This window comes from Adiantum capillus-veneris, chromosome 5, assembly GCF_014529385.1.
Source record: "Adiantum capillus-veneris isolate H3 chromosome 5, ASM1452938v2, whole genome shotgun sequence".
Taxonomy (NCBI): Eukaryota; Viridiplantae; Streptophyta; class Polypodiopsida; order Polypodiales; family Pteridaceae; genus Adiantum; species Adiantum capillus-veneris.
In genome coordinates, this window is record NC_140935.1 from 89,047,694 (window position 1) to 89,119,782 (window position 72,089).

Below are 72,089 nucleotides of genomic sequence, written 5' to 3' on the forward strand. Positions count from 1 at the left end.
CACAGAACCACATGTTCACCCCTAACAAAGGTTACATGCCAACATACTCTGTCAGCACACCTACTAAGTCCTTAACTTATGAAACTATCGGTATCCAACCCCACCACAACAGGTGTTCAAAGTTGAAAACCTAACCTAAGCAAATTCTAGAATAAGAAGAGAATCACCTTTTCAGAATGCATTGTGCTAACGTATGCTCTTAGCAGATCCTTTAGCATGGTTTACTAACGTATGCGCTTAGCATATCCTTTAGTACTAAATAAAATACTTGTAAGCTACCCATGGGATGAATAACAACAGTAAGAGTGAGGTACTTTCCCCAGCCACTCATAGACAATCTTCCACGACTGACGACAAACTATGACTCAACCATTGAGTTTCCAACTATATACTCGATATGGAATGGAGACAACCAACTAGGTTGAAGGTAGATTGGAGTTTCCAGCAACCAATCACTAACATCCATACTCAGCCATCACCTTGTATGGCAGGGTGTAAACTCATACCAAATCTGCAAGAGAGATTGCACTAGCAGTGGAAAAGGGTGCAGAAAGAATAAAGTCCATGGATTTGTATGCCGCTCCAAATAAATTTGTGTTAAACACTAGGGCCCATAACACCTAGTGTGCATGCATTTAACACAAACATATCCAAACCGCAATTCCATGACGAGACTTTCCACGATACTTAGGTGAAAATCTTGTAACAAAGTTGGACCATAATAGAATGTGACAACCCGGTCACACCTAGGAACCAATCATGAGACCTTCTCATGAACGTAGCAGACTGTGCAGCAAAAGTTGGACCATAATAGAATGTGACAACCCGGTCACACCTAGGAACCAACCATGAGACATTCTGATGAACGTAGAATACTTTGCTATATGTAGAAACGACCCTCCGTTAAGGTGGTTTCACAGCACTTGTAATCACAACAAGTCTGTACTTAGTACCCGACAATTTTTGGCCACTGAAATTGTTCCTGATACTGTGTGCGTCAATTAGTCTAATGAACGGATGCGACCAGCACCTAGGGACTGCGTCGCGACACATCATTTTGAATTGGGCGCCAGTGTCAGTCCCAGAGACTCATATTCTCCACATGTGGAATATGTCTCAAGTAAGGATGCCAAGAAAAGTGACATCCATCAAGTACGAGTTGTACTTGTGTGTGGAGGTAGCTACAAACACTCTGCGATGCGAGTGAGAGGGACCCTCATTATCATGCTCCACACTGGCTAAACCAAACTCCTTGAGTTCCTAGACCATGTTGTATCCCATGTGACAACATGTGCCAAATCAAACCCTACAAGTAGGTTCGTAACAACATAAGGCAAAAAGGTAGATTGGACACTTGGCCCAAAATACTTTGTGCCGACATGCCCTTGGCATGGCGCCGTAACATTCAAGCGTACTTATACGTCTTGAAAAAAAAACAAGCAAAGCATACAAAAAATGGAATAACACCAAATTAATAGATGCGTACCTGGAGGTTTGAACGTAATGTTCACTTACCAGTATTCAAACGAAGAGGAGCACATCTCCTACCTGAAAAACAAACAACATTGCACTGGGAACCGTGGGTGTTGCCTTCGCAATCCAACCCCTTTGGTTAAAATCTACGTAGTCAAACCCCTTGGTAAGACCCTTTGTAGAAACTGCTCAACTAGCAGGTAACGGCAACCAACAAAGTTAACCGTGTACATAATGATTGGAATCAACTTGAAAAGTTGGGTTTGTCCGCTACCCCGTGGTAGATTGCGGAATTCTTTCCTTGAAAGTCTAACTGAGAGAGATCAAACTGTGATCCTCAATGCAGATCAACTGTGATCCTCAATGCAAATCAACTGTGATCCTCAATGCAGATCAACTACGATCCTCAATGCCTATGGGGTGATGTAGCAATCACCCGTTGGGTCGTACCCCAAAACAATATGTCCATAGACACTCCGTAATGCTATGAGAGAGCAGGAAATCCACACAAGTGAACTTCCTAGCTCTAGTGGACAACCATGCTGTCTCAACTGATTGCTGCATCTATACTGCCTTGTAAAGATCAGCTGCTGTGAGTTGAAGATGTATCAAAAACTCAACTTGAGTGTTGCACTAAAAAAATGTAGTGCAAAAATGACACTGTAAACATCCTGAATGACAAGACCCTTGCTTGTCCATTAACGTCGATGTATACTTCCGTGGGTAGATCTATTCACTCTTGAAAACAATCACCCAAAGAATGCCAATAGTTGGGTCTTACCCTTGGCCTGACAATAGCTCTTAGCCTGTGTGGCTCATAGCCCTTGTGCAAATCAGTGTTCAATGGACTAAGTGATGAAGACTAATTTTAGTAGCATCTAGCCACGTGCTAGCTGAGAGTTAGAGCACCTTGGCTCAGGCTGACTCACGAGCAAAACATGTATCAAAAGCTTCTTAGAAGATTTTCATTATTCCCTTAAAGAGAGAGAACGATAGAGCAGAAGAGCATGCTGGGCTGCGAAACTTTCATTGAACGACTATGACGTTGTCAGGAGTTTTTTGGAGCAAGGGATTGTGCATATGTACATATACATGCATGGTGCATCAAATAAAGAATTGCCCATTTTTCAGAGCCAGGTGGTTACGTGGGGCCCACATGTGTACAGGTAGGACAGGGTGTACATAGTGCATCGATTTTCACTATTACCAGTACCATTGTGTTTTTTCTACAATAAGGACGAGTTGGTAGCGCGTAAAACTTCTAGAGGAATCTATCCGCGGGCCGACAACATGAGGTAAGCAGGTGCGTCAGATGGCATCTAGTGGTGTCAGGAGGGCGAACGGGGTCAATATTTGCACGCGGATGAGGACGGACACAACGTGGGTGTTTTCTCGTGAGAGTTATGCAGAAAGGTCATCATTAGGAACACTTTTTGGGGCCACTTCACGTGGTTGCGAGACGCATTATTGAAAAGAAATGAGTGCCAGGTGTGCGGATGATGCAAAAAGGTGACAACTATGCACTACGAGGTCAGTTTTTGGCCTATTCGGGGTCCGCTTGAGGTCAACTAAAAGGCCAAGGGTGCCCAACTAATAAAGCTAAGTGTGGGAACTGAAAAAACTGAGAGAAGACCAGAAAAAACGTGGAGAAGAGAGGAGGAACAGCCGCAGGTGTGTTTTTGGGGTTTTTGGAGCCTGTTTTGGCCGTAAACTGCTCATCCGAGGTCGGATTTGAGCACTTTGACATTGTAGACTGGGGTTTTGGGCCGTTCCGGACGCGATGGAGCTGTCCATTTTGCCAAATTCCTCACTCTTTTTCTGATGTTTTGGCTGTGTAAGTTTCCCCTATGAGCGAAGCTTCTGCTCCAATTTGTGATTGTATCTGGTATCTTTTACCCATATTGTGTGAGCTGTTTGCCCCATTGGTGTTGGCCCAAGCTCATTTGTATCTAAACATCAGAAATTATCCTCTTTTGAGCTGAGTTTTTTGGGTGTGTGTGTGTGTGTGTGTCTCTGTGTGGAGTGGGCAAGTGGATAGTCTCTCTCCTCTCACTCCATCGGTGTGTTCCCTGTCTCGGCTAGGTGTGTTGTGTAAGTTGAGTGGTGCCCCATAGTGTGTGTGTGTGTGTGTATCTTCCCAAGAGTGTGTGTTGGGTTGTTATAGAGGCGTTCTGTGTGTTTCCATCCCGCTCACATTCTTCTGGCGCCCCCACGGAGGATCTTCTTCGAGTACCTTCTGCTTCGAGCTTCGAGCTTCGAGATTGGGATTACAGGTTGGAGGTTGCAGATTATAGGTTACAGGTTACAGGTTACAGGGAGAGGCACAGGTACAGGTAGTTGGAGTACAGTGATATACTAGCAGTGATTTCACTTGCAGTTGTTGTGGGTATGCATCACTTCGTGACTGTTTGAACGCATTGTCTGCTGGATTGTACGTTACTTGTGGAAACTCCCATTGTACGCATTTGTGGAGCCATATATGGTTTTATTTGGCAGTCCCAGTCATTTCTGAGACTTGACTATACGCGATTTGCATTAGCCTTCGTGTGAGGGTCGATAGCGTGAGGTTTTATTGAGTTGGGGGATTCTCAAATATGGAGATCCTTTTGGTGATACAGGTAGCTGGAGCACCTTTTCGTGACCTCGCCATAGGCTATGTACTAGTGAGTCCTATTTGATGCTCGGGTTCTATTGTTGACAGTTTATGCATATATATACAGTCTATATTTTGGGTTCCTAGTGCTCTACTTATGGGGAAACTCTGCCAAAATTTTTCCAAATTGTGATGGCTGGTTTTTTGGTCTTTTGAGCCATTTATGCTATTATGCTGCTAAAATTTTGGCAAAATCAGAGGATTAGACAGGTGTGCTTTCTTGGGAGATGCATGGTTGGCTTTAAGGGATGATCAAAATGGCCCTCAATTCACTCCATTTCATTTAAATGTTCATGTGTCCAGGAAGATTTTTTTCCAGCAGAGCATAGTCTTTATATTCGGGCCAAGAAGATTACGAGAGATCTTGGAATGTCCTTTGCCTGTTGTAATTCGGATGATCAACTATGAAAACTCATTTGATGTGCATGTATTTTTCCTTATCTAAAGTTGAGCTCCATTAAAGTTTCTGGGGATTGGGTAGTCAAAAGTTTTGGGTTCTTGCACGTGTGTTCAAAGGGGTTCTCAAAGCATCGTAACTTGGGTAGCCATGGCTTTCTCTTATCCGGAGTTTCATGGAAGAAGTGATGAAGATGTGGAGGATTTTTTGGAAAAGATGGAGATTGCATGCATAAGCAACTAGATTCATGACCCTGCGCAGATGTTACGTCTTCTCCAAATTTGTTTGAAGAGTGATGCATATGTCTGGTCCAAAACATTTGAAGAGGATTTGCGTGTGGCTGATCCACTTGTAAGATTGAGTTGAGATAACCTAAGGCATGGATTGGAAGTGGAGTTTGTGAAGATAGAAGATCCTGACAAAGTGTGGCAAGAAGTACAGGCTTTAGTGCAAAAGGAAGGTGAGCCAGTAGATGCGTACATACGTAAGTTCTCATTGGCATGGGAGCGGATGTGCAAGGCCTTAGCACCACAGGTACCCCCGCCTGACATGATGAAGAAGGACAGGTTCTTGGATGGTCTTTGGGAGAATATACGTTGGAGAGTGGAGCTAAAGAAGCCTAGGACATATGAAGATGCACTAGAGGTAGCAAGAAACAAAGAGTGGAAGTTGAGGAAAATGAGCCAGTTACGGGTGGAGTCTTTGCCAATGAGGTCTGAATTTCAGCCTATAGAGTCTTTACAAGGTCGCATGTCAGGGGTTCATCATGAACCAGTGGTTCCTGTTACTACTCAGGCTATGCCAGCAGTGGTCACTACATCGGTGCAAGATGATGGGCTAAGGCAAGACATGAGGCAAGTGGTAGATTTGATGAATAATCTCAGCCTAAACATGCTAGGTCAAGTGGGAAATAATCGAGGTCGAGGGAGGTTTGCAAATCAGCCAGGAGGTGAAGAAAGGCCTAGGAATGGTGTTGGACAAAGCAATGGCACGTTTTGGAGGCAGACGCCCACATGTTACAACTATGGAGAGTTGGGTCACATCAGTCCGCAATGTGATAAGCCACCAAGGATGGGGGGAGACATGTATCCATTGCCAAGATAGGTGCTAGCTAGATCAAATGATTATGGCATCGAAATTAAGGGGGACGAAGGAACCAATGGACTGACCCAGGAGGAAAAGGCACTACAAGAGGCTATTCATATTAGCGACGCTCACACAACGACGCACAAAACAAAAATTCCCGGCGTCGCTATGAGCGTCGCAAATTTACAGGTAAATTTGCGACGCCGACTGGGCTAAAAAAATAACAGAGAGCGTCCAAAAACTCAGATCTCAGATCTGAGTTTTTCAGCACCCTCAAGCAAGAGCAGGTAACGCTCTCCCTCTGTCTCTCTCTCTCTCTTTCTTCTTCACACACACACACACACACACACACACACGAGGAGAGGAAGGAGAGCCAGGTATGCTCCTTCCCTCTCCTCACTCTCATGTTCCCTTCCCCTCTTTCTCTCTCCCTCTTTCTCTCTCCCTCTCTCTCTCTCTCTCTCTCTCTCTCACACACACACACACACACACATAGTGTTTTTGAGAGAGAGAGAGAGAGAGAGAGAGAGAGAGAGAGAGAGAGAGAGAAAGAGTACAAATATAAACAAAAACGCACACACACATACATAAACAAAGAATGCACACACACATCGAGAGAGGAAAAGAGAGAGAGAGCATACATAAACAAAAAACGCACACATTGAGAGAGGAAAAGAGAGAGAGAACATGCATAAACAAAAAACGCACACATTGAGAGAGGAAAAGAGAGAGAAAACATGCATAAACAAAAAAACGCACACACATTGAGAGAGAAAGAGAGAGAAACTAATTTAACGTCGTAGGAAACTAATTAAAATTAAAAGATCTAAAGATCTAGCTGACAAGGAGTTGAACTCAAGACCTATTATTCAAGAGGGAAATGGCATAACCAATCTATCATACTTGGCATGGGTGATAGAAAGGTTATACCATTTATCTCTTTTTATTGGCACACACATCCACACACGCGCACACACACAAGAAGAAGAGAGTTATAACGTCGTAGGAAACTATCCTAAAAGACGTTAAAGATTAGGTTAGATGTAGACTTACGTTAAATTAGATTTAGGTTTATTTAAGTTAAATTAGATTAGATTTAGGTTTATTTAAGTTAAATTAGATTAGATTTAGGTTTATTTTTAGTTAGATTTACGTTTATTTACGCTAGATTTAGATTTACGTTATATTAGATTAGATTTAGGTCTCCATAGACTGCGATGCCTGCATGAAGCGGGTGAAGAAAGCCTTCAATGGAATATAGGGTATTGCCGCTTTCACTCATGGTGGGCTCCGTCGATCCAAAAGTACTGATGAAATGTCTTCAGAAGATAGGGAAGAAGGTGGATCTTCAGGGCGGCAAGAGTCACTACATCCCCGACAATGACCATCTAGACAACCTCTAGTCATTCAACAGCAACTTCAAAGTTAGTAACAAGAGCAAGAACGGTCCAAAGGGCCAATTGCTGTCGTCACATGTGGATGGAGATGAAGCAGCGTCACCGCCGGAAGTTAACTCTCACATCTTTAGTGATGAGAATGCCAACTCTTGCCAAGTTATGTGAAAAATAAGTTTTAAGGTTCTTATAATCCCTGTTAGTTTAGTTCTTTGTTTTTAATATAACATAATTTACGTTAGATTTAGATTTATGTTATATTAGATTAGACTTAGGTTTATTTAGGTTTACCCACACACACACACACACACACACACACAAGAAGAAGAGAGTTTTAACGTCGTAGGAAACTATCCCAAAAGACGTTAAAGATTAAGTTAGATGTAGACTTACATTAAATTAGATTTAGGTTTATTTTTAGTTAGATTTACGTTTATTTAGATTTACGCTTATTTACATTAGATCGAGTCCACGCAAGAATTACTTATGGTTTAGGGTTTAGAGTTAGACGAACAGTGAAAAGATCTACTGTGAAAAGATGTTAAGATGCTGTGAAGTGCTACAGCTAGAGAAGAGGCAAAGGGGTTTTGTCCACTACATGCAGTATCATGTAGACGTGGGTCTGTAGATTTCTTGTACCCACAAATATAGGTATTGACCAATAAAGACGAGATTATAACCCGGTGGTTCTGATCTCCGTGCACCTCTAGACCGAGGTGTGCGGGGATTGGACATGACTAGAGAATGTGAGGTAGAGAGAGAGAGAGAGAGAGAGAGAGAGAGAGAGAGAGAGAGAGATAAGACGAAGAATGCCAATAGAATATTAAATTTGTTGTCCAGGTTATAAGATTTTTATCCTCATTATGAGTAGTGACGAGGATGTGGGACCGTCCAACCGAAACTCCTATCTCTCAACGAGGGTCTTATGTCCTTGTAATCAATGCAAGCATGCTGTGTGACGGACAAGACGTGTTTCTTTGCAGCACGTTCGCGGATTTGGCGAGTTCGATCCATCTATTATAGATCGAGTTGTTGCCAATTATAACTCGTCGGACTCTGATGCTGGCCAACAAGCAGCAATCTTGCAACCCAATAGACATGTTCGCAGGCGCTTTGGTCAAGCAGCATATGTGAGGCCACAAGATGTAGCCTCTGATAGCTCGGGGGATGATCATGCAGAGCACATTCCCAACGAGGCAATGTTTGAGCCCGAGATTGATGAAATGATCGAGACGATCATGGATTCAGAAAGGCTTATCTATGATGATATGAAAAGTGAAGCCGATACGCCATTGTATAATGGAGCACATATGTCTAGATTGAAAGCACTCCTAGTTCTTCTCAACATGCAGGCAAAGTTTGGATGGAGTGACACTAGCGTCACAGCGCTTTTCAGGTGATCTATTATAATTAGTTTACTTTAATAAAACTCTAAATGTATAATGATCTGATAGATTTTCACACGACTGTATCGTATTTTTATGTTGTGTAGATTGCTTAAAGAGCACATACTACCAGCTGACAATGTGATGCCAGATTCCCAAGATGAAGCAAGAAAGATTTTGTGAAACTTGGGGATGGATTACAATTCTATCCACGCTTGTCCTAATGACTGCATTCTTTTCAGAGGGAAATACATAGACATGGAGAAGTGTCCGAAATGTGATTCCGAAAGATATCGAGTATATCTCCACGGGACAAAAATTCCACAAAAGGTTTTGCGACATTTTCCTCTGCTTCCTCGCATCAAGCATTTCTTCGAATGTAAGTCCATGGCCGCCCTAGCATCATGGCATGAGGAGAATAAATCTTCGGATGGTGTGCTACGAATTCCTGTAGATTGCACAGCCTGGAAACATATAGATGGAACATGGTCGGATTTTGCCAGGGAAGCTCAAAATTTGCGCTTAGGCCTGGCTATGGATGGCGTAAATCCATTTGGTCAAAGATCAACATCTTACAGTGTATGGCCCGTTGTCATCGTCAACTACAACATTCCCCCGTGGTTGACTACAAAGAAGGGGCACCTATGGCTAAGCTTGATTGTGCCAGGGCGATATAAAGTGGAGAATATGGATGTGTATCTTCATCCACTATTGGAAGAGCTACAACAATTGTGGATTGGCATAGAGGTGGTGGATATGAGCCGACACACAGGACGACGGAATGCTTTGATCAGAGGCATTCTAATGTGGACCATGCATGACTATCCCGGGCTAACAAAATGCTCAGGTGATCTATTGACACTCCTCACTCAAACACTGTAAATCTTGTTTTTTCCCATAGTTGATCTATTATCATGTGTATACATGCAGGGCTTCAAACAAGCGGATACAGAGCATGTGTCACATGTGGACCTAGACTGAATGCACGTAGGGCACTCTCACTGAAGAAGCAAATCTACGAAGGTCATCAAGCGTATCTTCCAGAGAATCATGTGTTACACGACGGATTTTTGGGAAGAGATCCACCAAGGATGTCTGCACAAGCATGGTTAGAGCAGAAGGAGATGTGCGATGATGGATTGCCTCCAGGGATGAAGAGACTATCTCTATGGTACGAGTTACCATACTGGCCCCGACTCATGATCAATCACTTGCTCGATCCAATGCACATATTCAAGAATGTGGGTAATCTACTATGGGACCATCTGACCGGCAAGAAAGATACTTTGGGAGCCAGAGTTGACCTTAGAGATGTGGATCGTATGGAGCAATATTGGCCGCAAACAGCGTCTGATGGATCAATAAAAATCCCTAAAGCACCATGGATTTTCATAGGAGCCCAAGAACGCAAAGTAAAAGAGACCATTCGATCTTTGCGGACCCCCACTGGCGTAATGCACTCGCTCCGAACGTGTTTTACTAAAGAAGGAAAGCTTACCGGTTTGAAGTCACACGATTGGCATAAAATGTGTCAGGTACGTTCATAGTGGACTTTAATATCATTGCATAAAATGTGGACTTTAATATCATTGCTGCACATACTTTACAGTTTATTTTACCGGTTGCCATTGAGGGATGTTTGTCTCTCGACATCCGTAACACAATCTACAAACTTGCAAAGCTGGTGCAATGGATCTCACAAAAGGAGATCAACGTAGACTCCATACCATTCGCCAAACTAAATGCTGCGGAGCTTGTGTGCATGTTTGAGAAACATTTTCCTACTACCATGCTAACCATTCAGGTGCATCTTCTTGTTCACATAGTTTATGAGGTGGAAATAGCTGGCAGAGTTCATTCCAGATGGATGTTCTTCTTAGAACGTTTCATGAAAACGCTTAAGGGATATGTGCGTCAAAAGGCACGTCAAGAGGGTAGCATGGCAGAAGGTTGGTTGGTATCAGAGTCCCTAGCGTACATTGGAGAGTGGCTAGACGGATTTGATAAAGCTCGGGACACGCTATGGCGAACCATAGATGATGAGCGCATATCTGGGATTGTCATGTACAATCTCGGTGTTGAGAAGAAGATGACGGAAGATCTAGAGGCTAAAATCAACCGATTTTGCATGCTTCACAATCCAGTGATGCAAAAGTGGATTTCACAATATGAGGATGCAGAGACACTTTCGTACTACCCGAGCATTGTGAACAAGTAAGTATGTAAATAGTTAACATCCCCCTTTTACAAGTTATGTGCTTGAAAGCTCTCATGTAAGTTATGTGGCTCTGGCAGGTAATATTTCATTCTACAAAGTCTACATCAAACTGGTGCTACGTCATAGAGGTAGCCCCTCGTAGTGCAAGGACGTATGAAGGCTACCATGTGCCAATCACAACGGCATCAATGGAGGAGATCAGAGAAGATGCTCAATCACAAGCCGCTGCGGTGGTGCCAAACGAGCATCAAGATGCTACTACTCTATATGGGGTGCATGCAGAGGAGCTACAAAATGAAACAGAGGATATGTGTTTAAACGGAGAGCTCTATATAGATATAGGAATTTATGCTGAGTTATGCGAGGATGAGAGAGAGATCTCTTCAAGCCACAAATATTATATTTGAACAATTTTGCTTCGTGTTGTAAAAGCTCTGGCTCTCTAAGTACCTTCCATGGTGTATAACGCTCTTTTCTACTCGCGCTCACATCTTTTGATTGAAAATTCTGAGTTTTCGACTTGCCTCTTCTATCACTCAATTCATTGCGTCATTGTATCTATATGCGTCATTACGTCATTGTATTTAATGGTCTTTGCGTCATTGTCTACTCTATTCATTCAATATTAAGTTTAAATATTCGTGTGTTTAATGTAGGTATGGATGATGAGGAGTTTCTTTCTTCTTTGTCACCACAGCAGAGACAGTGGTTCGCGGAGCGTCATCGCTCTGGCGCATCATCGCACGTTCCTACTCCATCCGCATCTCCCTCTCTTTCGGAGCATTCGGCGCACTCCGAAGCTTCGGCGTCGACGAGACGAGCTTCACACTCGTCTAGACACCGGCGCTCTAGTGGTGGCGATGGCGGTTGTTGTGGGGATTCCGCCGCCGATGCCTCCACACCGCCTCGTGTTCGACGAGGCTCTTTACCCTCCCCTTCTTTGCCCGCCCCCACACCAGCCATAGCATCGCCATCTACGCTAGGTTTTGCGTGGCTGACTGTTCCTAGCAGTTACACACCTCTACCTACTCCGCCAGGAGCCACCCCACTCGACACTCCTCGCTTCGGGGCCCAGACGCCGGTGGAGACACATGACGTCCGTACCCCCATCGACACGCGGCTAGAGACCCCTGCCGAGACACCCAGGTTCACGCGTCACCGGCCAGAGGGCTTGCCTTACTCCGTCGACTTCAGCGGCGGCATCATCATGGATGATGACGGCAAGAAGGTGATCTCGCGCATGCGTGGTCTTTGCTCTCAGCTGTTTAGACACTACATACTAAACAAATGGAGTGAAGTACCAAGTGATTTAAAAAACAGAGTCATCAGCATACTTCATGATGAGTTTCCCGTTCCAACACGGGATCAGCGCTTCAATGAAGACCTGATGAAGATTCGAATGCGCGAATACTGCAAACACAAGCGTTCCGAAGTGCAAAAAGCAATCAAGCATGGGTGGAACAGGCCAGATTGGCTGGCCAAAGAAGATTGGAAGAATGCGAAGAAAGCAGCGCGCGAGAATCTTGACAAGTGGAAGCAACAAAAGGATGCAGCCAGAGCGCGAGTAGAGGCAGGGAGCTCGCACCACTTGGGGAGCGGTGGATGGGCATCATTTGAGGCCGATTTTGTAGGTGTTTTCAGATTGCTCTTTATGTTCGATAGTTTAGGGTTTATGAGTTTTTTAATTCTAACATAATGAATTCTTTGTATGTTTTGACAGTGGTCGATGACAGGACGTGATCCCACACCGTACGAGCGCGAGTACGCAGGCAGGAAGGGCTTAAACGCCCTGATGGACATTCTCAGTTCTCGCGGCGGCATGGTTAGTATTAGGGTTTACTCTTTTCTATTTTTTGTATTGTTTTATAAATGTCTTTATATGTTTATACTTACTGAAAGCTTTCTTATTGTCTTTTTTTGTAGAATCCGACAGATACGCCGCTTGGACGCGATGAGACGTCTGACTAGACGACGTCAGTTTAGCCGTAGCTAGATAGCATTAGTTTAGGGTTTCTCATAGCTTATGTATCATGAGACGGATTTTATACGTCTTTTTGAACCATGTATATTATTACATTTCTCACCGCAGTTCATTTTGCCAATCAATTCTTTATGCCTATGATGTTGTACAATTGTCATTATTACATTTGCCAATCAATTCATTTTGCCTATGATGTGTACAATTGTCAATTTTACGCTTGTCAATTTTGCAAACAATGCGTCTTGTGGGTGACTATTTTGGGTCTATTATCTACCCTTGCACTTTTTTTAAAAAGTGAATCAAGTACAATATGGTTGATGGGTGGCAAGGCATTCAATGCCCTGTCACCAAAAAAAATTTCTCTCGAGCGTCGGTATAACCGTCGCTATTTATGGCTCTGTAACGTCGCTATGAGCGTCGCTATAGACTTTTGTTTAACCGTCGCTATGACCGTCGCTATAGGCATCGCTATATGCATCGCTATACGCGTCGCTATATAGCGACGCTCATAGCGACGCATATAGCGACGCTCTCGTAGCGACGCTATTAGCGACGGTTTTAGCGATGCCGGGGGTTATAAAAACCTAGTGTATTTCCATCGCTAACAACGTCACAAGAGCACACAACCTCTTGTAGTGAGGGAAAGACAAAAGTGCTAAGTGTAGTCACCTTGGAGAAGGCATCAAAGCTAGAGGATACATTAGTGATTCCTATTGGGAAGAGGACCACAGAGGATAAGGAAGTAAGAAGTGTCCCAGGTCCTAGTAAGAAGAAAGGAAAGAGCCATGAAGGCGAGGATGTCAAGGCCAAGAGGAAAAGGAGAGCTCGTCGAAAGTTTCATGTTTCAGATTTTCCACTAGGGGATGGGCAATTAAGCTATTACCTTTAGGAGGATCTGACAAGCAGGAAGGCAGATGTTACTTTTGGGCAGCTTATAGAGATGGTGCCTAAGCTAAAGCGACAATGGAAGAGGATGGTTAACCCAATGGAGAAAGAGCCAGAGAGAGGTTCAGTAAAGGTGTTGGCAATGGATGAGCTACTAGACATTTGTCCAATAGTAGATGTGTGGCATAAAAGGGAAAATTTGGGACAAGGTTATGTGGATGGCAGAGCCCAAATATGCGTCATAACACACTCATGCGTTGAGAAGATGGGTCTCACAGTGGCTGGGGTGTTAGGGTTTCGGATCAGATTGGCAAACCATCAAAAAGTAAAATGCTTGGGTGTTGTAAAGAGCTTAGAAGTGGAGGCATATGATGCAAAGGCAGTGGTTGATTTTCATGTGATGCCAACAGGGTTGGGAGCATATCCTATTATACTGGGCAAACCATGGTTACGTGCAGTGGGAGCTGTTCAAGATTGGCGACATGGTACGATTAGCCTCTATGGAAAGACAGGTACCAAGAAGCTTTATAATATGGACACAAGGAAATGATTAGAGGAGCTTTATGAAGATGAGGATGAGTCTAGTGATGAAGAAAGACATGGTACGATTAGCCTCTATGGAAAGACAGGTACCAAGAAGCTTTATAATATGGACACAAGGAAACGATTAGAGGAGCTTTATGAAGATGAGGATGAGTCTAGTGATGAAGAATCTTCCACGGTGACAGATGAGGACAGTGATAGCACTACCAGCAGTGATGAGGATGCTGATGTTGCAGTTCTTTTGATGGACAAAGAAATCTAGGAGTTTGGTTTAGTTTAATTTGTGAATGAGGTTGAAGATGAAAGTGAAGGGCCTTATGAAGTGATTGAAGGGCTGATGCAAACCAAAGTTGAGTTGTCAAAGAAGCAGGAATTGATGACACGAATGATCAGTGGAGACCTCTCATCTATGGAGAAGGATATATATTTGCACATGCTGGCTAGTTTTCCTTATTTGTTCATTACTTCATATGAAGAGATCAGAGGGTTCAAGGGCAAAGAGATGCATATAGAGCTGAAAGAAGGTGCTAAGCCAGTGCGGCAAAGGCTAAGAAGGATGGGTCAAGAGAAAATGGAAGCCTTGCGAGAAGAGGTGGACAAGTTATTGAAGGCAGGGTTCATAGTCCCTGTGGAGACCATAGAATGGGTGAGTCCAGTTGTAGTCAGTCCAAAGAAGGATGGGAAGTGGAGAATTTGTGTAGATTTTAAACCTTTAAACGCAGCCATTAAGAAGAACCCATATCCTCTTCCATTCATTGATCAGATCTTGGATTCAGTGGCAGGTTATGAGAGGTACAGTGAGTGTGATGGTTTTTCACGCTATTTTCAATTGAAGATTGCTCTTAAAGACCGCACAAAGACAACTTTTATTACGCCATGGGGGCTGCTATTGCTACACAGTATTTCCATTTGGGTTGTCAAATGGACCTTCCTTCTATCAAGAGAGAGAAAATTGGGTGTTGGAACCATTCATTGGTAGTTGTGTTAAAGATTTTATGGATGACTTCTGTGTTTATAGCAGTAGGGCTGAACACCATGAGAAACTGCAGATGGTATTGGCTCGATATGATGAATGTGGAGGACAACTAAATCCAAAGAAATGTCATCTAGCACAGCCGAGGGTGAAGTTATTGGGCCACATGGTGTCAGAAAATGGCATTGAGGCTGATCCAGACAAGGTTAAGTCTATTATTCTTCTTCCATCACCTACGAGTACGAAGCAATTGGCAACCTTTATACACAAATTGAAGTACATGGCAAGGTTTATTCCATTGTCTTCTCTGATTCTTTATCCATTATAACAAGTGGAAAAGCATGATCCATTGCAATGGGATGAAAACTGTGAAGAAGTGTTTCAAGAGGTGAAAGAGGTGTTAGGGGGGTTGTCAGCCATGCAGGCTCCTGATTGGGAGCAAGTGTTTTATGTAAATCCATTAGTAGGGGAGGATTCCATTGGAGCCATGCTATTGCAAAAGGGGAAGGGCAACCATTATATGAGGCCAGTGTATTGTGCAAGCCGTGTGAAGCTGGTAGCAGAGAGAAAATTCTCGGAAGTAGAGCTAGTGATGGCCAGTGTAATATTTGCTTGTCGACGATTTTGTCATTACTTGCTACCACGGCCTTTTGTTTTCTTGACGAGTTATGCCTTTTTGCCACAGTTAATTAATGCTACTAACATGTCAAATGTGGTGAAGAAATGGGTAATTGAGCTGCAAGAGTTTTAGTTCTCTTTTCTAGTGGAAGATAGTACAAGGGCTACCCTAGCTGATTTGTTGACCTACAAGGAGAATCCCCTTATTGTCAAGGAAGAGGTGGTGAGAAAGGTAATTGAAGAAGTTCCACAGATTAGCAATGCACATGTGTTGTTCTTTGATGGTTCATACAGAAAGAGCCATGATGCAGCTTCAGGGGGTATAGCACTTTATGATCTAGAGGGGAAGCTAGTATGCAAGAGAGGGTTCAAATTGGATGCTCATAGTAACAATGAGGCTGAATATGCTACTCTGGAAGCCGGATTACACATTTGTTTGAAGCATGGGGTTTGAAGGTTGAGCATAAAAGGTGATGCCTTGTTAGTGGTGAAGCAAGTGTTGGGTGTGTGGAAGAGCAAGAACACCTCATTGAAGGAAATGTGCTTCAGAATTAAAGGCCTGTTAAAAAATTTTGAAGCATGGAGCATCAGACACATTGAACTTACTCTAAATGGAGAGGCACATGAAGCAGCTCAAAGCATGATTGGGGAGCTATTTGTGTTGAGGACCACTTTACCTCTTTATCATGGCCAGGAAAGTTTGGCTCAAGAAGAGGAGTTTTTGCTAACAGGAATCATTCCAATGGAGATTCAGAAGTCTAAGAAGTATGGCTTTGTGCGTAGAGCATAAAGGTACAAATTGATTGGTGATTTCTTATACATGAAAGGGGCTGATCTCGTGTTGAGACGTGTACCTTGGCGGGAGGAGATTTACAGAGTGTTGGAAGAGAATCATGAAGGCGCATGTGGTGGCCATTTTGCTCTAAAGATCACCTTGCATAAAATTTTGCAAGAGGGGTATGTATGGCCTAGTTTGCACAAGGATGTTCACCATTGGTGTAGGTCTTGCAATAGGTGTCAAGCATTTGGGAAGAGAGTGTTGAAGCCAGATCTACGAAAAACCATTATGGCATTTGATGTGTTTGAAAAGTGGGGGATTGATGCAATAGGCCCGTTACCTATCACAAGCAGGGGCAAAAGCTATATTTTGACGGCAGTGGACTATCTCTTCTAGATGGGCAGAGGCTATAGCAGTAAAACAGATCACTGCAAAGGATGTGGCAAAATTTGTGTATGATGAAATATGTTGCAAGTTTGGGGTGCCACTGGAGCTACTTCCAGATAAGGGGCCTGCCTTTAGAGCTAAACTGCTAGATTTTTTATGTGCAAAGATGAAGATTAGGCACTAGCATACCACTCCTTATTACCCACAGTGTAATGGCTTAAATGAAAGATTCAATGGTGAGTTGATACAGATTCTTTCGAAAGTGACAGATCACCAAGGAAAGAATTGGGATTTGGAATTTCCTAGTGCATTATGGGCTTACCGTACTTCGGTGAAGACAGGTACAGGGTTTACTCCATTTCATTTGGTGTATGGAAAGGAAGCACTATTGCCTGTGGAGGTAGAGTTGCCTGCAGTCAAGATGTTAGAGAAGTTGCTTGGGCCCCCTAGTGATGCATTCAAAGAGAGTCTCTTGCAGTTACAAGAGGTCCAGTTGGATAGGATGAGCGCATTGGAGCATTATGGGAAGATGCAGGACAAGGCTTTCGCAAAGATAAATGAAAAGGTCAAAAGTAAGGGTATCAAGAAACATGACTTGGTTTTGCCCTACAACAGTAAGCTGGACAACACCTTCCAAAAGAAGTTTCAAATTAAGTGGGAAGGCCCTTTCAAGGTAGTGGAGTGTTTTCCAAATGGCACATATCAGCTGGCTAACCTGGATGGTTTTCTACATAAGTCAAGGGTAAATGGATTGCGTCTTAAATTGTATCATGATAGATTGATGATGGTGGAGCAAGATGAGCTGTCTGTGGATCAAGCAGTGTTGGTGAGGGATGAGGAGACCTGTGATGCGGCGAGTCTCATATCTCTCTTTGCTGTTGCTGATCATGAATGATCTAGCAGGCTAGGGGATGGGCAAATTATGTCAGGAGTTTTCTGGAGCAAGGGATTGCGCATATGTACATATACATGCATGTGCATCAAATAAAGAATTGCCCATTTTTAAGAGCCAGGTGGTTATGTGGGGCCCACATGTGTACAGGTAGGACAGGGTGTACATAGTGCATCGATTTTCACTATTACCAATACCATTGTGTTTTTTCTACAATAAGGACGAGTTGGTAGTGCGTAAAACGTCTCGAGGAAGCTATCCGTGGGCCGACGACATGAGGTAAGCAGGTGCATCAGATGGCATCTAGTGGCGTCAGGAGGGCGAACGGGGTCAATATTTGCACGCGGATGAGGACGGACACAACGTGGGTGTTTTCTCGTGAGAGTTATGCAGAAAGGTCATCATTAGGAACACTTTTTGGGGCCACTTCACGTGGTTGCGAGACGCATTATTGAAAAGAAATGAGTGCCAGGTGTGCGGATGATGCAAAAAGGTGACAACTATGCACTACGAGGTCAGTTTTTGGCCTATTCGGGGTCCGCTTGAGGTCAACTAAAAGGCCAAGGGTGCCCAACTAATAAAACTAAGTATGGGAACTGAAAAAACTGAGAGAAGACTAGAAAAAACGTGGAGAAGAGAGGAGGAACAGCCGCAGGTGTGTTTTTGGGGTTTTTGGAGCCTGTTTTGGCCGTAAACTGCTCATCCGAGGTCGGATTTGAGCACTTTGACATTGTAGACTGGGGTTTTGGGCCGTTCCGGACGCGATGGAGCTGTCCATTTTGCCAAATTCCTCACTCTTTTTCTGATGTTTTGGCTGTGTAAGTTTCCCCTATGAGCGAAGCTTCTGCTCCAATTTGTGATTGTATCTGGTATCTTTTACCCATATTGTGTGAGCTGTTTGCCCCATTGGTGTTGGCCCAAGATCATTTGTATCTAAACATCAGAAATTATCCTCTTTTGAGATGATTTTTTTGGGTGTGTGTGTGTGTGTGTCTCTGTGTGGAGTGGGCAAGTGGATAGTCTCTCTCCTCTCACTCCATCGGTGTGTTCCCTGTCTCGGCCAGGTGTGTTGTGTAAGCCGAGTGGTGCCCCATAGTGTGTGTTTGTGTATCTTTCCAAGAGTGTGTGTCGGGTTGTTATAGAGGCGTTATGTGTGTTTTCATCCCGCTCACAACGTGTATAGTTGATTGCCATGCTCTTGTGCATCTTATGCCTAACGTGCAGCGTATCCTATAAGCATGCAACAAGTTTCTTCTATGACTCTCTCATTGAGAGAGGTAACAGAAACACACAACCACATCTTGATCTACCTGCCTTGCAGGGTCGTGAGTGTATGAAAATGACTTATCATTGGCACATTTCCCGTGAAAGAAGTCCTAGATTTAGGTTCCTTTTAGTGCTGTTGGGTGTTGATAGCAACCAACTAGCAGGTTCAACAATCCATCACTTAGTCTTTCCTTGACAGAGTTGCGAGTGTGATAGCGGAAGCATAATACATAAAGTGGTGGAATTCATGCCACCTGCTTAGCATGGCTTGCATGCAAAAACGTAATCCCTTGGCTACTATGATGGTCTCAAGCATGCGAACCAAAACCATAAGTGCCTTGCACAGAAGAAACTGGTAGGGATTCTGTGAGCTGACATTCCCTATTTTTCCAGCTGCCCAAACTTGTGTGCCAAAGCCCTTGATTCCAAATCAATGGCAGTATCTCGACACAAGGGAGAAGTCGTGCTTCATGTAAAATTGCCAAAGCACTTTGCTTTGCACAATGACAGTAATTGCCAAGGAAACTATTCAAAAAAACTAGAAAAACTTGAACTTGGCTAACCTGGTAGGTGTTGCTGCAACCAGTTGTTATAAAATTCCAAAGAAAAAACTCGCGTAAAGGTGGCTCATAGCCAAATCTACCGTGCGAGAGAGAGTTGTCGCATATGTATATTTGCCCTCGTGTATCATATACATCCGTCGTATACGGAATGAAAGAATTTGCAAGCATTTTGCCAAATCCGTCCCAAGTTTGTATGCTCATAGCATATGCCAAACGTGGTGAGTCATTATGCAAGATGCGTAAATAGAAGCTGTGCTTCAGCTAAATCTGTTAGTGCTAATAGCCAACCGAAGTGGCTGCAAATAGCATGACAAAAATAATCGACCTTGTCGAACAATTTCAAGTGAAATTAACCAGTATTGTGTGACAAGCATCCTATGTTGGCTTGTAGAAACAGTGACAAGGAGTCGGCCATGCCGAGCAACTTGCTGCCCTCAACAAATCCAGTAATATGCCATGCATGTCACCTTGAGATGCTGAAAAACTAGCCCTTGGCCCTGCCTTTGAAGCAAAAAATAATCTATGATGAGCGTGTTCCATCAAGTACTCAGGAGAAGCCATGCTTCATATCACTATGTCTGGCCTCTTTGCCAATAAATGCTGCTTGGCATTATGAATGATAGCCGTGATTATTCATTCCATTGCATACAAGAGTTACGAAGCACATGTGCAATACGTACTCCACTTCTTGATGTCAAGGGCCTTGCCCAATTTGCAACGAATTTGGAATTTTGTGAGCAACTTCAATGCTCCAGTGGTGTTACACAGACCGTGCGTCGGCCCTGCCAAGTTCTATGCACCTTGAACAAGAGCGTTGCAGTAGAATCATTCAAGCCTTGCTTGATAAATTCTACCTATCTCTTGGCGGCAACCATTTCACCACTCGGAATTCACAAAACCAAACAAAGTGCAGATGATTGTATAAAGAATGGAAAAAGTAATGCCGAAACATAAACAAAAATACCTGGAATCATGGCGAAAATCCATGAAGGCATCATAGCTGTTGAAGGATCCTGCTCTTAATCGGCCAAGCCAAACATTTTGACTACCGTCCTGAAGCCTTGCTCGCATTGCTTTTGCTTGCAAAGCGGTTCATCGCTTTCCACAAGCATAATCCATTGGAAAGCTCGATCCCGTGAATAGTCGTACCAACATATCCGTGTGTCGACATGGTCGTACCATGTTGGTTCCGTCGCTTACTCAATAATTGGTGGTAAATTGAGAAGCTTGCTTCAGTGGAAAACGCTCTAGAATTTTCTGTCCCTAGAGAACTATGGCATGGCCTTGGTTGCATGCCAAGCATGCCATGCCCTACGAGCATGCATGGTTGCGTGCCTTGACATGCAATCCGCAAAATCCGCGGGTCCCAACCCCTATCAAGAGGGGGTGTCCTAATTTAGGGTGCCCACTAAATCCGAATTATGAAGAAAAACTCCATGGCGGCGACGCAGGTGTCTCTGCAGGAGAAAACTCATTTGCGTTGGCTTGCACTGGCTTTGTTGGGACTCGCAGCAAGGACGGGATGTGCATAGCATGATGGGGTGCACCCGATGAGTCCGGTCTTGGATGTTTTCGTGCAGGTCGACCCCGGCAACAGTATGTGTTCTAGCAGTGTTTCACGCGGAGTCTTCGATTTCTCTCGGCTCTACAGGAGCCGCTTCCCATAGCCCTCCTTTCTCGACAAAGCCTGTCTTGCATGCTTCCTGCATGGCTCCCTCTCCCCGCCTTGTTCAAAATCCTCTCTCAAAGCAATAATCATGCCTCGCCATGCAAAGATTTTCGAACCCGAGAGAGAGAGAGAGAGAGAGAGAGAGAGAGAGAGAGAGAGAGAGAGAGAGAGAGAGAGAGAGAGAGAGAGAGAAGAGAGGGAGAAAGAATGCCATGCTTCCCTCCTCCATAGCTCCCTGCTGCCTCCTCCTCTCCACCTTGCTCTGATACCAATGTTAGACCGCGGGGGACTGGACCATGCAACTCTCCACCCAACCGTGCCATATATAGACTCCTAGCCCCTAAATATAGCGCCTCTTGACCGCATGTCCGTCCTGGCCCTTGGCCCTGCCCTTGGCCTGACACTCGAGCTGTGCCATCGGCCCCCAATGTTTTAGAGGTTGTCGTGGTTCGGGTGTCTCTTTGCTCCCGTCAATACCTTCAGAAGAACGACTAGTATCATTGTTTTTAGTGGGATTGCTAAACAAAGAACTTCATGCTACACTATATAGTAAGAAGCATACAGCCTTAGAAGAGTGTGTGTCAGATTCTAGTGATATTTTCAACGAAGAAGATATCCCTAAGGATAACCAAAGTGAGAAACAACATCCTTTTAAATCAACACAAGTGGGAACGGTTGTTGCAGCACCACTATGAGCCATAGACGACATGCTCAAATGGATGAATAACATGCAAAAAACACCTATGAGGGGACCAGGGCAAGGGATACCTCAATAGGGTCAACACATTAGACCGCAAAAATGGTGTACAATCAAGGGTAAATGGACCAACTATGACACCAATTAGTGCTATTACCAACCAAAGTATGATGGGAATATTCAGTATGTACCCATGAGATCACAAGGACAATCCATGTACATATACCAACCTAATATGGCACCAGCTCAAAGACCACCAATGGGTATGGAAAGACCTCAACCCGTGTTGGGTCAATAACCTCCGTATCCAAGACATAATGTAGTGCATGTAAAGTACATGCATTCTGAAGAAGTCATAGATGAACAAGTACTAGTGCATGTTACACCCTATACTCAGCCTAGTCCATCTATAGTGATGGTAGAAGGAGATTGGTATAATTCACATCCACTGCCAATGGAAGAACTTGTGACTTATACTCCACCAGAGCTTGCACCAATGTATTATGTAGCTAATCAAGGTGTTAGATCTCCTATGGTAAGACCCATGATTAAGCCAAGAATGGGAAATTGTCATACCTGTGGTGCAGATATTCATTGGAAAAATGAATTCCCAGAGCCTGACAAAAACCTCAAGCCAATTGAAGCTTATTGTATACATTGTTGCAAAAAGGGAGGACACTTCCTGGAAGATTGTTGTTAAAATCCTTTAAACAAGGATAAAATAGTAGTAGACGTAATCCAAGTGATACCTAGTAGCTTATCTGAGAGTAAACCGATGGAAAGGGGGAAATGGGAAAGCCACCAACACACTCGGTGAATGCCTCTCTATAGCCCAGTGATCCAACAACACCCCTATCCCCTAGTAAACACGCACTTTGATACACACTCTGCAAACAATCAATGTCTGAACTCGATCCGGACCAACCCTGACTATACACACTTCGGCGCAAAGCCTACCATGATGGCTTTCATCTATAACCCTTCAAACCACCACAGATGCACTAACAATCATTTCAATAACCAACAACCCTCCAACCCCTATCAGATCTTTGTCATGCACCCATTCACCTTCAAGATTATAGATTTGCACACCATAGGGATTTTCCTCACTTATGAGATATCCACGACCTTTACTATCCCTTGTACATACCATACTCGCACACAGACCAATCACATGCACTACACATGGGAGGGATGCACTCAAATGCTATACACATAGAGACCCTCATAATTTTGATGTTAGTTGGCTTTAACTAATACAGTCTACAATGATGCTTTCAATTAAAAAAACGCCCTCTCATCTCTTGGATCTCGCAAATTCCGCTTGTCGATGGGACTTGCAATAGATAGCCCTTGTATTGCCTTATGGAAGCTTCCGGAATCCCAAATCAATTGCCCTTGGCCTCTCTCATGACGAACCTCTATCACCTTTGCTTTATATGCCGGTCTTGGCCCTCCACAATTTGTATGGAAGTCCCCCCTTGATAGATTATAGTGCTCCTCCCTTTGGCAGCCCTCTCCTTCCGTTCTCATCCCTCACTCTGTAGCCACTTCATTCTCCTTTATCCTTGTCATATGAAACCACTACCTGCAGCCCGGGCTTCCCAGTTCCTGGCGGCCTCCTTCCTTGCATGCCACCCCGTGGCTCTCGCCCCGCTATGAAACTCCTCGCCTATAGAGCACTGGCCCCTCTGGGCGTAACCTCCTCCTGCCATCCAAAACTACCCGTTCTCTTCAGTCTTCAACTGGCCACCCTCGACTTGCCATTCTTGGTTCCCTCTGGACACTCCTTGCAGTGCCAGCCTCCTGGCATGCAAAACCGGTCGCCTTCTCCTCATGTATGGCCCAAGTGCCCTCCTTCTCATGCACTGCAACTCGCGACCCTTCTACTTCTGCAGAGCAGCTTGTTTTTTTTTAAGCGTGCTATTTTAAGGAAATATTTTTCCTTTTTTGAGTTATGGTTTGGACTACGTTCCCGCGAGAAAAGCGAACCACGACCGCGACCGAATAATCATGCCTGGCTCCGCACACCTCAACATGGGTCTTCAAGCTCTTGTGTCAAGGCCATCATGGCCACAAGAAAATAGAAACCGCTCCCATAGTCGATCCTCTCATGTGGAGATCCCCACCACAAAAAAAACCATGACGGTTGTCATGGACGTTGGTGCAGCTAAAGTTGGTCGGAGCTAAGTAGTGGTCTATGCGAGGCAAAGGGTGCGATCGAGTGCGGTGCAAAAGGCTAGGGCAGGTACCAATGCCCTTGGCAGGCAAAGGATAGCGGGAAAGTATGCCTGATGCGGTTTTTTACGCCAAAAGTACTGGGGAATGGTCTAGATGAGATGATAGGTCAAGATGTCTAAAATGCCAAAACCGTGTCTTGAAAGGTAGTGCTTAGTGTGCTCCAGAAGCCGGTCCAAACGGCTCGTCAAACGGAGCCCCGGTGTGCAAGATACTGCAGTTTAAAGAAAAGGTGTGTTACAGATCCCCGACGGACAGGGCACATGGGGGCAGGTGGCCCGGGCTGATGACAGTGCATATGTGTGTAGTGCTCGGGTTATGGAGCATGCCTGTCTTCTTGGAATGCAAATTGGAGCTCTGGTTAGCAAGTTATGATCAGTTGAAGATTTTCCAGGGGCCGGGTCGAAGCTCATTGGACTGCATTGGGGAATGTGCCATCTGGTGTCGTTTGAGCCTCGCCAAAGTTCTCGATGATAGTGCGTGTCACAAGGAACAAACACAAATCAACGGTGTGTCAATCGGATGCATTGTCGGTCAGATACAGTGAGACGAAGTTGGGAGCCGGTGACAGTAGGAGGTGGACAGGTGATTTTTTTAAATTTTCGTTTTGGAGGCATTGGATAGCGGACTCCGGGGATTCGGAATGCAGGGGGAATTGCATGGCCAAGAGCCGGTAAAGGGGTGGCTCGGCACCGCTTTATGGCCCGGTAATTGGATCCTCGAGTGCCAGTTGGCAGGCAAGGAAAAAGAGGGGAGAAGTTGGTTTCCATGGAGGTTCTTTTAAAATTTTGCAAGGCCTCGGAGGCTATTCAAAGTGGGACTGCCCCAGGAGCTTCCACGTGTCCACCGAGTGGCCCCATATGTGCAGTAAGGCCGCTGGTCTGCGCACTTTATAAGTTGGGCCGTAAGGCCTCATAAGATATCACAAGGAGGCGTAGAGCTCTTGGAGCTCGGAGCTATGGCAGAAGGCGCCACCGGCGCTGCGCTGGCGGCCGTTGGCGGTTCTTGGCAATTTTGGAGGCAAAGCGGGGCAGCTCCACCTCTGCTAGAGAGGAGGTGGTGGTGACGTGGCTCCCAAAGTATATGGGGGGCCGTTTCTCGCGGTAAAACCCGGTCCAAATCTTTTTTGAGGGTAAAGTGAGACTCTAGGAGCAACGACGGCGCCGTCGTTGCTCCCTAGAGGGTGCTTGTGAGTAGAGCGAAGTATGAAGTCTCGGGATATGTTCAAAATGGTCAAAGGAAAGTCAAGTCTCCCAAGGGGAGTGCCACATGTCGGCCTACCATGAAAAATGCCTAAAAACTCAAAAACGGGCCCAATAAGGGGGCAAAATTTTTTGTAACTAAGGGATTCTTTTTTTTGGCACTGTACATGAGAGGAGAAGAGAGAGAGGCTCAGAGGGGGATTGTAATGGAGCTTGGAAGCCATTAATGCACAACCCTTTTGGTCTGTGGTACTTTGTCGCATCCCCCTTCCCCTTTTTTCTTTGTCGTCTCGTCTGTTGCCATCCGCGGTGCCTGTGAAGCGTGTGTATGCCCGGATCGTTGGTGCTTTGCAAAGAGAGAGAGAGAGAGAGAGAGAGAGAGAGAGAGAGAGAGAGAGAGAGAGAGAGAGAGAGAGAGAGAGAGAGAGAGAGAGAAAGTGTATGTGTGGAGGGAAGCAGAGCAGGTGCAGTGAGGTGTTGGCTCCTTTTGTGGTCCTAGATAGCGTGTGTGCGCTTGGGAGCTGAGTAGGTGAAGCAGATTAGGTGTAGATTGTCATTTCGAAGGTGTTTTCGAGTGTATTGGGGTGTTGTGTTGACCCTGAGCTATAGATAGGCATTTCTAGTTGTGCCGGGTGTCGTCCCCATTCCCCCTCTCCATCTTCTGGTGCCCCCACGGAGGAGCACACTGATTGATCCTAGTTGATCGAAAAGAAGTGGTTTTCGCATTGGAAGTCATGGCAGGTAGAAGCTATGGACCAATTTTCACAGGAGAAGAGAGCCCTGATGAGTGGACGTCAGATTTTGAGCTGTACATGCTATCGTTGCGTATGCGGAACGAGGACAGCAAGAGGCAGACTTTTCCTTTCGTGATGCGTGGTAGAGCTAAAGCGTGGTACGACGCATTGGAAGGTGAGCCAAAGCAAGCATGGCCGGCTCTACAGGCGAGGTTTCTTCAAGACTTTCGCAAGGAGACTTCCCCAGTCGAAATGGATGCAAAGCTGAAGGCGCTTAAGCAAGATGTAAGTGAAGAGTTCAATTTGTTTTTGGGTCATTTTGAAGAGTGTTGGGCAGAGTTAGCGGCAGCCATGCAATTGGCCAATGGAGATTACTTCAAGCTAGACAAATTCATGGTGTGTCTGCATCCCAAGGTGAGAGAAAAAGTTGATTTCGAGAGCCCAGAGATTTATAATGGTGCAGTAGCCATTGCACGGTCGAAGAGCAGAAAGATAAAGAAGAAGATAGAGCATGGTGTGTCACGCTACGAGACGATGGCCCATGTTCAACCGCAGAGCCCGAGAGAGGTTGGACATGAAGAAAATCAGGGAATTCAAGGTGTAGCTATTGTGCCCCAAAATTGGGTGCGCACAGTGCAAGATTTTTTCGAGCAGATGCAAGAGTTGCGGCTCAGTGTCATGGATAGAGGGAAGCTAAGAGGAGCAAGGGGGAGGGCACCGCCACTGCCTAGTAGGTGCTACAATTGTGGAGAAGAAGGGCATTATGCACCTGATTGTCCTCAACCGCAGAGAGAAAGAGGAGGTATGTACCCACTTTTTGGTAGAGGTCGAGGTCAAGGGCAATACGATGGTCCAAGAGAGAAAGCGGTGGAGAATCCTATGCAACCAGCTCAGCAAAACGGAGGTGAGGTTCCAAGAGTGAACATCATAGGGGTAGCTGACAAGTAGGATGTCGAAGTTTTGGCCAATAAGAGGGCAAGAGTTGAGAGGGAGATAGAGGTAGAATGGGAAACTAGAGCTCGCAAGGGAAAAGAGAAGGTGTACGAACGCAGAGAGCAGCCCGAGCCTAGCAAAAGAAGGAGGCGTCTCAAGATCAAGCAAGCGGATTTCTAGCTAGGACGAGGCTACCCCGAGTACAATCTGGTAAGTGATGTTCAAAATCAAAAGGCAAATATTACATTTGGTCAGTTGTTAGCTTTAAATCCAAAGTTAAGAAGGCAGTGGTCCACGAGTGTTAGCACCAGGCTGCCAAGAGCTAAGGGAAATGTCCAAGCATTGCAAAACATGGCTTTGAGAGTAGGTAGCCCCACTGATGTTCTTCCATTGGTGGATGCGATTATAGAGAAGAGGATGAAGGTACAAGCCTACATAGACGGTGGAGCACAGGTTTGTGTCATGACAGAAGCATCCATGAAAGAGACGGGAGTCAAGGCAGTAGTCAGGTCAAATGTGCGCATGAGGATGGCTAACCATACTAAAGCCAGGTGTTTGGGTGTGGCGCAGGATGTGAAGGTCAAGGTGATGGGCATAGAGTGCCTGATTGACTTCTTTGTGATGAAAGTAGGGGGTAATGCTTACCCTATCATTATGGGTAGGCCATGGATGTTGGCAATAGGTGCAAAGCAGGATTGGGAGAGCAAAGTGTTCACTTTGCCTGACAAAGAGAGAGGCAGACAAATTGTGCTTGATTTGAAGACCAAGGAGAGCAGTTCTCGTCCTATGGCAGTTAAAGATGAGGGCGACACGACGAGCTATGAGTACGAGACGGAGACGGGCTATGATGAAGGCTATACTAGCACAGAGGAAGAGGAGAGCGAGGACGACATGTTAAAGATAGATGCATACTTGTTCGGGGTCACCATAGATGACTCTCCACCTAAAGAAGAAGGTATGTAGCCTCAAGCTCATGGTTTAAGCATAGAGGAGGTTTCGAGCATGATAAGTGAAGACCTTACCAAAGGGGAAAAGGAGAGCTATGTTCAACTGTGTGAATCCTATCCAAATCTATTTGCTACGGAGTACAAGCATTTTCGAGGTGCAAAAGGAGTAGAGCACAAGATTGTTCTTAAGGAGGGGCATAAGCCTAAAGCACAGAAGCTGAGAAGATTAGGGGAAATCCAAAAAGAAGCCCTTTGGCAGGAGATCAATAAACTATTGGATGCAGGCATCATATATCCTATGAAGGAGTCAGAGTGGGTCTGGCTAGTGGTTATAACCCCTAAGAAGAATGGGAAGTGGAGAGTGTGTGTCGACTACAAGCCATTTAATGCCGTGACCAAGAGGAATCACTACCCCTTGCCGTTTCAAGACGAAATCCTAAACCAGGTGGCAGGGCATGAGAGGTACTTGATTATGGATGGCTTTTCGGGGTACTTTTAGATAGGGATTGCACTTGAAGACCAGGTGAAGACCACATTCATATCTCCATGGGTCTGTTTTGCTTCCCGCAAGATGCCGTTTGGATTGGTGAATGCGTACGCTACCTTCCAAGGTTGGATGAACAGGGTATTTGTTCCATACCTGGGACGTTTTATTAGGGTCTTCATGGATGATATCGGCTGCTATAGTTCACGGTTGGAGCACCTCCCAAAGCTCCAACTATGCTTTCAAAGGCTTGATGAAGAAGGAGGCCAGTTGAATCCCAAAATGTGCAAGCTAGCACAGCCTCGAGCGCAGCTGTTAGGTCATGTGGTGTCCCAGAACGGTATAGAGGCAGATCCTGAGAAGGTGAAGGTCATGTTTCTTTTGGATGTTGTCACAATATGTGCATCCTCTTCAAAAGAGGGCTCAGCAAGTACAGGGCTATGAATGGGATGGGGAAGCTCATGAGGCTTTTGATAGAGTCAAGGAGATTCTATGCCAGTTGAGAGCGGTGTGTCCTCCCAATCGAGAGGACGACTTTTATGTGTCTATGACAGTGGGCACAGTTGCTATTGAAGCAGTTCTATTGCAAAAGGTAGGGAGAAGCTACAAGCCGATATACTTTGAGAGCAGGCTTATTAGCCCAGGAGAGGCTACCTACATAGAGGCGGAGTAGTGGGTGATGTCTCTAGTCTTTGCTTGCAAGAAGTTCAAAGTCCATTTGATTGTGCGTAAGTTTTTTATGTTGACAGCTAACAATCTATTGCCAGAGGTAGTGCTACATTTGAAGCCAGGAAGGAGGATTATGAAGTGGGTGTTGGAGCTACAGGAGTTCGAGTTCGAGTTTAATGTGGATCACACGAGTTGGTCTCACCTGGCAGACATTTTTGTCAGCAAGGCTATCGATTTGCCGACTTATCCAAGAGTGGTGCGAGATGAAGCTAAGGAGGAACCCGACTTCGAGGATGCTTTTACTATGTGGTTCGATGGAGCATATCGAAGGGTAGTGCAGAAAGCAGGAGGAGGTGTGGTGATACACGACCCGCGTGGAAGAACAATATTTTCAAAGGCGTATGATTTAGAGGATGTCCACACCAATAATGAGGCAGAGTATCTCGCTCTCCATTTGGGTTTAAAGCAGTGCATAGAGTTCGGCATTTCAAGGTTGGTGGTGAAGGGAGATGCATTGCTAGTCATCAAGCAACTGTTAGGCCAATGGCAGGTAAAGCGCGATTCTTTGAAGCATTGGTTCTTTTCCATCAAGAAGATGTTGAAGTCTTTTGAAGAAGTCCAATTCAAGCATGTGAGAAGAGAGCAGAATCAAGAGGCGGATCAGCTAGCTAGCAGCAAGGTACACGTACATGCTGCAGGTCTACATGTGGCCCCAGCCACTTACGCAGGTAGAGAGACTCTAAAGGAGATTGAAGGCTTTTTGAGTACAGGGCAATGTTCAGAGGGTTTGTCCAAGCTGCAAAAGAGAAGAGTGGTGCAAAAGGCCCGCAAATTCACACTGGTAGGTGAAGATCTCATGAATTACGAGCGTGACGGAGTGCTTAGAAGGGTGTTATACAAAGAGGAGATAGGAATGGTGCTGGAGCAATGCCATGAAGATAGCGGACATCAAGGTAAAGACCAGGTTTTGTTTCAAATCTTGAGAGCAGGCTTTTGGTGGCCTTCCCTTGTGAAGGATGTGCACTATTGGTGCAAAACCTCCCATGAATGTCAGACTATGGGTAAGAGGAGGCTGATAGCCGAATCGCAGGGAGCCATCATTGCCCAGGATGCTTTTGAGAAGTGGGGTTTGGATGCCATTAGTCCACTCCTGAAGTCGGCAAGCGATAAAAAATACATTATAGTGGCGATTGACTACCTTAACAGGTGGGAAGAGGCCAAGGCTGTCAAAGATTTAAATGCAAATGTGATAGCTCAATTCGTGTTTGACAACATTTGTTTCCGTTTTGGTGTTCCATGGGTGCTGATCTCGGACAGAGGCCAAGGATTTTGAAGCAAATTGATGCGGGCTTTAGTGGAAAAACTGGGTATCCAACACCGCTTCTCTTCTCCATATCACCCGCAGTGCAATGGTCTGGTAGAGAGTGCTAATGGGCAGATTGTGAAGATGTTGACCAAGTATGTTTATAAGCAGGTGACAGAGTGGGGGGTAAACTTGGAGAACTGTTTGTGGGCCTACCGCACATCCTACAAAGTGGCTACAAACTTCACTCTATTTGAGCTTGTCTATGGTAAGGAGGCAGTGTTACCAGTGCATGCACAGTTAGGTTCTTTAAAGGGTATGTGGCATGTCAATGCCACTCGACAAGAAGTTCTACATGATCGGATCACTAGTTTGGAGGCTTTACAGATGGATAGGGAGGTTGCGGCAGACTTTTATATGAAACAGAGGGATAATCCAGTGGCGAAGTTCAACAAGATCTTGCGAAGCAAGGAGATTAAGAGAGGGAGATCTGGTCATGAAGTACAAAAGATAACTGGATTTCACATTCCAGAAGAAGTTCAAGAAGAAGTGGACGGGTCCATATAAAGTGAAGAAGGCATTTCCGAATGGGACCTATCAGTTGGTGAGAGCCAATGGCAAACATTTGAGGCATAGGGTGAATGGTGTACGCCTCAAGCTATACTTTGACAGGGGGTTAGTGCTTGATGTACACCAGATTGTAGCTACAGGGGTTGGGCAACCAATCTAGACAGAGGGAGCTTATGAAGAGAGAGGACACCTTGTACATACTCTGTACATAGCATGTACATACAGCCATGGTTTTGAACTCCATTCCATGCTTGTCAAGTGTTGCAGTTTTCAGTTTAAAAGTGTGCTTTTAGTTGAGCATGAATGCTCAACAAGAGGGTTGGGCAATGATGGTGCAGCTAAAGTTAGTCGGAGCTAAGTAGTGGTCTATGCCAGGCAAAGGGTGCAATCGAGTGTGGTGCAAAAGGCTGGGGCAGGTGCCGATGCCCTTGGCAGCCAAAGGATAGCGGGAAAGTATGCCTAATGCAGTTTTTTAGGCCAAAAGTGCTGGGGAATGTTCTAGATGAGATGACAGCTCAAGATGTCCAAAATGCCAAAACCGTGTCGTAAAAGGTAGTGCTTAGTGTGCTCCAGAAGCCGGTCCAGACGGCTCGTCAAACGGAGCCCTGATGTGCAAGATACTGCAGTTTAAAGAAAGGGTCTGTTACAGATCCCCAACGGACAGGGCAGCTAGGGGCATGTGGCCCGGGCTTATGATAGTGCATATGTGTGTAGTGCTCCGGTTATGGAGCATCACTATCTTCTCGGAATGCAAATCGGAGCTTTGGTTAGCAAGTTATGATGAGTTGAAGATTTTCCAAGGGCCGGGTCGGAGCTCATTGGACTGCATTGGGGAATGTGCCATCTGGCGTCGTTTGAGCCTCGCCAAAGTTCTCGATGATAGTGCGTGTCACAAGGAACCAACACAAATCAACAGTGTGTCAATCGGATGCATGGTCGGTCAGATACAGTGAGACGAAGTTGGGAGCCGGTGGCAATAAGAGGTGGGCAGGTGATTTTTTTTCATTTTGGAGGCCTTGGATAGCGGACTCCGGGGAGTCGGAATGCAGGGGGAATTGCATGGCCAAGAGATGGTATAGGGGGGCCTCGGCACCGCTTTGCGGCCCGGTAATTGGATCCTCGAGAGCTAGTTGGCAGGCAAGGAAAAAGAGGGGAGAAGTTGGTTTCCATGGAGGTTTTTTTTTAATTTTGCAAGGCCTTGGAGGCCATTCAAAGTGGGACTGCCCCAGGAGCTTCCACGTGTCCACCGAGTGGCCTCAGATGCGCAGGAAGGCCGCTGGTGTGCGCACTTTATAAGTTGGGCCGTCAGGCCTCATAAGATATCACAAGCAGGCGTGGAGCTCTTGGAGCTCAGAGCTATGGCGGAACGCGCCACCGGCGCTGCGCTGGCGGCCGTTGGCGGTTCTTGGCCATTTTGGAGGCAAAGCGGGGCAGCTCCGCCTGCGCGAGAGAGGAGGTGGTGGTGACGTGGCTCCCAAAATATATGGGGGGCCGTTTCCCGCGGTCAAACCCGGTCCAAAGCTTTTTTGAGGGTAAAGTTAGACTCTAGGAGCAACGACGGCGCCGTCGTTGCTCCCTAGAGGGTGCTTGTGAGTAGAGCAAAGTATGAAGCCTCGGGATATGTTCAAAATGGTCAAAGCAAAGTCAAGTCTCCCAAGGGGAGTGCCACATGTTGGCCTACCATAAAAAATGCCTAAAAACTCAAAAACGGGCCCAATAAGGCGGCAAATTTTTTGTAACTAAGGGATTCTTTTGTTTGGCACTGTACATAAGAGGAGAAGAGAGAGAGGCTCAGAGGGGGATTGTAATGGAGCTTGGAAGCCATTAATGCACAACCCTTTTGGTCTGTGGTGTTGTGTCGCATCCCCCTTCCCCTTTTTTCTTTGTCGTCTCGTCTGTTGCCAGCCACAGTGCCGGTGATGCATGTGTATGCCCAGATCGTTGGTGGTTTGCAAAGAGAGAGAGAGAGAATGTGTAAGTGTATGTGTGGAGGGAGGCAGAGCAGGTGCAGTGAGGTGTTGGCTCCTTTTGCGGTCCTGGATAGCGTGTGTGCGCTTGGGAACTGAGCAGGTGAAGCGGATTAGGTGTAGATTGTCATTTGGAAGGTGTTTTCGAGTGGATTGCGGTGATGTGTTGACCCTGAGCTATAGATAGGCGTTTCTTGTTGTGCCGGGTGTCGTCCCCATTCCCCCTCTCCAATGTCTTCCCCATTGAGCTTGCTCGGCGATCCTGCTTCCGACTTGTCAGGCTCGGAAAACCAATGTTTCACCTACATATTGTCACATATGGCATACATATCATGACGACCGCAGCTCAAAATTACACCTATCATGTGTATAAGCACCCTATTATCACTCTGCTATGCATCTGTTCCTAGCTATTTCCTGGGTCAACATGACTTGGGTGCACCATCATTGCCCACCCCCTCGTTGAGCATTTATGGTTAACCGTAGCATTACTTAGGTAAAATAAGTACTGCATAGAGAGAACGATATAAAATAGCTACATAGGATGCATAAGAAAAATGATCATAATGGTTATATAGATAGACTAGAGATAAAGAGAAAATCAACTGCTACTGCAATCATCCGCCAATGTCAAATGGAAAGCTCACAGCTTCCCGAATCATAGTGTAGGCTCCACCTGGATCAAAAGCAAAACAATGGCCGTGGCCATCCACCTGTAAAGCATGCACATTGAAGCCCCCCTTTGACTTGTAGGCCAATAGACATGCCACCCTTTTAACCCTCCATAGCATGGAGCTTTGTCACCCTACATCCATAAGACTTCCTGCCAACCATAATCATACCTTTGATCACTTGAAGCACCTATACCATAAGCAGTTATCATGTCATCTGCTAGAGAAACCTCCATAGTATAGTCTTCTCCAAAAAAGACTAAAATTTATACAAAGATACATGCGACACAACCTGGAAAAACACATGTATCCACAACACCACATAAAATAGCAAGACCCTGCCATTTGCCTCCACCTGCTGCATAGCCAGGTAAACCTGATCCCTTTGTAAACTTGTATCCAAACCCTCTGTAAATGGCTCCAAAAACATCTCTTTATACTCAAGAACATGACCTGCTAGAGCGACAACCTGTTCTTCAAATACCTCATCACCTGCAAGGTTGGTGTCACCTTCCTCTCTGCATGGAGCCTCACTCTCATAGGTTGCACCTGTATCAGCTTCCATAGAGTCATTTGCCGGAGCTAACTCTCCACAGATACACACAAACTCTAAAACTTCATTGTCCACCTCGACATGCTCACCAAGGCAAGGTTGCCCCACCCCCTGCATAGACAAATCACTTCGACATACCTCTGTTTTTGCTTCCCACTCCTACAAGTCATCCTTAGAAACCTGCTCTTCAATCAAACTGGATGCATAATCAAACCATACCTCTTCCTCCAATAGGGACTCACCATCACACGACATTTGATAGGGATACTCAACTGGCAGATTCACACAAGGTGAAACATTATACTTCTCTTCGACCTTTTGCTGGCTGGAAGGCAACTCGCATACATTGTTCATCCCTTCATCCACATAAAGAACATCATAAGTCTCATACCTAGAAGACAAGGATTTTGTCTCCCATGTAGCATCTGTATCCAAACCGCTGATGGAGCTATGAGAACTGCCAGATTCCTCTTTTGAATTTGTCAATTCTTGGACCACAGCTACCTTCCTCGCTGCTGCTGGTTTTGGAACTGACTCCTCTTCTTTAAGATCTTTTACCACCTCGCTCTCTTGAGAAAGCAAGCTGGGTGGCACACTGAATATACCTCTGCACCTTTTTAGCCCTGGTTGGCACTTATTCTAGCTCTTCTACCCTGGCATCAACTTCACGTGCTTTGATCAAATGCATATCAATAAAAGAAAGGGCTTTTACCTCTTCATGCTTATCAATTTGTTTGGGCTTAGATCCACTTTCTACCATGACTGCCGACTGTAGAAACCGTGCCTCCATCTTCTTCTTCATCTTTCAACTCTTTGCTCTAGCAACTCTGACAGCTTCATCAAAGGTCCCTGGATCGTCATAGTCCACCCTCTCACGAACATAGGGATGCAAGCAAGAAAGAAACCTTTCCAACTTAAAATATCCCGCATTGGTTGCTTGAGTAGCAGCTGCAAAATCCCCCCAATAAGCTTCAAATTTAGCAACAAAAGCATCAAGATTTGCACGTACGTCCTGTTGCAAACCTTTAATCTTTGCATCTGCTTCCGAAGCCGACACCATCTTTCAATACCTTTGTAAGAATTGATCGCAAAATCTGAGCCAAGTCTGCTTGTGTGCATCTTCTAAGACATCGAACCAAACTTTTGCTTTACCTCGCAGCACCAAAGGTAGAGTCTCGAGCTTTGCTTCATCACCTGGCATCGGCAATCCGGCCAACAAAAATAGCTCAAAATCGGCAATCCACTCGTCAGCACCTTCATCTCCTTTGAACACTGGACCAAATTCCTGCTTCATCTCGACTCACGAACACTTTGTTAGGAAGAAATCAGTGGATCCTCCATGGGGGCACCACAAGATGGAAAGGGGAAAATGGGAAAACCACCAACACACTCGGTGAATGCCTCTCTAAAGCCCAGTGATCTGATAGCACCCCTATCCCCTAGTAAACACACACTTCGATACACACTCTGCAAGCAATCAACCCGATCCCGACCAACCCTGACTATACACACTTCGTCGCAAAGCCTACCATGATGGCTTTCATCTATAACCCTTCGAAGCACCACAAATGCACTAACAACCACTTCGACAACCAAAAACCCTCCAACCCCTATCAGATCTTTGTCATGCACCCATTCACCCTCAAGCTTATAGATTTGCACACCATAGGGATTTTCCTCACTTATGAGATATCCACGACCTTTACTATCCCTTGTACATAGCATACTCGCATAGCATACTCGCACACAGACCAATCACATGCACGACACACGGGAGGGATGCACTCAAATGCTATACACATAGAGACCCTCATAATTTTGATGCAGTTGGCTTTAACTAATACAGTCTACAGTGATGCTTTCAATAAAAAAACGCCCTCTCATCTCTTGGATCTGGCAAATTCCGCTTGCGATGGGACTTGCAATAGACATCCCTTGTCTTGCCTTATGGAAGCTTTGGTAATCCCAAATCAATTGCCCTTGGCCTCATTCATGGCGGCCCTCTATCACCTTTGCTTTATATGCCTGCCTTGGCCCTCCACAATTGGTATGGCAGTCCCCCCTTGGATAGCTTGTAGTGCTCCTCCCTTTGGCGGCCCTCTCCTGCCGTTCTCGTCCCTCACTCTATAGCCACTTCCTTCTCCTTTATCGTTGTCCTATGGCCGCCACTACCTACAGCCCTGGATTCCCAGTTCCTGGCGGCCTCCTTCCTGGCATGCCACCCCGGGGCTCTCCCCCCTCTATAAACTCCTCGCCTATACAGCGCTGGCCCCTCTAGGCGTAACCTCCTCCTGCCATCCAAAACTGCCCGTTCTCTTCAGTCTTCAACTGGCCACCCTCGACTTGCCATTCTTGGTTCCCTCTGGACCCTCCTTGCAGTGCCAGCCTCCTGCCTTGCAAAACTGGTCGCCTTCTTCTCATGTATGGCCCAAGTGGCGCCCTCCTTCTCATGCACTGCAACTCGCGACCCTTCTACTTCTGCTGAGCAGCTTTTTTTTTATACCATAGTATTTTAAGGAAATATTTTTGCTTTTTTAACTTATGGCTTGGACCATGTTCCCGCGAGCAAAGCAAACCACGACCGAATAATCGTGCTTGGCTCCGCACACCTCAACATGGGGCTTCAGGCTCTTGTGGCAAGGCCATCATGGCCGCAAGAAAATAGAAACCGCTTCCATGGTCGATCTTGTGATGTCGAGATCCCCGCCGCAAAAAAAACCATGACAATGGTCGCGGACATCTTCCACATTGAGCTTATGTTTGCTTGCTTGGGGATCCTGCTTCCGAGTTGCCGGGCTCGGAAAACCAATGTTTTACCTGCATATTATCACATATGGCATACATATCATGAGGACCCCAGCTCAAAATTACACTTATCATGTGTCCAAGCACCTTGTTATCACTCCGTCTGGTGCCATGCATCTGTTCCTGGCTATTTCTTGGGTCGACATGACTTGGGCGCACCACCGATTGTTCCAATCAAGGTAATCACTAGAGCACATGCTAAGAAAAAGAAATATAACTACTCTGATGATTCAGAGAATACAAAAATTTCCTCTCAAAAGAACAAAAGAAGCAGAAGCAAAAGATATGAGAGGAGAAAATAGAAACAACGGGCTGAAATCAAGGAGAAAGCAAAACAACTATGCCAAGAAAAGGTGAAAGAAACTGGAAGCGAAATCAAAGAAACAACTGTGAAATCCGGAGGATCAATTTTGGTTGATAAAATTTTTGAGCTTATTAATGGAGCCTTGGAAGCCTACCAAGCAGGACTTAAAGCAGGCCAGAACATGGAAAACAAATGGAAAACTTATCCTTCTCCATACATGGAAGCAACTAAGCTTGAAGCTTATCAAGAATTTGGTAAGAATCACCCAAGAAACACTGGAAAAACAAAAACCCAAGCTCAAAAGTATGGCAAAACCTTAGGAGCTTGTGGTAAGAGACAATCAAGAAAAATCCAAAGTGGTGGTAGAACCCCACCTTGAACCAAAAGAACTAGAACTTACTGTGCCGAACAACAAAGATGCCTTGGACAAAATTCCATTCGTAGAGGAAGACAAGCCAGGACACTTATGGAAAAAAGTCAGAGAGATCAATGATGGGAACCTAACTCTAAAGTCATCTCATATAGAGGAAGTTTGGTTAGAGAATCTACCTCCTGATATGGACATGGATGTATAGTCCTTGTATGGGGATTGCGGATCTGAAGCTTTAGGAATGTCTAAACCATTGACCTTGAAAACATTACCCTCTTACTTGGAAGATAACAAAGATGAATCCATAGTGTGTAGAACCACTCAAGTATGAAGAGTAAAACAGACCCTAGAAGTAGACAACATTCATTCAATCATGTCTACACCCATCCTATGCACTCTTACTTTAGGATAGCTATTAAAAATCAGACCATATCTATGGAATGATCTATAGAAAATTGTAGAGAAGTTGGGATAATGGGGCTAATCACAAAAAGTTTAGAAAATTAAAACAAAAAATGGATAACAAAGAGATTCGATCTGTTCCAGTGAACAAAGGTGGAGAATACTACAAAGGGAAAGAAGAAAACACCACCCTTCTAGTGAAATATAATGATATAGAGACCATGACAATACTAGATAATGTGGTAGGCATAGCCATAGCCACGAAAGTAGTATGGGAATCCTGTGGACAACCAGCCATTAGTCGACAAACTGGAATGAAATTGCAATTGACTCGTGGACACATTGAAAGACCCTTAATTAATTCTTGTGGGATTGAATATCAACACACTTTTTCCATAGTAGACTTTGGGAAGAAACTCAATTACAAAATCATATTGGGAAGACCTTTCATGTGAGAGGTACAACTGATCCAAGATTGGAGAAACAATTATCTGTACTTGAAGCACGTGGAATCAATAACAAGGGTTAATATAAAAAATGACACTTATAGAGATGTCATGAAAATGCCCATACAAGAGTTCGATTCAGTCTCCTTGGTTGAAACTAAGCTTCCATCTTGGTTGAACAAAGAAACTCCTATTTGGATGTGCGGAGCTTCAGAAAATGGGAGCTTAAAAAGAGAAGAATGTATCTTAGAAAGGGATTGCACACACAAAGTCTATGTACCTGAACCCTTTCCAGAGCATTTGTTTGAGCCATCTGAATGGACTCAAATTTTAGCGACAATGGATGTATGTGTGAATATGTCTATGCCTACTCAATTTTACAATGACAACAGCTATGAAATAATTCCCATACAAATGATCTCAAGACAAAGCTCAAGAAGTCTTTTCAGACCTCTACTACGATGCAAGAGATGAGTTAGAAGAACATTTAGCTACCTCATATGATTCGGGGTCGAAAAAAGAAGATGTGAGAGCTAAGCTACTCATGAAACAAGGGGAGGAAAAGTTTTTTATACTTTCCAAACCAGAAATTGAGAAGACAGAAATGGTATAGACAAAAAAGGGACACCAGAACGCAAAAACTAGACCTATGCCACCAGTCTCTAGTAGAACATAGTTCCTAATGCAGATAGATACACATGATTGTGTCAAGGACAAAATCAAGGGTAGTATCCTTCAAAATTAGATCCAAAAATGATAAAAATATCGAGAAAATTGAGAAAGGATACTCAAGCAAAGCCAAAAAAACAGGACAAAGAGTCAACCATGACACGAATTGAGCAGAAAAAGAAGTATCAAGAGTTTAAAAAATCTCTAAAGGAGATATATACAATCGAAATGGAAACCACAGAAGAGGATAGTAAAGATGTGATGAGTGTTCCATCCCATTACAAGAAGTAACTCTCCAAGATCGAAAAATCATATTCCAACAACCTGTTAGAGAACTACGAAAAAATGGTGAGTCCTACGAAGGGCCTGAAAACACAAAAAAGATAGATTTGGTTGAACCAAGAGAAGAGCCTAGGCCTGCCTACATTGCAAATGACCTAACAGAAAAAGAAGAAGAACTTTTGCTAAGCCTACTAAAAGAATACCAAGTTATCTGTGCTTGGTCTTACAAGGATCTCAAGGGTGTTGATCCAAAAATCTGTCAACGTACCATACCCATGAGAGATCATGCAAAACCAAGTAGAAAAAAGACATATTTAGGAATTTTGGTAAATATTCATGTCCCATTTTTAAAAAATGATATTTGAAATTGCAGTATTTATTGTTAGTTTTGACCTCATGGTTGTTTGTGAGGACCCTTTGTGCCATGTATACTGAAGCACTAGCACATGAACCAAGAGCTCAAACTTAAGTTCAATCCTCACTTGTTGCTACTATGTGGGATATTAAGAAAAGTATCTAATTTGAGTTTGAGCCTCACGTACCTCTCTTGAACTAGTAGGTGGCCATACCCACACTTACTTCAAGGCACTAGCACATGGATGTGAGGCTCAAATGTAAATCCAATTCTCACTTATTTTTATCTATAGGATGTTAGGATGAGGGTTGAATCTAAGTTCAATCATCACATGATTACTTAAACTAGCAAGTGGGCATGAGGCTCAAATCTAGATTAAGACAACTATATGTGACTAGAGGTTGGTATGATAAATTTAACCTTAACACATAGTGATAGCCTATGGAAGGATAGCTTCTTTATGAATAACACTTTCATCAAACATTGCACTAATCAAAACAATATAATGTCTGGAAATTCAAGACATTTGAAAGAGAGGCAATTGGAGTCTAAAGCATCATCAAAGAGTATAGTTAAGAAACTAAGATAAAAAATGAGAAACAAAAATGGACTTGTTCACAACCCTTACTAAAGGAATTTTCATGTTGAGGGGATCTCAAATGTGGATGGTGTTTAGAAACACCAAGACAACAAATGAAGAACATAAAATATGAATAAGTGCTCTTATTTATGTAGAAAATTCATATTTACATCAAGATAAATGTGATCTTAGAACCAATATCAAGGGGCTAACCTTATACATATGTTTCCAAAATATTGTGTTTCCTCTTGTACATACTTGGTTTCTCTATTGTAAACCAGTTCATTTACTAGAGTACTAAAATCATATCCATGCTTGTCTTTATATGTATCAATCTAAATAACCATGCAATGTTCACCTTAGAAAGTTATAATCTCTATTCTCACGTAAGTGAAATATACACAAACATACTTGATTTTTGCAGAATTGTGGAGCCCATCAATGAATTATCTCTTTAATCACAAAGTCGGGGACTCTCCCTTACGGAGAGCAAGCACATGCTTAGTATTCGAATGAGTAATATGTAGATATAGGCTACTCCATGAGATCATTCTCATAAATTTTGTACCTTTTGGTTATGTTGTATGTCTTAAATATTATTATCTAGAACAATACAAACAGATCACTATCAATAGATCAAAGAGTTCACAATATTATTAAAAAATAGAACAAATATAGGCTGCTTCCATGAGATCATTCTCATAAAATTTTCAACCTTTTGATTACGTTGTATTTCTTAAATATTAATAGAACTTCAGGACTCCCAATCACTACTTGTCACATGCTAGATTGTGAAAGAAATCTCTTTGAGAGAAAATGCACTAATTCTCTCTTATGAAGAGCACAAGCATGCCTCTCTTAGCACCTAAATAACACATATATATCCATGAGACAATTTCATGGGGGTGGTGCTCTTTTTTTATCTTCAAAAGCTTCAAGAGTAGCTAAACAAACCAAAAGCATCAATATCAAAGAAGAGAGGAGTTTGTTTCATCACTCAAATGTACAATATTCTATCACATGCTTGATTGATGGAGGACATCTCTTTAAGCCCGGATGCTACAATTATCTCTTATGATGAGCATAATCGTGCTTACATTTGGGAAATGTTAGTACTATGATGGAATCTAATTCCATGAGATACTTCCATGGAGCATCCTCTATTTGTTTATATTGATCAATTGAATAGCACGTACAAGCAAGTTTTGAGATATTAATAAAACTCCAAATGTGTACCACATATACTCAAAAATTAGAATAAAATAGAATCTATTATGAAGAAAACTCATGAAAACATGAAAAAGTTTACACCAAGATAAATAAATATTACATTAAATTTTAGATATGGTCAATACTTGGCACTTATTCAAGTAGTGCAGCTTTAAAAACCATCACTAATAGTATTTTTATGTTTCAGTTGTTTTTTAGTGCTAGACATAGTTGTGCAAATTTCATTCGCACTTGGTGAGGACATGAATACATTGGCATAAACCTTACAAAAATGCTAAAATATGTGTGATAAGGTAACATAACATGAAGTATATAACTATGGTTTATTCTTTTGAAAGAAGGTGTTTTTCTTCAAGCTACCTCTTGTAAAATACATGTAACCTTCCCTGAATGACTTCAACTACGGGCATACTTTCTGCCTTTTTCTTACTGGCATCTTTGTGTATATTGCAAAGATGAACCTTCTAAAGCCAAAGATAAAGCTATTTAATGTGTCCTATGATCTTGATAATGTGGCACTTGAATGCATCTACAATTACTTATATTGTTCACAATGAACCTTATCTTTTTTTCTACTCAGTTGGCTTATCTTCACAAAGTTAGCCTCTGTCTATAAGATGTGCTTGATTGTTAAGAAAAAACTCAAACATCACATTAAAAAAATTCATTTACCTCATTTAAATCATGCTCTGATCTAAGAATACCATACTAATACACATGGCAAGTCTTTTTCATAAAACTGTTCCAAGTGGAATTCTTGATGTCCATGTCTCTACTTAAACCACATCGTAAAAATAAAATATCAATTCTACCTATTATAGTCAATTGAATCACTCAATCATTAAAAATCAAAAGTTTAAAGATTCCTAGGAGTTTTTTCTCTTCCCTCCTTTTTGGTTGGTACCTTGCCTCATCCTCTGTACTTTTTGCTTATGCAATCAAAAGTTTAAAGATTCCTTAAAAAACTTTATCTTCCTTATTGTTTGGTTGGTACCCTGCCTCAGGCCTCTATCCTTTTTGCTTGTGCAATCATCATCCTCTCCCTCTCTCTCTCTCTCTCTCTCTCTCTCTCTCTCTCACACACACACACACACACACACACACACACACACACACACAATTGTGGTGTCGCCATTATCGTAGATGCATCGGCATGTCAGAGAGGTTTAGTGGCATCTACCACACTGTATATGTGGATTGTGTGGCAATAGACGCCCCTATCACAAACAACACATCACATATGACATATTTCTTCTAGAGCCCATCGCTTGCGGGTCAGTGCCCTCTCAACTACTTCACCTGTAAAGCATCAGTGTTTATTAAAGAGCACCTAACTTGAAATCTCATCCTGAATTCTCACCCATGGAAACATCTTCAGCCTACACAACACACGCATGCCTGATTTTCTTTTCACTCTACACTTCGGGCTTATCGCTTGTACGCGCTTACAAAAACAACATATCTACTATACATTCTAATTTGCACACACACACGCACAGAGACGTTTTGCAAGACGGAGAAGAGATTCTAATGGAAGAAAGAGTGTGAGACATGTTCTATGGGACAAACAGTGATATTCACTAAGGAAAGAAGTATAGCGAGGTGTCAAATTGAAAGAAATGACTATGAGCACTACGCATCTAGAAACTTCTCATTAAAATCCAAGGAGCCTAAAAAAATAAATCCTTTCTTCTTCAAATAATAAGAATCGGTTGTAGATACTTTCTTTATCTGAACTTTTTAGAATCGTTTGCACATACTCATATTGTTAAACTAAAAGTTCCAAATCTTCTCTTTTCTCAATCTTCCAAAATGATACGAAGAGGCTTTAGGATAAATAAAGTTGAGAGTTTTCACATGTCCATATCCTTCTCATGAGAATAGCATAAATCTCATAACATTGTTGAAAAATGAGCAAGGGATAAATCCCCACAAATTACAATCGGGTTTAATATATTGAATAGGTACAAAATATTGAGTCAAGCTATCAAATTTTTTTAGAGAAAACAAGGTGAAAGGTGAAGTTTAAAATCTATAGATAACTTTCAACTAGAACTAGTTCTTCAAGAATTTATAGATCATGACACTCAAATTTTAGTTTGAGCCTCATCTGATACAACTCTTGGGAATGGTTTCTAGCCAAAAAGAGCTTCTGTAGCATTCTTTGGAAGATGCATGGCTTTCAATTTATAACATTTCCAAGAGTCTCTAGCTCGCAAGGTTCTCATGCTTAGTGCTATAATAGACTTGCAAATAGTTTCTAAATAGAAATAGTCCTCTAAGAGTTATCATGAGGATTGATAATTGAGTCTTGAGGTCATGAAGGTTAAGAGCCTCATGAGCGAGAGATGTTAGAAAATGGGTTTCAACTTGAAATAATTTTTCATAATTCTCCAGATCACCAGACTCTTGAGCTTAACACAACTGACACTCTTGCATACGAGTCATGTCTAGAAACATTCCTACTATAGTTCTCATGAGGCTTGAAAAGTGAGTCTCGTGATCATGAGGCTCAAACTTAAGGTCGAGCCTCATGAGCTAGAGACTCAAGAATATGATCAACTAGGAAGAGTTATAGAAGAGTTTGTGGTATATTAGTCTCAAATTTTAGTTCCTATCTCATGACATAGGACCCTTGTAGATGGACTCTAGCTTGGAAGAGTCCTATTAGAGTGTTTATAATGCTTATAAACTGAGTTTTTAGGTCATAAGACTCAAATATAAGTTCGGGATGCATGAGGTAAAGACTCAATTCAAGCCTTCTGAGATACAAACTCTTCCAAATAGTTTTAGGTAGAAAGAGTTCTACTACAATGCTTATGCAGCTTGAAAATTGAGTGTCCATTTCATGCGGCTCGAGCTTAAGTTTGACCCTCAGAGCTAGAGACTGGAAGCTCAACTAAAACAAGATATATTTGACTGCTCATGAGGCTTGAAAACTAAGCATCCAAGTCATGAGGCTCACCTAAGAGAAATAAAGTAAATGCTCAACTAGAAATAATTTGCAAGAGTCTTTGTTTGAAGAAGCTCATGATAGAGAGAGAGAGAGAGAGAGAGAGAGAGAGAGAGAGAGAGAGAGAGAGAGAGAGAGAGAGAGAGAGAGAGAGAGAGAGAGAGAGAGAGAGAGAGAGAGAGAGAGACTCATGAAATGTAGACATCTCTCAAAGATGAGATGATGTAATTTTATGTAAATAATAAACTTCCCAAAAAAAAAAGATAGAGAGAGGGGGGGAGGGGGGGGGCATACCTTGAGCTACATATACCCACAAACAAAAGGGCAAAAAAATAGTGTGTGTCCATGTCATCTGGCTTGAACTTAAGTTTGAGCCTGGAAGCTAGAGACGATTTGCTCAACTAAAACAAACTATATTAGCAATGTTCATGAGGTTTTGAAAACTAAGCATCCAAGTCACGAGCCTCGAACTTAAGTTCAGTTCCAATAGCAATCGCATAAATGCTCAACGAAAAATAGTTTAGCAAGATTTTTTGTTTCAAGAAGCTCATGAGAGAGAGAGAGAGAGAGAGAGAGAGAGAGAGAGAGAGAGAGAGAGGGAGAGACACACACAAAGGTGGGGGGGGGGGCTAGCATACCTTGAGCTACATCTATCCACAAACAAAAGAGCAACAGAATAGAGTGTGTCCATGTCATGTGGCTTGAACTTAAGTTCGAGCTTCAAAGCTAGAGACTGAATGCTCAACTAAAACAAGCTATATTTGAGTGCTGATGAGGCTTTGAAAACTAAGCATCCAAGTCATGAGGCTCAAAAATCAAGATCAATAGAATAAATGTTAAACTAGAAATAGTTTTGCAAGAGTCTTTGTTCCAAGACTCTCATGAGAGAGAGAGAGAGAGAGAGCGGGGGGGGGCTAGCATATCTTGAGCTACTTCTACTCATACTAACAAAAGGGCAACAAAAAAGAGTGTGTCCATGTCATGTGGCTTGCAACTAAGTTCGAGCCTCAACGCTAGAGATTGAATGCTCAACTAATACAAGTTATATTCAAGTGCTCATGAGGCTTTGAAAACTAAGCACCCAAGTCATGAGGCTCGAACTTAAGTTCGAGCCCAAGAGCAATAGAATAAATTCTCAACTAGGAATGGTTTTGGAAGAGTCTTTGTTTCAAAAACTCATGAAAGAGAGAGAGAGAGAGAGAGAGAGAGAGAGAGAGAGAGAGAGAGAGAGAGAGAGAGAGAGAGAGAGAGAGGGGTACGCATACCGAATTGAGCTACATCTACCCAGAAACAAAAGGGCAGCAGAATAGAGTGTGGCCATGCCATGTGGCTTGAGCTTCAAAGTTAGAGACTCAATGCTCAACTAAAACAAGCTATATCTAAGTGCTCACGAGACTTTGAAAACTAAGCATCCAAGTCATGAGGCTTGAACTTAAGAGCAAAAGAATAAATTCTCAACGAGAAATAGTTTTGCAAGAGTCTTTGTTTTAAGAAGCTCATGAAAGAGAGAGAGAGAGAGGGGGGGGGGGGGGGGGGGGGGGGGGGGGGGGGGGGGTTTAAGAATACCTTGAGGTACATCTACCCACAAACAAAAGGGCAACAAAATAGAGTGCGTCTATGTCATGTCGCTCGAACTTAAGTTCGAGCCTCGAAGGCAGAGACTTAATGCTCAACTAAAACAAGCTATATTCGAGTGCTCATGAGGCTTTTAAAACTAAGCATCCAAGTCATGAGGGTCGAACTTAACTTCGAGCCCAAGAGAAATAGAATAAATTTTGAACTAGAAATAGATTTGCAAGAGTCTTTTTTTCAAGGAAGGAAAGAGAGAGAGAGAGAGAGAGAGAGAGCGAGAGAGAGAGAGAGGAGAGAGAGAGAGAGAGAGAGAGAGAGAGAGAGAGAGAGAGAGAGAGAGAGAGAGAGAGAGAGAGAGAGAGCGAGATGTGGGGGAAGGAGGGAAAGACCTAGCATACCTTGAGCTACTTATACCCACAAACAAAAGGGAAATAAAATATAGTGTCGCTTCGTCGACAAAGAGAGTGTGAGTACCATTGCCTTTGTAGGATGTGGCGACCTTGGATGAGAACTGCAAGGGAGATATGTGTTGCTTCTCCAAACCTACACATATCATTTATGGGTAGCAACATGATCTCCGCACATGGGGGGGGGGGGGGGGGGGGGGGTAAGCATACCTTGAGCTACATCTACCCCACAAACAAAAGGGCAACAAAATAGATTGTGTCCATGTCATGTCACTCGAACTTAAGTTCGAGCCTCGAAGCCAGAGACTTAATGCTCAACTAAAACAAGCTATATTCGAGTGCTCATGACGCTTTTAAAACTAAGCATCCAAGTCATGAGGCTCGAACTTTATTTCGAGCCCAAGAGAAATAGAATAAATGCCGAACTAGAAATAGATTTGCAAGAGTCTTTTTTTCAAGGAAGGAGAGAGAGAGAGAGAGAGAGAGAGAGAGAGAGAGAGGTCGGGGGAGGGAAGAAAGAGCTAGCATACCTTGAGGTACTTATACCCACAAACAAAAGGGCAATAAAATATAGTGTCACTTTGTCGGCAAAGAGAGTGTGAGTACCATTGCCTTTGTAGGATGTGGCGACCTTGGATGAGAACTGCAAGGGAGATATGTGTTGCTTCTCCAAACCTACACATATTATTTGTGGGTAGCAACATGATCTCCGCACATTGGGGGGGGGGGGGCGGGGGGGTTAAGCTTACCTTGAGCTACATCTACCCCACAAACAAAAGGGCAACAAAATAGATTGTGTCCATGTCGTGTCCCTCGAACTTAAGTTCGAGCCTCGAAGCCAGAGACTTAATGCTCAACTAAGACAAGCTATTTTTGAGTGCTCATGACGCTTTCAAAACTAAGCATCCAAGTCATGAGGCTCGAACTTAAGTTCGAGCCCAAGAGAAATAGAATAAATGCTGAACTAGAAATAGATTTTGAAGAGTCTTTTTTTCAAGGACAGGAGAGGAGAGATGAGAGAGGAAGAGAGAGAGAGGAGAAGGAGTAGGAGTGAGTGAGAGAGTGAAGAGGGGTGATGAAGATGAGGGAGGATGTGGAAGTTGCGGGGGAAGAGAGGATGGAGAGAGAGGGGAAGAGAGAGTCGGTGGGGGGAGGGAAGAAAGAGCTAGCATATCTTGAGGTAGTTATACCCACAAACAAAAGGGCAATAAAACATAATGTCGCTTTGTCGGCAAAGAGAGTGTGAGTACCATTTCCTTTGTAGGATGTGGCAACCTTGGATGAGAACTGCAAGGGAGGTATGTGTTGCTTCTACACACCTACACGTATCATTTATGGGTAGCAACATGATCTCCGCACGGGGGGGGGTTAAGCATACCTTGAGCTACATCTACCCCACAAACAAAAGGGCAACAAAATAGATTATGTCCATGTCATGTCGCTCGAACTTAAATTCGATCCTGGAAGCCAGAGACTTAACGCTCAACTAAAACAAGCTATTTTCGAGTGCTCATGAGGCTTTCAAAACTAAGAATCCAAGTCATGAGGCTCGAACTTAAGTTTGAGCCCAAGAGAAATAGAATAAATGCTGAACTAGAAATAGATTTTCAAGAGTCTTTTTTTCAAGGAAGGAGAGAGAGAGAGAGAGAGAGAGAGAGAGAGAGAGAGAGAGAGAGAGAGAGAGAGAGAGAGAGAGAGAGAGAGAGAGAGAGGTGGGGGGAGGGAAGAAAGAGCTAGCATACCTTGAGGTACTTATACCCACAAACAAAAGGGCAATAAAATATAGTGTCACTTTGTCGGCAAAGAGAGTGTGAGTACCATTGCCTTTGTAGGATGTGGCGACCTTGGATGAGAACTGCAAGGGAGATATGTGTTGCTTCTCCAAACCTACACATATTATTTGTGGGTAGCAACATGATCTCCGCACATTGGGGGGGGGGGCGGGGGGTTAAGCTTACCTTGAGCTACATCTACCCCACAAACAAAAGGGCAACAAAATAGATTGTGTCCATGTCATGTCGCTCGAACTTAAGTTCAAGCCTCGAAGCTAGAGACTTAATGCTCAACTAAACCAAGCTATATTTGAGTGCTCATGATGCTTTCAAAACTAAGCATCCAAGTCATGACGTTCGAACTTAAGTTCGAGCCCAAGAGAAATAGAATAAATGGTGAACTAGAAATAGATTTGCAAGAGTCTTTTTTTCAAGGAAGCAGAGAGAGAGAGAGAGAGAGAGAGAGAGAGAGAGAGAGAGAGAGAGAGAGAGAGAGAGAGAGAGAGAGAGAGAGAGAGAGAGAGAGAGAGAGGTGGGGGGAGGGAAGAAAGAGCTAGCATACCTTGAGGTACTTATACCCACAAACAAAAGGGCAATAAAATATAGTGTCGCTTTGTGGGCAAAGAGAGTGTGAGTACCATTGCCTTTGTAGAATGTGGCGACCTTGGATGAGAACTGCAAGGGACGTATGTGTTTCTTCTGGACACCTACACATATCATTTATGGGTAGCAACATGATCTACGCACATTTTCGAGGGGGGGGGGGGGGGTTTAAGCTTACCTTGAGCTACATCTACCCCACAAACCAAAGGGCAACAAAATAGAGTGTGTACATGTCATGTCACTCGACTTTAAGTTCGAGCCTCGGAGCGAGAGACTTAATGCTCAACTAAAACAAGTTATATTTGAGTGCTCATGAGGCTTTTATAACTAAGCATCCAAGTCATGAGTGTCGAACTTAACTTCGAGCCCAAGAGAAATAGAATAAATATTGAACTAGAAATAGATTTGCAAGAGTCTTTTTTTCAAGGAAGGAGGGAGGGAGAGAGAGAGAGAGAGAGAGAGAGGGAGAGAGAGAGAGAGAGAGAGAGAGAGAGAGAGAGAGAGAGAGAGAGAGAGAGAGAGAGAGAGAGAGAGAGAGAGAGAGAGAGAGAGAGAGAGAGAGAGAGATGTGGAGGGAGGGAGGAAAGACCTAACATACCTTGAGCTACTTATACCCACAAACAAAAGGGCAATAAAATAGAGTGTCGCTTCGTCGGCAATGAGAGTGTGAGTACCATTTCCTTTGTAGGATGTGGCGACCTTGGATGAGAACTGCAAGGGAGGTATGTGTTGCTTCTGCACACCTACACATATCATTTATGGGTAGCAACATGATCTCCGCACATTATTGTCGGTTATGTACACACAAGATGGGCTTGGTTCAGAGACCAAAGCGTTTTTCAGATACGATTTTCCCTTTTTCTACTTCTACAGGTTTAACAACTGTAACATAACAATGATAACAACAACTCAGATCATCCATTCGAGCTAATACACATCGATGAGAACACAATGAAAAGAATGAAAAAAGAATAAATTTAGGGGTTAGAAGAGATCCGCGATGTGATTTGGCAGCCACAAACAGTGAAGAGAGGATCAGAGAGGGGAGAGGTCCAAGGGACATGTGGTGGTAAGAGATGAAGGAAGCAGAGTAGTCGAAGCTGTGCAAATACTTTTTTAAGGGAACCAACTGGTTACCTTTCTACCTTCGACGAATGATTGCAGAAGAAGGATCAAGGGGTTGGCAATCAGCAATAGGCGGGCAACAACCAAAATTGCAGGCATTGCTAAAAAGCTCAAGAGAAGAGAACGTCATGATAGAGGTCTTTGTAGTTGCGCTCATGGAACCAAAGGAGGAAAATCCTGGATCCTCAAGGACGAGTGCAGTTTGTGCTACTGTGCGCGGCAAGAAAACCAAGAAGCTTTTTGCCATCAGAGGCCTTTGCAGTTGTGCTCATGGCGCCAGAGGTGGAAACTGTAGCTCGTGCTGCTGCGGCTTGAAGTTCATGGTGAGCTCCCTGTGCATAGATTTTTCACGGCTCAAGGCATAGCAATTTGCAGTTGCACTCATGGCGCCAGAGACGGAAACTACATTTCGTGCTGCTGCGGCTTGAAGTCCATGGTTTGCTCCCTGTGCATAGCTTTTCTAGATCAAGGCTCAAGGCATAGCAATTTGCGGTGCCTAGTTCATGGCGAGCTCACTACTCTGCAACAATAGGCATGGCTTACACAGCACCGCAGCGAATATAGACATGGTGAGCTCACGACTCTGCAGCGAGAGGCATGGCTTACACAACATTGAGAGATATGGCAAGCTCATGAATCTGCAACAAGAGGCATGGCTTACACAGCATGGTAAGCACCACAACGAGAGACAGGGCGAGCTTATGTCACGTCAGGGGCGAGATGCATGACTGACACATCGTCACTTTCAAATTTCAAAACTAACGGTGAGGAGTAAACTAACGATGTCGTCAACTTAGTCGGACCTAGTTAATGACTAAGGGTGTGTGTAGTTGGTGGGTGATTTCTAAAGCTTTGCTCGAACTCTAACTTGAGCCATGCACAAATCATATGGGGGCTATGGATTGAAAATGCAAGTGGCTCATTTCATGCCCTAAGGAACGTAATCAATAGCATCCCATATCATCTCAAGTGTGTTTAAGATAGACACCCCAAATTTAGGACAGTGAATATGGGGGTTATGGATCACAGATGCGAGTGGCTCATTTCGTGCCCTAAGGAATGTGATTGATAGCATCCCATAGTTGTGAGCTATGAGATGCTCCAGAAACAGTGTGGCACTCTCCGACAAAGGATGGAGAAAACGCACATCAATTTTCAAAAATGTTGTGCAGCAAAACAGAAGGGCTATTGTGAGACACTCCTTAGGGGCATGTAACTCGAGAGATTTCTCTAGCAAGGCTCGATCTTGGAATTTATGTCCAGCAATAGACCTCACCCCAGCTCATGTAACCATGGACATGTGTTCAAATTTTGAAACTTTTGTTTGTAATTTTATTAGTATGTGCCTACGATCTTTGGAAAGTAACGAACAAGTGGCAATCTACGCCAAACTTTGTAAGGGTTGTCAGACGTCAATTGACATGAGGACGAGGCGTGTGCACGTGTGTGGGAGGGAGACGCGGGGCGACAATTGGACGTCAACTAGTAGGCTTGCTCGCATTTGTATCCATGAGGGGTCATGAGGGCTTGCAGAGTTTTAATCGAATAAGGGATGCAGCGGCCAGCCTCCTATGTGCAATGCCCAAGATGAACATGTTTATTTTTTTTAACGAAAGCTTTGATCGATGGACAACAAGTGCTTGATGGTGGGATGGTCAGGATGCATTCTCTTTCTCGATCCCATGAGAGTTCAATTTCCACTCGTTGGGAGTGCAACGAATTTCTTCTTGTGTTATAAATTGCATGTGAGACGATGCCGCCACGAAGAATCTGGAAAGATTCGAGCTGATAAGATTACAAAGCTATTAAAGCCTTGAGAAAAGAGGGTTTACTTTTATTGGGGGTTTTACACTATACAATTTCTCATCATACACCCTAAACTGTGATTTAAAACAATCTCATGAGTCATGAGCTTTTGTGAAAGGTGCATTGCATACCTAGGTAGGTGTTGATGGGGCAACGAATGGCCATGGTGATGGAAGGGCTTGTGGTCCCTTTCCCTCCACTTGCAAATGATGCACTGCCTCCAAAGTGGAAAATTGTGACTCCACGTTACTTACATAAAAAATGTCTAAAACCTCTTGTAAATTTCTTCTTGTTTTTTGTTTTGATTTTGTTGCTCTTGTAGTTTGTGATTTTTTATGTTTAAGCTAAAACTCCAGTACCAAGTGAAATCCTCAAATTGTGGGTGGAACTTGAAGCATCAATCTCTAGTTTGAGTATTACCGTAAGACCGTACAAGAGAAGTGCTAAGAAAGTTTTTAGATCAAAATATTCATTTTAATCCTTGTCATTTCTTAAAAACTTTTGTGAGAGAGGAACCACGTACCTAACTAGGTGCTATTGGGGCAGTTAACCTTGGAGCAGATGGGGAGTCAATGGCCCCTTGCCCTCCAATGCTAATAGCTAGTATATGGTTTCTCCCAAAAAGCTCCTATTGTTGAGCACTATATGGAAAAACGTGATAAAAGGACCCTCTTTCCTGCAAGTGTCCGCTATCTCTTGTCAATTTGTACATGAAACTTGCTTTTGGGTTTTGGGTTGTTTGCTTTCATTTACATGTACGCTATAATTGCAAAACCCATGTATAGCTTGATTACACACTTTGAATGGACTGATGAGTGTGAAAATCCTTCATGAATCTTAAGAAAGCTCTCACTTCAGCTCCAATATTGAAAGCACCAAATTGAAATAAGATATTCCACATACATGTAGATGCTTCCAATTTGTCCATTTGGGTGTATACTAGCTCAACCACGAGACTAGGAAATTGATTTTTCTATTTCTTATGCTAGCCGACAATTGAACATGGTGGAAAAGAATTATACCACCATAGAAAGGGAACGATTAGGAATGATCTATGCCATAAAAGAGTATAGACATTACCTATTAGCAAACAAATTTGTGTTCTTTGTGGACCACCAAGCCTTATTATACTTGGTCAACTAGCCATGCAATGTAAGATGAATAGTGGGATGGTTCATCATTCTTCTAGAATTTGATTTCATTGTACTTGTAAAAAAGGGCACCACTCATCAAAGAGCAGATCATTTGTCTAGGATTGTTTCAGGGGAACCACCTAAGGGAGTAGATGATGATCTACCAGATGCATATCTGTTCTCCATTGAAATGATATCTCGATGGTCGGAAAATATGGTATCATTGATGACCACATCTCAACTGGATCCCAAATACGACTTTCTATTACAATTGGATTAATCAAGCAATCGGCTATATATCAATTACTAGCTAGTAGGCTATACAAAAACCGAGATGAAATATTGCTCTTATGAATCAATGTTGAAGAGAAAACCCAATACCTAAGTTAAACACATGTTACATAGTTGGACTTCACTTTGCGGAAGACCAAACCATGCAAAGGATCTTAATACGTGGAGTATTGCCAACTATGAGGAGTGATTTTGCTCTTTTGTAAAGGATTGTCCTCAATGTCAAAAAAAAACACTCATACCTCATGTAACATTGTTCTAAATGTCGTATGTTACTAGGTGGAGTAACTATCTAGCTACTTACTTGTCGAGCAAAACATTTCCTGAGGATATGAGTAAACACCGTCAAAGAGCAATTGAAACTGCAGCAAGAGACTATGCTCTTATTGAAAAACAATTATATCGCAGAGGTAAGGATCAGCATTTGCGTCTTTGTGCAAATGAAGACGAATATATTCGGAGTATAGAATAAGCACATGCTGGATTAGCTAAAGGTCACTTTTCTAGTCAGACTACCGCAAGAGAAAATTTAATGGCAAGCATATGGTGGCCAACACTTTTTGCAGATGCCAAAGAATATGTTCGAAGATGTGATGCTTGTCAAAACGAGAAAAAATGCCAACAAGAGTCGAAAGCATGTCCTTAAGACCAATGATGTGAGTTAGAGCTTTTGCAAAATTGGGTATAGACTTTCTTGGGCCAATACATCCACCTGTTCATCAAACCCAAGATCAATATATCATTGTAGCTACAGACTATTTGACTGAATGGGCCGAGGTTAAAGAAACTCAAAAGAATGATGCCATAACCACTGCCAAATTCTTATAAAAAGTGGACTTAGTTTTAGTTTATTCCCTTAAGCAACACATTCCCAAGTTTAAGAAAAAGAAAAACGGACCATTTATCATTAAAGATGTATCTCCAAGTGGATCAGTTAAGTTGTCCAACCTAGATGGTGAACCAATGGCTAATTGGAATAGTGGATGTTGTTTAAATAAGTAATATTTTTCACTAACCAATGAATTGCTAGAAAGAATGCATGCAGCCAAGTTGTGAGGTCCCCACCCTGTCGTCTCAAAAATCGGATCTAATGGTAAACCTGATGGCCACTAGATCTACAGCGGAAACAAACAACGTGGTTTTGGGTTCAACTAGCGGACGATCTCTCATCACCAAGTGAATCCAGTTCGAGCCTACTAGCATCGAGATCTAGTTCCACCTGGAAGGCAAAGCGTGTCTAATCAATTATTGGTCCTAGAACCAACCTTCCAAGGGGAGAGAAGTCTCGAGTGCCTTTTTCCCCATAGCTTTCGGAGGCACGTACACTTGAGACTTCGTCGCTCTTGGGGCAATGAGTAATACTAGCGTCAATTTATAGTACTATGGGGACAGAGAGTTCCCGACCAATCGGGACCACCCTTCTCATAGACATTGGCAACCCGAGCCAAGCCCCCACTTTCCACCGCATACTCACACTTCCTTTGTTACCGAATTACTACCACAATGGTTATTCAACATAAAAGTTCCTTGTTTATTTTCCAATTCACAAGTTCTTTAATACAGCCCTTCAACTAGTATTACAAAGCGGCACCAAGACAGTAACTCTAGTAAAAATTTACTCAAAACGTTATTCATTTAAAATTCCAATGTTCTAGGGGTACAACATCCCTCCCCCAACAAGAGTTTACTCCTCCCATTGTCGCCTAGTTGCCCATACAACTAGGTTGTCCATCGCTTAACTAGCAATCATGGATTCAAGAGCCCTTAACTAGGAACTCTAGCTCCTGCAATAACTTCGCGAGCTGCCCCCTGTGATCAAGAGGGGGTTTGGACTAGGTCAACATTGGAATTGAAAATGAACTAGCTGAGCTAAATTTTCCCTAGCAAACATCCTTTCCTAGCTCAAACAGTATATCCAACAATCATTCTTTCCTACTTGGAAATTAATATACATTTCAATTCAAATGCCATGATCTCCATTGGATTTCTCCTACATATTTAGGGATATGTTCTTTCCTAACTTATCGGATACAATGTTAACTTAAACAAAACTTGAATTAAAAATGTGACCTACCTCCACAATTTCCCCGTCATTGCTCCGTGAGTTGGCCGGTACTTGGTCGACCATGGGAGCCTTTCCCTTCCCATTTGTGTTGCTTGTCCCAGCCTGTTGAGATGTAGAGATAAAGAGAGAGAGACGAGACAAGAGACACACCATATACGCTCCCAAAGACTGATTCATATTGAGGACAAGATACAAATATATAGGTGAGACCAAGTTCAGTAGAGTGAGCCATATATAGCTCCAACACCCCCACTCAAACAAAGGTCTCTAGCTTTGGACGAAAAAACCCTTGGGGAGTTCAAGGGAGAAACCCAAGCCCCTATACAATGTGAAAAAATGAACCAACGGTAATGATGTGAAAGTGAATTGTGCATCTATGTACAAATATTCAAGTGACTTAGATATCACAATGTGCAAATGTGGAGTGTGCATAGTGGATGGTACCTAAAAGATTACAATGTCATATGTACAAAGCTATTACAATAGCAAAGAAGCTAATCTAGAAAGAGTGAGCCCGAAGCAACTCCAAGCTCCGAGCGCAAGAGGATGAAACGTGACTCATTGAGGCCTTTGGTTAAAATGTCTGCAATCATCTGGTCACTTGGACAGTGTTCAACCATAATGGTTCCTTTGCATACTTCATATCTGACATAATGATAATGGAGAGCAATGTGCTTTGACTTATTATGTTGAACATAGACTTTTGCAAGACTAATAGCACTTTGGTTGTCACACTGCAAGGGTGTGCTAGATAGAGGAGAGTGACCAATATCAACCAGCATTTGTCAAAGAAAAATCAACTCACGAGCTGCAAGTGATGCCGCAACATATTCTGACTCAGTCGTAGAAAGACAACCATTTATAAAGAAGCAATTTCCACTAGTAGATCGCATACATAAATGTGAGCTTGCCTAGTCTGCATCTGTGTAACCCAAAAGAGAAAGAGATTGCATAGAATCCAATGTGATTTGTCGTCGATAGACTAAAACAAAATTTGTAGTGCCTTTCAAGTATTTCAATACACGCTTTGCAGCAGACCAATGCTTAAGAGAAGGACATGCAAGATGTTGTCAGAAGTGTTCTTCGTAGAGCTTGCAAGACAAGGTGTGTTGGCTGAATGTGCAGATTCCATAACAAATTTTTCAATAGTATTCGCAATAAACTTTGACTGTCAAAGGAATAAAATACCTTTTGTACGGTTCCGTTGGATTTGAATGCCAAGACAAGAGTGAATCTCTCCAAGATCCACCATATCAAATGCAGAAGACAATAACCTTTTCACTTTCTGCAGAAATCCCAAATCATTGGAAACAAGGATGGTATCATCCACATAAAGAGCAAGAATCACAAAACCGCTACTGAGGCGGTCCAGGGCGGGCAACAAGAAGAGCAACCTCTAGACACCGTTCAAGGCTCCCGTGCTGCTCAATGGGGCTGGGGCACAACACAACACAACCCAAAACAACAAACCCCCAGCCAAATCCCAACTACACAAGGGGCACCACCTAGTTTAAGAGCGAACTAGGACGCAAAAGAGGAGAATTGTTAGAGCAACCCACAAACAAGTAAGGAATTTACACTAACCCTAACACCAATGGAACACTCTTACACACTAAAACACGATAGAGAGAGAGAGAGAGAGAGAGAGAGAGAGATAGTGCTCGGGCTGCTTTGAAACGTATCGGCAATGATAAAGCAAACACAACTAAATATTTAAGAAAGAGAGAGAAAGGGGGAGGGGGTGCTTGTTGCATTAATACCTTCTTACAAATCTGTCATGACAAATCAAAGTGAGATTAGTATTTGTTCAACATAGCTTGCGTAAATTTCACCACAACGCATCCCAAGAAAAACCACCCCAATCACTATTTTAAGGCCAGGGGAGTCCTCTCCACCCTGTCGCCCTCTTACAGTATGTGGGATTTATGGCTAGATTGATGACAACACCCGAGACAAGCTATCAAGAACTTAACAAAAACACCAAGACACTTGCGCATCATTGTTGTCCATTACTTCACGTTGGAAGGGAGACAAAGTATCCAAGCTTAGTCCAAAATCCACCCTCCTTGATTCAGCAAATATTGGGCTAACACTAGTAGGAGAAATGATAGATTTCCTACTCTCAATTGAATGAACACTCTCTCTCTTACAAATGGCATAGAGTTCCCTTGCTAATCCCCTATTACAACACATGCACATGCATAAGACAATGAGCTTCCACTCAAGAGCTCCTTCTAGAGAGGTTGAGCTTGGCTTCTCAAGCTATAGCATAGTGCTCTTGCTTATGGCTCCCCCTTTTTGTGCTAGCTACACCCTCCTTTTATAGCAATTTTGAAGGCTAGGGTTACTCCTCTAACCATGATTGGGTTAGATTTTCAGCAATTTATCTAATTTCTTTTGCTTGGAATCATCAAGAAGTTGGTGGGGAAAGAGAGAGGAGAGAAATGGAGGTGATAGGACTTTTCCTAGTGGGTTAGTGTTAGTAGAGTTAGTATTAATTTACAAATGGAATTGGATATTTACAATGGGAGTATCCATGTAGGATACAAATAAGGAAGAAAAACTCTTAAGAGGTAAGAAAAGGTGGATTTCTTACAAGGTTGATGCTCCAAGTGTCTTGAGTAGGGCCAATTTTGACGTTTGTTGATGGTCCACTAGCTTTGACGGTACATTTTTTCTCCACTCTTGACCTTCCTTGAGAGACAAAGTAATTGAAGCTGAGTAATCAACCACCATGATGCTGTCTTTTAAGAGAAGAGGCTGAATTTTGTGGTTTTTTTGATAGATATGGGTAATTTGGAGGAGGGAAAATGAGACTAGGTAGTCAATTTTAGAATGGAATTGTGTGTGGGAGGTATGAGTTCACCATGGTTTCTCTTATTCTTCAAGGTTGAGGAGAAGGTGAGTAGGGTGCAGAGAGGAGTGGTGAGAGAGGTGGGGATGATGAGTGGAGAAGTGTGTGTGAAAGAGGAAAATGATAAAGTGGAAGAGAGAGTGTGGCTGCATAACATGGGAAAATTGGGGTCCACTAATAAAATCATAGCTCACAGCTCGTAGCTCAAAAAAACATGAAAACATTTGAGGCAAAAGTTCAGCCCACTAGCTACAACTTTTGTTTGTATCACCTTTTCAAATTCGGAGAGCAAGTGAACTTTAAAAATTCAGCAAAACCGACCATTTTTTTCCACTGCACAAGGTCCTTGTGGGATCCTTCTTTGGATGATTCTTTTGAATACCTCCAAGAGTGAGCCCTCCATAGTGCATGTATGCATGCCACCTATCCTTGACCTTATTTGGTAGGTCTATAATTGAAGATATTGTTGAGATCATGATATAAGTGAATAGTACAACTAAGAAAATCAAATATTGAGGGGTTTAAAAAATATGTACATGTCAAATATAAATAATATAAGTGGAAAAAATATAGAGGGGTCAAAAGAAATCTCTCTCATTATGAGGCTATCATAAAAAGATAAATATTTTTGGTGTTCTAATTTTTTAGAAAAAAAACAAAATAGATGTAGGAAGGAAAAAATCACAATAGTGAAGAAAATATACACATAAATAAAACTAGTTTTTTTGGATTTTTTTTTTGAGTGGAGTTACACCAAATATAAGAGAAGCTTACATGAAAATATTTCTATATAGAATAAAGAGTATGAAAAATGGTAAGAAAAATTGTGGTAATGGTGAGGCAATGTACAGAGCATAAATAACACACACCTACATAGAAATATTTAAATAAATACCAAAATAATTATGAAAAAATCTTTTATTTAGGCCCTATATACAAAGAAATATTTACATACACATGGGCCATAATATACTTATATTTTTTTATTTTTTTATTTTTTGGCTCAACTAGCCCAATGACTAGCTAATTGAGGGTTTTTTATTTCAGTAAGGAGATATGGGAAAAAGTCCCCTAACTCACACTCACCTATATACAGTGAAAGGGTGAGGGTAACCACAGTGTTTGAGTGATTTGATAGGGTGAGGTAGCTTACTATGGCAATTATGGAAAGCCGAAAAACGGCTATCATTAGCCCCCCCCTTAGATAATGGTACATTCGTGTACCATTTATCCTATCATACAACATGTAGATTGTGTAACGTTTGTCTTTGTCTGCTCTCGTTTTTGAAGAACCTTTGTTGTATGATTAAGAAACCTTGTGTGATATGAAAGGTTCTCAGAGCAAATAGCAGGATGTAATGAAGTGACGGAGTAAACCTCCTCCATTGAGAAGGTTTCCATAAGCACCCCCCAGGATCAAAGATCTTGAAATATCTTTCCCAAAGAGAGATGTATGGTATGGAATCACTTACTGATTTTGGTTGAAGAAACTTGTAGATTTTATTGTTGTCTATCATTGCATCTATCACTATGAATGTGATATAAAAGATTGGTTGCTCTTCCTCCTGTGTAAAGTTGATGTATCTGCTACGATCTTCAAGAGCTTGTATGAGCGAATTCCTGAACTGTAGCTCATAAATTTCATTCAACCTGGGTAGGCTCATCAAGTCAAAATTTCTGTGATCTTCATGATTTAGGAAAGCTTGATCCATGCTTCCAACTGCTATTGGAAGATATTGCAAATGGTGTACCACATAAGTAGATAATAGACGAAGGTTTCTATTGCTTCCAACACATTGGAAGAGAATAGATTTTGGTACTAATTTATGAAATATCCACATGTAGCAATCAACAAATTTTTCATTTATGATGAAGACCAGAAGCATCACAATGTGCGACCTCCATACACCAAAGAACCAAATGTAGAAGGTTTGGAAACATCTCTTCATCACCAAGTATTCATGTCCTCTTCCACTTAAGAAGGTATGGTGCCCCCGATGAAAGGTATATGTGAAGAGAGGAGAAGTTGACTTTGAAGAGGTGAAACCCAATGTGAAGATGATTGGGGCTTCAAAAGCTTGGATTTTTTTGCTAAGAGATTGTCTCATGAATGAAGAGCCACCCACTAAAACACATTGGAGAGAATGATACCCTTCTGACAGTTTCCTTTTCTGATTTTATTTTTTACTACTCTCCCATGTTCTTCATCCCCTTCTAAGCCCCCCCTTTGGCAAGGTTGTAACTCCTCACATTGTACCACCTCAAAGGTTGATGGATTACTGTTTGATTTTGTGAAAACTTTGGCTTCTTGCATGATACGTTTCTCCTTGATTAATATACATGGGTCATACCAATGCTTTTCAACATCCTCAAACACTTCTTGAAGATTATCCTCACATGGATTCAACTCGCACTCTTCTACTTTGTTTTGGAGTTGGCATTCCATGTACACAATCATCTCTTTATGATCAATGTGGTCTATGATCTCCCCACCTATGATTTCATCTTCTTCTTCACTCTCTTCTTTTAGACAAGATACACACTCAGAACATTCCATAAGATCAAGGTTACCTTCAAGGTCTTCATTCTCCATAGAGTCATGTTGCACAAAAGCTTCGTCTGCTCGGACTAGAAATTGATCCTCCGCCAAAAGGTTGGATGTATTTATTATTGAATCATCAATGCCATTTGAGATATCTTGTGTCGATTTTTGCATGCTTGTGATAGAGGTAGAAGAAAGAGATTCCACATTTGAGTCTTGGCCACACACTTTAGCACTTGAATAATCAGTTGGCATGTAAGTAACTTCTTCAATATTTGTCAGAGTAGAAGGAGACAAGTATGGCAAAGGAGATGACTCCTTGATAGAAACACTTTCATGATGGTTGGTTCTTCCAGCATGATGGAAACCATTTTTGATGTAGAAGTACTTGTGAAACTTCCTTCGGGCAATAGTGACCGCTTCTTCAAAGGTAGAGGGTCCACTACAAGTAACCTTAGTCTTTAGGAAAGGAGACAAGCCCGAAATAAATTGCTCCATTTGTACATAATCTGGAAATGTAGAACTAAATCCACATCTTTCCCATTGACGAGAAAAAATATCCTCATAAGCATAGTAGTCTTCACCATGTTGTTGAAGTCTCCCTAATGAAGCCCATGCTATCTCTGTTGTTGGAAATTTAGAGAATCTGGTCTTCAAAGCTTTGGAAATTTGGGTATATCCATCTTCAATCTGAGAAGACATACTCCAAAACCATTGCTCAGCGATGCCTCTAAGGCATAGCAATAGAAAATCCCCTTTTTCAATGTCATCCCTTTTACCAAGGATACGACAAACCATTCTAAAATCAGCAAGAAAATCATCAACATCTTCTTCTAGATTTCCGAAGAAGATTGGGATATCATCAAAGGTATAGCGTGTCATAGTTTCTCAATGCTAGAACCACACAAAGATTAGTTCCAAACAATCATTTTCTCTCATGACATCAACTAACTACACAAAGTTTTGAAAGGTCTTTTAGCATGAATTCTAGATTCTTATGTGAAAATGTTTTTTCCCTTTCTTATGTTATGCTAATCCAAACCATATTCTAGATCAATTTTTGTTGCCTTGAAATTAAACTCGGTCATACAAGTTTTCATGATTCATATAATCTACTTGATTATGCTGAAATTCAAGCATTCATGCAATACAACAACAATAAGCACAAAGTCAGTCCTCAGTGGAGGCACCAATTTGAGGCGGTCCGGGGCACGCAACAAGAAGAGCAACCTCTAGACACCCTTCAAGGCTCCCGTGCTGCTCAATGGGGCTGGGGCACAACACAACACAACCCAAAACAACAAACCCCCAGCCAAATCCCAACTACACAAGGGGCACCACCTAGTTTAAGAGCGAACTAGGACGCAAAAGAGGAGAATCGTTAGAGCAACCCACAAACAAGTAAGGAATTTACACTAACCCTAACACCAATGGAACACTCTTACACACTAAAACACGATAGAGAGAGAGAGAGAGAGAGAGAGAGAGAGATAGTGCTCGGGCTGCTTTGAAACGTATCGGCAATGATCAAGCAAACACTACTAAATATTTAAGAAAGAGAGAGAAAGGGGGAGGGGGTGCTTGTTTCATTAATACCTTCTTACAAATCTGTCATGACAAATCAAAGTGAGATTAGTATTTGTTCAACATAGCTTGCGTAAATTTCACCACAACGCATCACAAGAAAAACCACCCCAATCACTGTCTTAAGGCCAGGGGAGTCCTCTCCACCCTGTCGCCCCTCTTACAGTATGTGGGATTTATGGCTAGATTGATGACAACACCCGAGACAAGCTATCAAGAACTTAACAAAAAACACCAAGACACTTACGCATCATTGTTGTCCATTACTTCACGTTGGAAGGGAGACAAAGTATCCAAGCTTAGTCCAAAATCCACCCTCCTTGATTGAGCAAATATTGGGCTTACACTAGTAGGAGAAATGATCGATTTCCTACTCTCAATTGAATGAACACTCTCTCTCTTACAAATGGCATAGAGTTCCCTTGCTAATCCCCTATTACAACACATGCACATGCATAAGACAATGAGCTTCCACTCAAGAGCTCCTTCTAGAGAGGTTGAGCTTGGCTTCTCAAGCTATAGCATAGTGCTCTTGCTTATGGCTCCCCCTTTTTGTGCTAGCTACACCCTCCTTTTATAGCAATTTTGAAGGCTAGGGTTACTCCTCGATCTAACCATGGTTGGGTTAGATTTTCAGCAATTTATCTAATTTCTTTTGCTTCGAATCATCAAGAAGTTGGTGGGGAAAGAGAGAGGAGAGAAATGGAGGTGATAGGACTTTTCCTAGTGGGTTAGTGTTAGTAGAGTTAGTATTAATTTACAAATGGAATTGGATATTTACAATGGGAGTATCCATGTAGAATACAAATAAGGAAGAAAAACTCTTAAGAGGTAAGAAAAGGTGGATTTCTTACAAGGTTGATGCTCCAAGTGTCTTGAGTAGGGCCAATTTTGACGCTTGTTGATGGTCCACTAGCTTTGACGGTACATTTTTTCTCCACTCTTGACCTTCCTTGAGAGACAAAGTAATTGAAGCTGAGTAATCAACCACCATGATGCTGTCTTTTAAGAGAAGAGGCTGAATTTTGTGGTTTTTTTGATAGATATATGGTAATTTGGAGGAGGGGAAAATGAGACTAGGTAGTCAATTTGGAATGGAATTGTGTGTGGGAGGTATGAGTTCACCATGGTTTCTCTTATTCTTCAAGGTTGAGGAGAAGGTGAGTAGGTGCAGAGGAGTGGTGAGAGAGGTGCGGATGATGAGTGGAGAAGTGTGTGTGAAAGAGGAAAAATGATATAGTGTCTTTTAAGAGAAGAGGCTGAATTTTGTGGTTTTTTTGATAGATATGGGTAATTTGGAGGAGGGAAAATGAGACTAGGTAGTCAATTTTGGAATGGAATTGTGTGTGGGAGGTATGAGTTCACCATGGTTTCTCTTATTCTTCAAGGTTGAGGAGAAGGTGAGTAGGGTGCAGAGAGGAGTGGTGAGAGAGGTGCGGATGATGAGTGGAGAAGTGTGTGTGAAAGAGGAAAATGATAAAGTGGAAGAGAGAGTGTGGCTGCATAACATGGGAAAATTGGGGTCCACTAATAAAATCATAGCTCACAGCTCGTAGCTCAAAAAAATATGAAAAAATTTGAGACAAAAGTTCAGCCCACGAGCTACAACTTTTGTTTGTATCACCTTTTCAAATTCGGAGAGCAAGTGAACATTAAAAATTCAGCAAAACCGACCGTTTTTTTCCACTGCACAAGGTCCTTGTGGGGTCGTGCTTTGGATGATTCTTTTGAATACCTCCAAGAGTGAGCCCTCCATAGTGCATGTATGCATGCCACCTATCCTTGACCTTATTTGGTAGGTCTATAATTGAAGATATTGTTGAGATCATGATATAAGTGAATAGTACAACTAAGAAAATCAAATATTGAGGGGTCTAAAAAATATGTACATGTCAAATATAAATAATATAAGTGGAAAAAATATAGAGGGGTCAAAATAAATCTCTCTCATTATGAGGCTATCATAAAAAGATAAATATTTTTGGTGTTCTAAGTTTTTAGAAAAAAAACAAAATAGATGTAGGAAGGAAAAAATCACAATAGTGAAAAAAATATACACATAAATAAAACTAGTTTTTTTGGATTTTTTTTTTGAGTGGAGTTACACCAAATATAAGAGAAGCTTACATGAAAATATTTCTATATAGAATAAAGAGTATGAAAAATGGTAAGAAAAATTGTGGTAATGGTGAGGCAATGTACAGAGCATAAATAACACACACCTACGTAGAAATATTTAAATAAATACCAAAATAATTATGAAAAAATCTTTTATTTAGGCCCTATATACAAAGAAATATTTACATACACATGGGCCATAATATACTTATATTTTATTATTTTATTATTTTTTGGCTCAACTAGCCCAATGACTAGCTAATTGAGGGTTTTTTATTTCAGTAAGGACATATGGGAAAAAGTCCCCTAACTCACACTCACCTATATACAGTGAAAGGGTGAGGGTAACCACAGTGTTTGAGTGATTTGATAGGGTGAGGTAGCTTACTATGGCAATTATGGAAAGCCGAAAAACGGCTATCACTACCTTGGCATTTTATGTATAAGTTGGGGTCGGACGAGCAAGAGATGAATCCTTTAGAGGTGAGAAAAAGATCAAATTTTGTATAGCAGGCTCACGAAGCTTGTTTGAGACCATATAGTGCCTTATGGAGTTGAGCAACAAGGTCTTCTTTACCTGGAATAACAAACCCTTCTAGTCGTTCCATATAAATTTCCTCTTCCAAGTCACAATTAAGAAAAGCAATTTGCACATCCATTTGATGAGCTTCTAAATCAAATTGAACAGCAAATACCAATAAAACTCGAACACTTGTAATGCGAAAAACTAGTGAAAAAGTCTCTTGATAATCAACACGAGCTACTTGGGAGTAACCTTTTGCAACTAAACACGCCTTGAACTTGTCAAAATATCCATCTACTTTTACTTTTGTCTTATACACCCACTTACATTTAATAGCTGTACGACCAGGAGGTAATTCAGTTAGTATCCATATACCTTTAGAGATAAGAGAATCGTAATCTACTTCCATAGCCTCTTGCCATTGATCCTTTTGTGGTGAAGAGATAGCTTCATCATAAGTAACGGGATCTTCAGAAGTAGAAAAAGCATTATCAGCAATATCGTCATCATAAACATGACATGAGCCATGTTCAAAATCAATAGGCAGATCAACAAAAATATCAATATCATCATTGGCAACATTTGGAATGGATGGTTGTGAAGAGGAAAGTTTCTCTATAGGAAGAGTTTCATCTTCTGAAAGAAATGGAAAAGCCTGAAGCAATGATTTAGTATCATGAGAATCATCCATGGACCATGAGCCTCCCATAAGTTGTTTGTTAAAAGTAGCATCAGGATTCACAATTACTTTCTTGGAGGAAGGGTCATAGAATTTGTAGCCTTTGGAAGTGTCAGAATATCCAATAAAAATAACTTTAAGACCAGGAGCATCAAGCTTTGTTCTTGTTTATTTGGGAACATGAATATAAACAATACACCCAAAGGTTCGAAAATGAGATACAGAAGGAATGTCACCTGTCCATGCTGTGATGGGTATCTTACCAAAGGGTGCAGTAGTAGGAAGATGATTCTGAATAAATGTTACTGTCAAAGTAGCTTCAACCCAGAAAACACGAGATAAGCCAGAATGAATCAGCATACATCTTACAGCATTGAGAATAGTGCGATTCTTTCGTTCAACAACATCGTTCTGTTGAGGCGAATATGGAATAGTGTGTTCACGATGAACTCTCGAGAAACATATTCGCCTCCATTGTCACTACGAAGCTTCTTAAGGCGACGACTAGTTTGAAGTTCCGCAGCCTTGTGGAATTGTTTGAAAACAGATTAGGCTTTAGATTTTTGTCTAAGTAGAAATATAGTCGTATACCTTGAGAAATTATCAATGAAAGTAATGAAGTAGCGATATTGTGATCTTGAAGAAGGTAGAGGTCCACATATATCAGTATGAACAAGATCCAATATGTCATGAGAATGAGTAGTATTTGAAAGAGGAAAGGGTTTACGATTGTGTTTCCCAGGAGCACAAAATTCACAAATTCCCATATGGGGATGGGCTTTAAGATCCATGCCATGAACTGTAAAGAATGAGGATGCAAGAGAGCTACAGAAGACAAGCACAAAGCACACAGATATGGAAAGCTTCTTCTTCTTCTTCACAGAAAAGAGAGTACAAAATGACTAAGTGCTAAAGCTGAAAAGTAGCACATATGTACATGCGGTCACTAAGTGTGAACTCTCTAGAAGCGTACTAGGCTGGCACTATAAGTGTAGTCCAGTTGTAGAATCACTGGCAGAGATCCTCCGTGTCGGTCACCTAACATGCCAGGGAGTAAATGCCGTAAGCGGCCAAGACTCGTAGTGGATGCCAGCTCAAGGTGTAGAGCTCGACATCTCAACACTCCCCCTCGAGCTCTGCATGTCGCAGAGTCCAAGCATAGTCCGGAAATGTCGAAGCTTCTCAGCTTCGAGGGCCTTGGTAAATATATCCGCTATCTGATCCTCTGTGCTAACGTAGACCAAGTTGATGTCGCCCGCCAACACTCGCTCTCGAACGTAGTGGTAATGGACCTCTATGTGTTTGGTCCTAGCATGGAACACCGGGTTCCTAGCCAACTGCATGTTGCTGAGGTTGTCACAATGAATGACAATTTGCTAGTCCACCTGCACTCCCAAGTCCTCAAGTAATGTGCATAGCCAAGCTACCTCGCATGCCGCAACTGCTGCACCTCTGTACTCGGCCTCTATGCTCGATAAATCAACCGTAGGCTACTTTTTGCTGCTCCAAGTAACAACAGCACTCCCAAAAGAGAACATGAAGCCACTCGTAGATCTCCTATCAATAATGCTACCTACCCAATCTGAATCTGTATACCCATACAACGCTAATGGTGCATTTGCTGCATAGAACAATGCGTAGTCAAGAGTACCTTGCACATACCTAAGTGTGCGTCGTACTCCATCCAAATGTGGCTTCCTCGAAAGCTGCATGAACTGACTCTCCAAGCCTACTGTGTAGCTCAAGTCTGACCTCGTGATAGTCAAGTAGATTAGACTACCCACAATCTTCCTGTACATGTTGACATCCTCAACAACATCACCCTTCTCTGCACTCAGCTTTGCATTCACATCCAAGGGAATAGAAATTGGCTTACAATCAGCCATACCATACTTTGACAACATGTCCAAAGCGTACTGTCTCTGTGATAGCCATACACCCTCTGGAGTCCTGATTACCTCAATGCCAAGAAAGTAGCGCAACTCGCCTAAATCTTTCATTTCAAAATCCTGTTTGAGAAGACCCTTCACATGGTCAATCTCCATAGCATTGTCACCAACAATAATAAGGTCATCTACATATATGGTAATGACCACAATCCCCACATCACTCTCACGTACATAGAGTGAATGATTAGCATGAGCTCTCCTAAAACCAATACTGACAAGATACTTGGCAATCCTGTCATACCATGCTCTAGAGCCCTGCTTCAAACCATACAAAGCTTTGAGAAGTCTGCATACATAATCTGGGTAATCTGGATCGACATAACCAGGTGGCTGATCCATATACACTTCCTCTTGCAACTCACCATTCAAGAAGGCATTCTTTACATCCATTTGATGCATAATCCATCCTCTAGATGCAGCCACTGCTATGACAGCTCTCACAGTCGTCATCTTTGCCATTGGAGCAAAGGTCTCCTCATAGTCTATGCCATACGTCTGTGCATAACCCTTTGCGACCAACCTTGCCTTGTGACGCTCAATGTTACCATCAGCCTTATGCTTGGTTTTATACACCCATTTACAGCCAATAGCTTTCTTGCCACTTGGCAATGGCACCAACTCCCATGTGTCGTTTGCTTCCAATGCAGCCATCTCTTCATTCATTGCATCATCCCAATGCACATTTCCAACTGCATCCTCAAAACATGTGGGCTCCACATTTTGTATCACACTAGCCATGTAGGCTTGGTGATGCGCTAGATACCCATCATAAGTCAATTTCTGAACTAGATTTCTAACTCTATTAGATCTGCGCGGTCCTGGGTCACTCCTTTGCCCTCTAGCATCTTCTTGTACTTTCCTTACACCTGGTGTCCTAACAGCCGGAATTCCAAATTCCTCATCAAGACTTTGTTCAGAACCATCTGAATCCATGTCTACATGTGAAAAACCTGATGATGCATCAGCCATAAAGGGAGGTTCATCAACCTTTTCCTTTCCTTTTCGTGATACATTCCCTGTACCTGTTGGTGGAGTAACCTGCGTACGTAGTCTACCATTCCATGGTTTCTCAATAGAGCCACGAGAAGAGGACTCTTGTGGTCCACTCAAAACCTGTGACTGTGGCCTCACATTTTGTACAACCACATCATCTTTTACATCAGCCCCAATAGTGCCATGTGCATTACTGTACTAGCTACTCATCTCATCAAAGACTACATCTCTAATCACTCGTAACTCTTGTGTAGTAGGATTGTAGCACCTGTACCCCTTTTGTTCAAGGGAATATCCCACAAGAATACATTTCTCTGCTTTAGGATCCAATTTCCTACGCAACTCATCTGGTACATGCACGTAAGCTATGCATCCAAACACTTTCAAGTGTGCCAAATCAAGCTTTGTACCTATAAACTTTTCCTTAGGTGTTACATCATGCACCGCAGCTGTAGGTGTCCTATTCATAATGTACACAGGTGTATTTACGGCTTCAGCCCAGAAATGATGAGGCATGTTCTTCTCATTCATCAATGCACGTGCAACCTCTGCAATGTGCCTGTTTTTCCTTTCTGCGACCCCATTCTGTTGTGGAGTATATCTGCATGTAAACTGCCTGCGTATACCATGCATTCGCAAAAAGTCTGAAAAATCATTGGAGAAGTACTCTCCCCCTCCATCTGACCTCAATGTCTTGATTTTCATATCTGTCTCCTTCTCAATCATGACTTTTAAGTCCTGAAAGTGACCAAACACTTCACTTTTGTTACGCATGAAGTAGACCCATACTTTCCTTCTATGGTCATCAATGAAAGAGACATAATACCTGCAACCATGTATACTTGCAGTATCCGTTGGACCCCAAACATCTGTGTGCACCACCTCAAGTGGCTCTTTACATACATTGCGCTCATGTGGAAATGAGCCCTTTGACTATTTTCCAAACTGGCATGCTGCACACTCTTTATGCATACCCTCCACCTTGAATTTGGGCAAACCTTTTACAATCTGTTTTGATTGCATGCTGCGCAATCTCTACTCATTGACATGGCCAATGCGTTTGTGCCAAATGTCAACATCAGCCACAATACCTGTGTCCTGTGCAAATAATGCAGCTTTTACCTCAGGCATGTCTACATTCAACGTAAACATTCTGCCCACACATTTGCGCTCTGTGATCAGCTTACAGCCATTCTGGAAATCTTCTACATAACAGCCATTTGGGTTGAAGCGAACCTGCAAACCCTGCTCAACCATTTGTCCAACAAAAACAAGATTCTTTGTAATGTTTGGGACATGAAGTACATCTGCTAAGTACTTTGATTTCCCACTCTTCGTATTTAGAGGTATGTCCCCTACATGAGCAATGGGGTGAGCTGTGTCATCTCCTGTCTGCACATATCCTGACACATCTGGTTTGCGCATATCTCTAAACCACTCTCCACGAGACGTCATGTGATTAGAGGCACCTGAATCCACATACCAAACATCATCTTTGGTGGAATTCTCTACAGTCATTGTATTCATTACATGCTGCATAACAAACATGCGCTTGTTTTTGATGTCATCTGCATCTCTGCTAGTAGATGCATAGTTGCCCTGCTCTCTCTTTCCACTTGCTTTTACTTTTGGACAGTCACGTGACATGTGACCTCCTTCACCACAAGTCCAACATTCTCTGCTATCTGGAGTATGTTGCTGCCTGCTTGATCCTGCACCACGACCTCTTTGACTCCCCCTGCCTTGAGACTGGTTTCCCGTGCCACTTGTATTGTTTTGATTTGATTGACCTTTCAAAAATTGGCCCCTGCAACCCCTTCGGCCTCGACCACGACCTCTACCTCTAACTTTGTTGGAGTTAGAATAGAAGGCCTGTTCAAAATTATTTCTTCCATGAGAAGAAGATGTTGGAATTAGGGTTGCAGAGAAACACACACAGCTTGGAGAAGACGAAGGAAGCTCAAGGCACACAATAGAGAGTGTGTTACTTAGTGTGCAATGGAAAGATAGATAGCCCTAGAGTGATGGGCGTATATACAATGCACGGGGGAAAAAACCTCCTAAAGAGGGAAAAAATGCCCCGGCGGTCCTAGTGTGTTCACACACATCACTACCACATGTATATGGTAACAAATCCCCCTTGGAGTGATGCGGTGAACGAGAGCTGGCACATGAGTAAAGGGAAGTGCCATGCCCTGAGGACAGGATCAGTCCACAAAGGGGAGTAAGCCCAAAGCTTTGCGGAAAGCTTCAAGCTTCTCACGAGACAATGCCTTTGTGAAAAGATCTGCAAGGTTGTCCTGTGTTGGCACATAAGCCAAGCTGATCTCTCCTGCTGAGAGCCTCTCCCTGACATAGTGGTAATGCACCTCAATGTGCTTTGTGCGAGCATGAAAAACTGGGTTCCTCGCAACTGCCAATGCGCTCTAACTGTCAGTGTAGATAGTGTTGGCAGTGTCCTGTCCAACACCCAAGTCAGCCATAAGGCGTCTGAGCCATACACACTCAACCGTAGCTGTGAAGACTGCCCTGTACTCAGCCTCACAACTCGAAGTGGCCACAATAGGTTGCTTCTTGCTCAACCATGATATACATGAACTGCCAAGCATGAAACAAAAACCACTTGTGGACACTCGCGTGTCAAAACAACCAGCCCAATCTGAGTCCGAAAAAGCATGTAAGTCTGGCGGCAATGATCCCCCCTTGGGATAAAACAAGCCAAGATGTAAAGTGCCACTAAGGTAGCGGAAAATCCTCTTGACAGCCTGCCAATGCTTAGACCCTGGGCTATGCATAAATCTGCTGACCTGCGAGACTACAAACTGAATATCTGGCCTCGTGTTGCATACATAAATGAGGCAGCCAACAGCAGTTTGGTAAAGAGTGACATCAGCAGGATCGCCAGCATCATGTAGACTCAACTTCAAACCTGTTTCCATGGGAGTGGCAATAGGTTTGCAATCCTCAAGTCCAAACTTACATAGCAATGTCTCTATGTAACTTTTCTGACACAAGGCAATACCACCATCACACTGCTTAAACCGTATACCCAAGTAATGATGCAACAACCCCAAATCTTTCATCTTGAAAGTAGCATTCAAATCAGCCTTAAATTCAGCAATATGTCTCTCATTTGGTCCAGTGATCAGCAAATCATCAACATAAAGAACCACAATGAGAAATACATCATCCTCACGCTTTACATACAATGTGCTTTCTGTTGGACTGTTACGAAAGCCTCGTTTAACCAAATGAGTGTCAGCTTTCTCATACCAAGCACGAGGAGATTGCTTCAACCCATACAAAGCCTTCTTACATTTGCACACTTTGTCCTCTTGTCCTTTTATGACAAAACCGCAAGGCTGCGTTACATAAACTTCCTCAAATATGTCACCATTCAAGAAAGCAGTAACAATGTCTGATTGATGTACATCCCAACCAAAATGAGCTGCCAATGCACATAGAAAACGCACAGTAGTCATACGACAAGTGGGAGCAAAAGTCTCTTCATAATCTATGCCTTTTTGTTGTGCATAACCCTTTGCAAC

The 72,089-nt window shown here is 42.9% G+C and overlaps 1 protein-coding gene across 2 annotated transcripts; it reads right to left on the minus strand.

Moving 5' to 3' along the window:
• Positions 1-33,454: 33,454 nt before the first annotated feature.
• On the minus strand, positions 33,455-36,503 carry LOC147457697 (uncharacterized). 2 transcript variants are annotated; one of them, XM_086513644.1, is made up of 2 exons: positions 35,153-36,503; positions 33,455-35,077 (listed from the first exon to the last, which is right to left on the minus strand). In XM_086513644.1, the coding sequence occupies exons 1-2, from the start codon at positions 35,187-35,189 to the stop codon at positions 34,935-34,937; spliced, it is 180 nt and encodes a 59-aa protein (XP_086369770.1). In that variant the 5' UTR covers positions 35,190-36,503; the 3' UTR covers positions 33,455-34,934. The 2 variants fall into 2 exon arrangements, with proteins under 2 accessions (XP_086369770.1, XP_086369769.1); XM_086513643.1 differs by having other exon boundaries at positions 35,153-36,484.
• Positions 36,504-72,089: the final 35,586 nt, after the last annotated feature.

Coding starts and splice junctions, on each gene's coding strand:
- LOC147457697 (XM_086513643.1), bottom strand. CDS start 34,246: ATGCAGGGGGTGGGGCAACCTTGCCTTGGTGAGCATGTCGAGGTGGAC.